We start from the raw sequence: 72,089 nt of genomic DNA, 5'->3' as shown, positions 1-72,089 counted from the left end.
GAGTGTTTCAACATGAAGTGATAAAGAACAGAATCAGTTTGTTCTGTTTTTTAGAGAGCCTACCGATCAGTGAATTACTGAGCATCTAATCTACTCAATTATGTACGAGAATCAGTATTACTGAGTTCCAGAAAGCCAGAACTTTATTCCAGTGGCAGGCTGGCTATCTGAAGACTGTCAGGGACAAATGTTTGTCTACAGCTCGCATAATTATTGATCAAATTTTAAAATCTTGTTGTAATCTGCTTAGTAAAACATACAATCTTATGTTACACGGTTAGCACACTGTGGCAAGTTTAACAGTTGGAAACTGTGCACAGCCTCACTCACTGCAGGTATATATCAACATTATATTCATCAAGTATTTGAATATGAGAGCACTTAGTGACTTGCAAAAAACTTCACCAATAATTTCAAATTATCATGGAATTATTCTTGCGGATACCCCACAGAGAGTAATAGCAAAAATGTGGCAAGTGGTAAACGTTTTTGCTGTTTGATGTGGCAATTTTACTGTACACACACACACACACACACACACACACACACACACACACACACACACACACACACACACACACACACACACACACACACACACACACACACACACACAATATATGTAACACTCCTTTCTTTACTTACAGATGGGTACAAGTAGTGAGAAGGAGTGGCAGATGAGGCAGATTATTTCTCAGGTGGATTCTTTGTAGAGGTGAGGCACAAAGAAAAGCTGATGGGTATGGAAACAGGATGTAGTAAGAGACCTAATAGGAATGACGTGGAAGTGGGTGGTGTTGCATCTGGCTGGTGCCTTACAGTCCTGCCTTCTGCCACACAACAGAGTGATGTCAGCTGCTGGCATGTTAAGAGGGCCGGAACTCACACTCAGTGCAGATCATCTTGCCAGTGACGGCCACTGCACGGTTTCCACCCAGGAGCCATGTGACACACTGGAAGACTTAACAGTATTTCTCCATTGCACAACCTTCATAGGGTAGGCTCACCAGCCAACCCAAGTTCCAGACTTGACATCAACTATCTACTTCAGGGTGTCGTGACTATATTAATAAGAATGCAACCCACAATATTGGCATTGCCAGTCCAACCTACACTGAAGGTGCCTACAGCAGTCTTTGTTACTTATTACCAACAGAGTGCTCAGCTGGAAGCTTCAAGAATAGTTCTCATATTATCTGCAATCTTTCAGTGGATCAGGGCATTCTCTAACTTGCCTTCACCAAAAAGATGTTCCATTTGCTGCATGTTGGCATGTACAGTCTGTGTCGCAATGAAAATCTATTCCTCTTGTCTACTCGGGAACACTCTTCTTATGCTTTTTTTTCAGTACTTTTTTGTCTCTGGAAACATTTTACCAGTGTCTTGTGTTCCATTACATAGCCTTCATCTCTGTGCAGAAGCACTTGAACAGTGTTCGAATGCTTTTGCTCCATGTTCAAATGTCTTGTGCCACTTCATTCCTTCACTCTTGCCTTTTTGCCTGCACCATTCCACCACATCATCCCTCCTTACTGATACCATGGCCTCAATTCCGTATTTTTGTTCCATGTGTGTGCCTCCTGGATGGCACTGCTATCTCCTCCATGGGGATGACAGTCTTCATATTTTTGGCTGCTGTTAGTCACAACTTTTCTCCTGAGCACAGCAATAACATTGGAATCTAGGACATCACCAGTGCACCTTGCAGTGCCTAATATGAGCTTAGCTCATATTAGTGACAACCTTACACCATATCAGGATTATTATTTATGTTCTTTGCACTAGGAAACTGTTTCACTTGCCCAACATCACCATGTGCCCTCTGTGTTGCAAGGCAGTTCTAACGTTCATGGCTAGGCACATTTCTCTCATTGTGCATGGATCGTCCACAATAGGTGGGACTTACGACCACAAGTGTGGGTGGCATATTGGGCCAGGGAGTTCCCTGCTGGACTCCCTGTAGAGAGGTGAGGCAGGAAGACAAATAGGTTGGTCTGGGAACAGACTGTAGTTAAAGTCTTTATGGGAAATAGTTTGAGCAAAGAGGCAGTGATACTGTACAGACATCATCTTCGGATACTTATCAGCAGCCATTGTCTCCACATTTATCCTACGTGCTTTGGTTGTTTATACTCTACTATTTACTCCCAGCATCTTCATTTCAGAGGTGATCAGCTTTCACATGTTATAAAGTAAATCACAGAAACCTTACTTCTGCTGACTGGATGCTTCATAACCCACCTACCCATTATTCAAACACAGCTCCACAAATAATTGTAAACACTTAATTTATTCCAAGAAACTACCAAGACATCAAACACAAAATAAGGAAAATAATAAAATTGTCTCCAGTACATTATCTCACGAGAGAATAAAAATAGTACATCAAAAGAACAGTATCTGTACGTTTATGGTGGCAGATCTCCAACTAGTCAGGATTTTGATATGGTTTTTATTAATAGAGAGATGCACTAATTAGCAAACTGCAGTCATGGACTGTGCGGCTGGTCCCGGTGGAGGTTAGTCCTCCCTCGGGCGCGCGTGCTTTGACAGTTGACACATCCTGATGCATCAGTGAATAGTAGATTTGGTACTGGAAGTAAAACTTTGTGTGTGTGCGTGCGCCCAAAAAAATTATTCAAATGGCTCTGAGCACTATGGGACTTAACATCTATGGTCATTAGTCCCCTAGAACTTAGAAGTACTTAAACCTAACGAACCTAAAGACATCACACAACACCCAGTCATCACCCCCCCCCCCAGGGGATCCATAACTCTTTTGTGGATACGTGCGTAGCGAGCACGGGACCTCGAGCTGATGTGGCCTTCCTTCCTTTCCGGGCTGCATACCTTCCCTGTCCGCATCCTTGCCCCCCCCCCCCACCTCTGGCTCTTTCCTTTCCTTTCTCCCCCTCTAGGGGTCTGGTTTGTGCCTACGTCTGGAGACGGACGCTTGTAAATGTACCACATTCTTCGCCTTCCTTGCTTGAAAGTCTTCATCCTTCCTTTGTCCTTCTCTTTTCCTTACCTCTTCTCTCTAGCCTTTTCTCCGCTGCGGCGTTTGAGACCTTCTTTCCTTTCCCTTTCCCTTTCTTCCTCCCTGTGCGTGTCTGAAGGCCGACCCACGCACTTCCATGCGTAGCCGGTGACGGGGTAACGCGTAATTCCCCGCCCCGGGTAGACAGGTAGGACACGTACGTACCCCCTGGTAACGGCCAGGCCCAGGGAGGGGTGATTACCCGAGCTGATACCTTCCGAAAGTGCCGATTGGTCCCTCCGTCCGTTTGTAGGGAGGTGTGACCTGAGGTGTGAACAATCACCTAAGGCGGGAGTGCCCTCAGAGAGGGCCCCCACAAGGGAGGAGCGCGCCATCGGAGACGCCGGTAATCATGGGGGATTCTTCTGCAATGGTTTCCTCACCTTCCACTATGTCTGCCCACAAACGTAAGTTCACTGAGTCTCAACCACAGTCAGTTCTTCCATCGTTGCCACAGTTCCTTGTTGTTTCTCGGTCTGACGAAGGTCACGACTTCTCCACGGTCAAACCTTCCATTATTCAGAAAGGTGTCGACGCAATTGCAGGTCCTGTAAAGTCTTGTTCCAGATTACGGAATGGCACCCTGTTGTTAGAAACAGTCAGTGCCCTCCAGGCACAAAAATTGCTGCGTACGTCACTACTACACACCTTCCCTGTCCGGGTGGAACCGCACCGTACCTTAAATTCCTCGCGTGGAGTCGTTTATACGCGCTCCCTCGATGGACTGTCTGACGAAGAAATTCAGCACTACCTGTCTGACCAGGGCGTAACGGCTGTTCATAGGGTTATGAAAAGGGTTGACACGAACATCATTCCAACCCGCACTGTCTTCTTGACATTTGACAAAGTTCAACTACCATCGAAAATCAAAGCCGGCTATGAGATAATTTCCGTTCGCCCTTACGTCCCGAACCCTACGCGTTGCTATCGGTGTCATCGGTTCAATCACACCAGCCAGTCCTGTTCCAGTCCGGCCAAATGTGTTACGTGTGGCAGGGATGCCCATGAGGGTGCTTGTCCACCTCCATCCCCTCGCTGCATCACGTGTATGGGTGACCACGCCGCTTCCTCTCGAGATTGCCCCGTTTTTAAGGACGAAAAACTCATCCAGGAAATTAGGGTGAAGGAAAAGGTGTCGACCTTTGCTGCTCGAAAATTATTCGCCAGTCGACAGCCCACCGTGCCTCAGAAAGGAAAATACAGCACTGTCCTTGCTTCTCCTCGGCCAACAAAGGAGGCGGCCACGCAGACTTGCGACCTCACCTTTAGTGCCACGGTCGTCCGATCGGCCAGCGCAAAGATCGCCCGTTCAACTTCACCACTTTCGCCTGCCCACTCTCTGGCTCACCCTTCGTCGGGTTCTGCTAAATCTCGAGCCCAAAAGTCAGACACCAAGACTTCGAAAAGAGCACACTCGTGAAGATTTTTTACGTACGGCAACTTCCCAACCATCGGTTCCTCCTTCCTCTAAACATCATACTTCCAAGAAGGCTACAAAGAAACCCAGTTCCTCTCCTTCTCCGCCAAGGCGTGTCCCATCTACAGCACCACCTGGCGGAAATCGCCCTCGGCCGTCTTCTGTGTCGCCGAGGCGCACTGCTGGCGGCCGATCAACCGGCCGGTCGCTGGTGGCAGGAGCTGCTCCTGACCAACCTATGGATCAGGATCTTCTGCCTTCGGCTGAATGCCATTCCATGCTGTCGGTCGCAAGCTCTGAGCAGTCGTTGAGATGACAGCGACCTTGGTCACATTCCTCCATTTTCTGTTCACCCTATGTCCATTATCCACTGGAATATCCGCGGCATTCGAGCCAATCGGGATGAATTGTCGATCCTCTTACGATCCTACTCGCCGGTCATCTTCTGTCTTCAGAAAACAAAGCTGCGTCCCCATGACCGCTTTGTTCTCCCTCATTTTCAGTCCGTCCGATATGATCTCCCCTCTGTTGCAGGCACTCCAGCACATGGAGGACTCATGATTCTTCTCCATGATACTCTCCATTATCATCCAATCCCCTTAGACAGTTCCTTCCAAGCTGTCGCCGTCCGTCTTTCCCTTTCTGGATACACGTTCTCTCTTTGTACTGTATACATTCCATCGTCCACACCAATGGCACGAGCTGATCTCCTTCATCTTCTTGGTCAGCTTCCACCCCCCTATTTGCTGGTTGGGGACTTCAATGCCCACCACCCGCTTTGGGGATCTCCACATCCTTGTCCACGTGGCTCCCTATTGCTAGACGTCTTCCACCAAGCGGATCTAGTTTGCCTCAACACTGGGGTCCCTACATTTTTGTCTGCCTCCACGTCAGATTTATCTCATTTAGACCTTGCGGTCGGTACTGTTCCGCTAGCTCGGCGCTTCGAATGGTTCGCCCTTGATGATACACACTCGAGTGACCACTTTCCATGTGTCCTTAGACTGCAGCCTCAACTGCCATATATGCGACTGCGACGCTGGAAGTTTGCCCAAGCCGATTGGACACTTTTTTCGTCTCTAGCGACATTCGATGACCGTCCCTTTCCCAGCGTCGACGATGAGGTCACACATATTACCGACGTTATTCTTGCAGCTGCGGAACATTCAATACCACGCACCTCCGAATTGCCCCGGCGCCACCCAGTTCCTTGGTGGAACGAGGCATGCCGTGACGCAGTATGTGAGTGGCGACGTGCTCTTCGCATTTTCCGTCACCATCCTACTTTGGCCAACTGTATCAGCTATAAGCAGCTCCGAGCGCGATACCGTCGTGTCATCCGCGATAGCTATAAGGCAAGCTGGAAATTCTTTATTAGCTCATTTAACACCTTCACTCCCTCCTCGGAAGTTTGGAGTCGGCTTCGACGGTTTTCAGGCGCGCCTAGTTGATCCCCGGTCTCTGGGCTCACTGTCGCGCATGATACATTACTGGACCCCGTCGCAATTTCTGACTCATTGGGTCAGCACTTTGCTGAGATTTCGAGCTCTTCAAATTACCCGCCAGCGTTTCTCCCGAAGAAACGTGCGGCGGAAGTGCGACCTCTAGCTTTCTCCTCTCAAAATCGCGAAAGCTACAATACTGTTTTCTCCTTGCGGGAACTCCAACATGCACTCTCTTCTTCTCGCTCCTCCGCCCCAGGACCGGATGGTATCCACGTCCAAATGTTGCTGCATTTATCAACCCATAGTCTGCGTTACCTCCTTCGCCTTTATAATCGAATTTGGACCGACAGTACTTTTCCCAGACGATGGCGGGAAGCTATCGTCGTTCCTGTTCCGAAACCTGGAAAGGACAAACATCTCCCCTCTAGCTATCGCCCCATTTCTCTCGCGAGTAGTGTCTGTAAGGTTTTGGAGCGTATGGTGAATTACCGTTTGCGGGATTCCAGCCACCACGCTAGTCTTTTAACATCTGCCCAATGCGGATTCCGAAAGCATCGTTCTGCAGTTGACCATCTTGTTGCTCTCTCCACTTATATCATGAACAATTTTCTCCGGAAGCGCCAAACGGTAGCAATATTTTTTGATCTGGAGAGAGCATACGATACCTGTTGGAGGACAGGCATCCTCCGCACACTGTTCTCTTGGGGCTTTCGAGGCCGGCTGCCCCTTTTTCTTCGCGAATTTATGGCAGAGCGCACATTTAGGGTGCGGGTGAACACTACTCTCTCCCGCACTTTCTCCCAAGAAAACGGGGTACCCCAGGGCTCCGTGCTGAGTGTGGTACTGTTTGCCATTGCCATAAATCCAATTATGGATTGTCTCCTTCCCGATGTCTCGGGCTCCCTCTTTGTGGATGATTTTGCGATCTACTACAGCTCTCAACGAACCAGCCTTCTTGAACGACGTCTTCAAAGATGTCTCGATCGCCTCCACTCTTGGAGCATCGAAACAGGCTTCCGTTTCTCTCCCAGTAAGACCGTTTGTGTTAATTTTTGGCGACGTAGAGTTTCTTCCGCCCTCCTTACATCTAGGACCTGTCAACCTTCCGTTTTCAGACGTCGCTAAATTTTTGGGTCTTATGTTTGACAGAAAACTGTGCTGGTCCTCCCACGTTTCCTATCTTTCGGCTCGCTGTCTGCGATCCCTCAACACCCTCCGTGTCCTGAATGGTACCTCCTGGGGAGCGGACCGAGTGGTCCTTCTCCGCCTCTATCGCGCCTTAGTGCGCTCGAAATTGGATTATGGAAGCATAGTCTACTCCTCTGCTCGGCCGTCTATTCTTCGGCATCTCGACTCTCTCCACCACCGTGGATTACGTTTAGTGTCTGGAGCTTTTTACACTAGCCCTGTGGAAAGCCTTTATGCTGAGACTGCTGAACCTCCGCTGTCCAATCGGCGAGCTGTCCTTCTGAGTCGTTATGCTAGCCATCTGTCTTCCATGCCTGCTAATCCAGCCCATGACATTTTTTTCGACGCCTCCTTTGATGTAGGGTATGCAGGCCGCTCCTCCTCCCTACTACCCCCGGGAGTCCGCTTCCGTCAACTGCTCCATTCTCTTTCCTTCCGCTTTCCTAAAACCTTCTTGACAACTTGGGGTACAGCACCGCCTTGGCTCCGTCCCCGGATCTGCCTGCTCCGTGACCTTTGTCGATTTCCCAAGGATGGTACCCCTACACTTGTTTATCGTCGGGCATTTGCTGCTCTATGTGCACAAATGACGGACGCCACATTTATTTACACCGACGGCTCGAAAACATCGTTAGGTGTAGGGAGTGCCTATATTGTTGGTGAGACCCCAAATCACTTTCGGCTTCCCGACCAGTGTTCGGTTTATACTGCGGAGCTTTACGCTGTTCTCCAGGCTGTCCACTACATCCGCCACCATCGGCGGATACAGTACGTTATCTGCTCAGATTCTCTCAGCTCTCTCCTCAGTCTCCAAGCTCTTTACCCTGTGCACCCTCTGGTCCACCGGATTCAGGACTGTCTGCGCTTGCTCCACCTGGGGGGCGTCTCGGTGGCGTTCCTCTGGCTCCCGGGACACGCTGGTATCTGTGGGAATGAGGCGGCCGATATAGCGGCCAAGGCTGCAGTCTCTCTTCCTCGGCCAGCTATTCCATCGCTTCCCTTCACCGATCTACAGAGCGGTTTATGTCGTCGTGTTGCTCATTTATGGCATGCGCATTGGTCAACACTTCCCAATAATAAATTGCGGGAAGTGGAAGCTCTTCCTTGTGCTTGGACCTCTTCCTCCCGAACGCGTCGTCGGGAGGAGGTAATTTTAACTAGACTCCGGATAGGGCACTGTCTTTTTAGCCATCGACATCTTTTAAGCGGCGATCCTCCCCCACTCTGTCCCCACTGCTCTCAGCTGTGGACGGTCAGACACCTTTTAATTGAATGACCCTATTTTAATCCGTTACGCTCCCGTCTACAGCTATCGCCTGATCTATCGTTGATTTTAGCAGATGACACGCGCTCAGCCGACCGCGTTCTCCAGTTTATTAGTGACAGTGAAATGACGTCAGTCATTTGAAGTTTTATCGGGGGACCATCAAGCCCTCTCTGTAGTGGACTTTTAAGCCTTGTTTCTGCTTTTAGTGTCTCCAATTCTTTGAGTTTCATTCCCATTTTTGCTGTTTTCCATTTTCGGTTTTTATTATTTCCTCAGTCACGGACCGGGCGCTAATGACCATAGCAGTTTTGCGCCCTAAAACCACAAAAAAAAAAAAGAAAATCCCTCCAAGGAAACAAGCTCCGGGTAGTAAAACCGCTTCCAACTGCTTGGACAACCTCCTCCCGACCATCTCGGCGAGAAGAGGTCCTTCTGACCAGGTTGCGGATTGGGTATTGCCGGTTTAGCCACCGCTACCTGCTCTCCAGTGACCCAGCCCCGCAGTGCCCTTGTGGTCAAGCATTAACAGTGCGCCATGTTTTATTGTCGTGTCCCCGCTTTAGTCAATCTCGTGTTGTCCTGTCACTGCCGTCTACTTTACCGGATATTTTAGCTGATGACGCTCGAGCAGCTGCTCGTGTTCTGCGTTTCATAACTTTAACTGGCTTGGCCAAAGACATCTAACCTTTTTACTTATTTTATCTGCATGTTTGTCAGGTCTTTCTGGTGTCCTCCCCTCCCCTTGAGTTTTACTACCTTCCATGTGCTCTAACAACAGTGACTGGGCGCTAATGACCTCAGTAGTTGAGCGCCCTTAAACCCCACCTAAAAAAAAAAAAAAAAAAACCTCCACCACCAACGTCTGTGAACTAAACAGAGGGGAGTTACCCTCCTGGTCTCAATCCTGCTTAAACAACTGTTCTCCCATACCCTTCACACAATTATTTTCCTTTCTTCTGCCCTGTCAGAGCCTCTTGGTCCACATTCATGTCACCACTGTGCTCCTTACACCAATGGCTCTAGTACCTGTCACATGCCTAGCCTGTGCACCCTCCAGCCTTCTGTCCCCACACTCTTAGCTAGCATCTCTCTCTCTCTCTCTCTCTCTCTCTCTCTCTCTCTCTCTCTCTCTCTCTCTCCACCCCCTCCCTCCCCTTATCCCTCCCCAACCTAGCTCATCAGCTGTATCATGTAATACAATTTTCTTTACTCCTGAATTGTTTACATTCTACCACAACTTTCCTACAACATTTATACCTCTTTTCCTGGTCCAGTTGCACGGTTGCCACAAGTTCTGGAAATCAGGAAATGTGAAAAAAAATCTGTTCTCCCTTTAATATTTTGAGATTATCTCATTATATAATTTGCAATTTTCTGAATAAAATGTTTTGTATCCATTACTGCAGGATTTAATAAAATTGGTAATTTTTATACAAAGGCTGTGCATAGCTGTGTTATCAAGGTCATGTCCATAATAGGATGGGCACCATGTTGAAGTTGAAACAGTTTGAGAGACAAGAAATTTTCTTGTGGTGTAACCATAAGAGGCAGGCTGACAGACAAAATGATTGATGAACTACAGCAGTTTTATGGGATGGCCATTAGAAATAATACTGAGCATTTGTTGAAAATAAAGCAGGCAGTATGGGCTACCTTCTTCCACATGCTGTCAACTGATGAAAAACCAGTACATCACCTCCTGGACCTGTTTCGTGGTGCAATTATGGCTGCATGAACTTTGGGTACTGGGCATTGTGGTAAACATTCCATCCCAGCAGCAGTCATGAATATCACAAAGCTATTTACAGAGAGCTGGCAAATCCTGAATTACTGAAGTGTGTGCATGGTCAGATTAAAAATTCCAACGAGTTGTTCAATAATCTTTGGTGGACTCACTCACTAAAAAATCTTTTTGTTTGAAAGAAGACACTAAAGTGGGGGTCAGTGATGCTGTTACTGCTTTCATTGATGGCAACACTGGTAGGGTGAAAGTGCTGCAGCATATGGGATGTTATTCAATCTGTATATTGAGCAAGCAATAAAGGAAACAAAAGAAAAATTCGGAGTAGGTATTAAAATTCATGGAGAAGAAATAAAAACTTTGAGGTTCGCCGATGACATTGTAATTCTGTCAGAGGCAGCAAAGGACTTGGAAGAGCTGTTGAACGGAATGGACAGTGTCTTGAAAGGAGGATATAAGATGAACATCAACAGAAGCAAAACGAGGATAATGGAATGTAGTCAAATTAAATCGGGTGATGCTGAGGGGATTAGATTAGGATATGAGACACTTAAAGTAGTAAAGGAGTTTTGCTATTTAGGGAGTAAAATAACTGACGATGGTCGAAGTAGAGAGGATATAAAATGTAGACTGGCAATGGCAAGGAAAGCGTTTCTGAAGAAGAGAAATTTGTTAACATCGAGTATTGATTTAAGTGTCAGGAAGTCATTTCTGAAAGTATTTGTATGGAGTGTAGCCATGTATGGAAGTAAAAGATGGACGATAACTAGTTTGGACAAGGAGAGAATAGAAGCTTTCGAAATGTGGTGCTACAGAAGAATGCTGAAGGTAAGGTGGGTAGATCACATAACTAATGAGGAGGTATTGAATAGGATTGGGGAGAAGAGGGGTTTTTGGCACAACTTGACAAGAAGAAGGGACCGGTTGGTAGGACATGTTCTGAGGCATCAAGGGATCACAAATTTAGCATCGAGGGCAGCGTGGAGGGTAAAAATCGTAGAGGGAGACCAAGAGATGAATACACTAAGCATATTCAGAAGGATGTAGGTTGCAGTAGGTACTGGGAGATGAAGAAGCTTGCACAGGATAGAGTAGCATGGAGAGCTGCATCAAACCAGTTTCAGGACTGAAGACCACAACAACAACAACAACAACAAAAAATCAGGATGATGATGTACTGGTGCCTCATGCAGCTGGTTTTTAACTAACTCAAATGCTTCTTGATATTCCATTTCCAGATGGAGATGGACTTGTGAGGATGAATACTGTGATAGAAATTGCGTGAATTGAGAGATTTTCAGTTGTCTATAGCATGTTTGTGCAGGAAAATTTCTCACTGGTTTCATTTTCATCAGATCAGATATGATTCCACACAAAGAAATTACATGCCCAGGGAAATTGTTTTGCGATTTGGCAAATTCTTATTTATCCATCCTTAATATGACTCTTGCTCCACTAAACACTTCAATTACATGGCATAGAATGTCTAAATGTGCTCCCTAAAGGCAGTACTAATTAGTATACTGCCTACATAATGTTAAGTGTGTCAATAATTCTTCTCTTTGAACTTCATTAAGTGCTGTCATAAAGGGCACTGATGATACTGACAGACCAAAGGCCATTCTTTTAAACTGGTAACACCTTCCACTCCACAGAAAGCCTGTGTTCTGCCTGCTATGCCTTCATCTTCCAGTTGGTCACATTCTACAGTAAACTGCATTATTTCTCCATGAGCATCAGTTAGTAAATGCACACTGCCATCTTCTTTTGTTACAGTGGGGATTTGAATAGAACCTTCCCTACGTGAGTTATACCCCCCCAGGGGGTCCACAACTCTTTTGTGGATACGTGCGTGGCGAGCACGGGGCCCCGAGCCATTGCAGCCTTCTTTCTCTCCCGGGCTGAATTTCCTTTCCCTTCCCCTCCTTTCCCCTCCATGCTCCTTTCCCCTCGCCCTCTCCTCTCCCTCTATTGGTGTCCTTGCTTATGTTGGCCCCCGCTATATTCCTGGTTCTGTCGGTTTTACACTTCGGCTTTGTTGCGTAATCGTCTCCTCCTTTTGGCATTCCTTGGTCCCCCTCTGGGGATTGACCTCCATTCCAAAATTTCTCCTCCGTAGTGTGAGCCACTTGGGGAAGAGCACCTTACCTAGTGTCTCCGACGTGCACCCTCCTAGTACATTCCACCTTTACTTTCACGTCATTGTCTGATGCTAGGGTGCATAGCCAGCACGGTAGCCAGCCCGTGTGGTGGGGTCGCTATGTACCCTTTTGGTTGAGCCCCCTGAACACACGGGGATCACACTTTTGATACCTGAGCTGTGACCACCTCATGCATGCCTTGGAGTGGTTGCTCGTCATCCTGGAGCATCGGAACTCCCGGCAATGGCCGCCGTGCCAGACAGCCCTTACTGTGGCTGGGTGGCGCCCGTGAGGAGAGCCCCTATCGGAGTGGGTGGTATCAGGGCGGACGCTATGCAGATGAAACGCATATGGGTCCAAAACTCTGGCCGTTCTTCTGCGGCCGTCTCTCTGCGTGGTACTGATTCCTCGAGTGCTGCTTCTCTTGCCCCTTCGGCCTTCCCTTCCGTGGCTACCCCCTGGGAAGAGGGTCAGGCCCGTCGTCTAGGGGCAAAACCTTTCCCCCGTTTTCTAGTTTGCACCAGGACTGATGGAGATACTTTCACCAGTGTCAAACCTTTATTCTTTGTGGAACACATTGAAGACAAGTTTGGCGAAGTGGACTCCCTGAGCAAGATGCGGTCGGGTTCGTTGCTGACAAAAATTGCTTCAGCTGCCCAATCTGCGGCCCTTCGTGCATGTACCCATCTTGGCACAATTCCTGTGTCCATTACCCCTCACCAGTCTCTAAATATGGTACAAGGTGTGATTTTTCACAGGGACCTCATCCTTCAAACTGATGAGGAACTTCGGGACAATCTCGGACGGTGGGGTGTTCACTTTGTTCGGCGTGTTCAGAAGGGTCCTAAAGATAATCGTATTGATACTGGTGCCTTTATCCTGGCCTTTGAAGGGGATACCCTTCCTGAGAAAGTTAAGATTATGGTCTATCGCTGTGATGTGAAGCCGTACATCCCACCTCCTATGAGGTGTTTTAAGTGCTTGCGTTTTGGCCACATGTCTTCTCGCTGTTCCCAGGACCCTCTCTGTGGTGACTGTGGACGTGCACTCCATGAGGGGAGTCCCTGTGTTCCCCCTCCTGTATGTGTAAATTGTCATGGTAGTCATTCTCCACGTTCACCAGATTGCCCAGTATATAAGAAAGAAAAAAAGATACAGGGGTATAAGTCCCTCGATCGTTTAAGCTACACAGAGGCCCGTAAGAAATATGCACGACTGCACCCTGTGTCCATGACATCTAGTTACGCCTTGGTTACATCTTCACCCCTTCCTCCCCCTTCCTTACCCCCATCCCGGACCCCTCTCCTCCCCCCTCCCCTGCGGCTCCCACACCTTCTCCTCTGGGCGCTGCTCCCCCTCCCCTGCCGGAGAAGTGTCCCACTCCTTCGGTGTCTGCCGGTCAAGGGCGCCTCTCCCGGGATGCCCCTTCCCGGCACCTTCCAGTTCAAAGGTCTGCTGCCGCGCGGCGACTGCGAGAGCCGCGGTCTGTCGGCCCCCAGGTCGCCCGGTCTCTTTCTGTTCCTGATCTTGCTGCAGCTGGCTCCTTTATGCCACACAGCCCACCTCGATCTCAGCCTGAAAAGAAGAAGAAACATAAGTCCCGGGACAAAGAGCCTCTGGTGTCACCGGAGGTCCCTTCCCCAACTTCACAATCGGATTCTGACCTGTCGTTCATGGATGTCGCCCCCTCCTTGTCGGTGACTGGTGGGGACCCGGCGGTATGACTGGATTTAGCGTGTTCAGCCCTCATTTAATCCATCGTTCTGTGGTTCTCCAATGGAATTGTAATGGATACTATCGTCACCTTCCGGAATTGAAATCCCTTCTTTCGTCCTACTCTGCAGCTTGTGTGGTGCTCCAGGAATCTCATTTTACTGATGCTCACTCACCGACCCTCCGTGGGTTCCGTGTTTTCTGTCGAAATCGGGTCGGACCCTTACGGGCTTCTGGTGGTGTTTGTACGTTGGTCCGTACAGACATTGTTAGCACCTGGATTCCTCTCCACACTACATTGGAAGCGGTTGCTGTTAGGGTCCACTTAGACTCTGCAGTCACAGTTTGCAACCTTTATCTCCCTCCTGACAGGACTCTTACACCTGCTGCCTTAACTGCCCTTCTTCAGCAACTTCCTCCTCCCTTCCTCCTCCTTGGGGATTTTAATGCTCATCATCCCTTGTGGGGCAGTGCCTTTCCATCTAGACGAGGTCTTCTTATAGACCAATTTATTGCAGACCACGACCTGTGCCTTCTTAATGATGGCTCCCCTACTCATTTCAGTGCCAGTCATGGTACCTTTTCTGACACTGATCTTTCTCTTTCTTCTCCCTCTCTCCTCCCTTCATTACACTGGTCGCCACACGATGAGCTTTGTGATAGTGACCATTTTCCGTTGATTATCACGCTCCCTTCCCGCTCCCCGATGGACAGGTTACCTCGTTGCTCTTTCAACCGCGCCGATTGGCCTCTATACACTGCACAGGTAGAGTTTTCTCCCTCTTTGTCGGGTTGTATTGATGACGTCCTACGTGACGTGTCTGACGCGATTGTTCGCGCTGCTAGCCTTGCTGTCCCGCGCTCATCTGGACCATTTCATCGCCGGCAAGTCCCGTGGTGGAGTACGGCCATTGCCATTGCCATCCGTGATCGCCGTCGTGCTTTGCAACACTTTAAGAGGCACCCATCCGTCGCCAGCCTTACTACCTTTAAACACCTCCGTGCTAAAGCCCGTTATTTAATCAAACAGGGTAAGCGGATATGTTGGGAACGATTCGTTTCTTCCCTCGGGTCCACTGTCCCTCTGTCACGGGTATGGGCTACACTTAGTTCTCTCCAAGGTTGCCATCGGCAGTCCACCCTCCCAGGCCTTCACCTCCCAGATGGCATTTGTACGGACCCATTAGTTCTTGCAGAACATCTAGCGACCCATTTTGCAGTGGCATCAGCGTCGGCCTCCTATCCAGCTGCTTTCCTTCATCAAAAACAGCTGGCTGAAGCTTCCACCTTATGTTTCACCACTTGTGAGTCAGAATCTTACAACGAACCTTTTACTGAATGGGAATTTCTTTCTGCTCTATCTTCTTCTCATGATACGGCCCCTGGCCCAGATTCCATTCATAACCAACTGCTTCAACATCTCAGTGCTCCACAACGGCAACATCTTCTTCGGGTGTTTAACCGTATCTGGCTCCAGGGTGACTTCCCTTCTCAGTGGAGGGATAGCATTGTGGTTCCTGTCCTTAAGCCTGGTAAGGACCCCCTATCTGTTGACAGCTAAAGGCCAATTAGTTTGACCAGTGTTGTTTGTAAGTTACTCGAACGGATGGTAGCCCGTCGGCTCACTTGGGTCCTCGAATCTCGGGATCTATTGACCCCTTACCAGTGTGGCTTTCGAGAGGGACGGTCTCCAATCGATCATTTACTCCGCTCGGAATCCGCAGTCCGGCAGGCTTTTTCCCAGCGCCGCCATTTGGATGCAGTGTTTTTTTGACCTTCGCAAGGCCTATGATACGGCCTGGCGCCATCACATCTTGCTTACCCTTCATCAGTGGGGCCTTTGGGGCCCACTCCCGATTTTTATCTGCCAGTTCCTGATCCATCGGTCATTCAGAGTTCGAGTTGGTACTGCTTTTAGTTCTCCATGGACCCAGGAGACGGGCATCCCACAGGGTTCTGTCTTGACTGTCCTTCTTTTCCTCATTGCTATCGATGGACTTGTGGCCTCTGTCGGTCCCTTGATCGCCCCTGCCCTGTATGTGGATGATTTCTGCATTTGGGTTAGTTCCTCCTCGATGGAATCTGCAGAACGGCAGCTCCAGGTAGCTATACGGCGTGCCTCTGCATGGACCCTCTCACACGGGTTTCAATTCTCTCCTTTAAAATCGCGAGTGGTCCACTTCTGTCGCCGTACTACGATCCACCCTGATCCAGAGCTCTATCTCACTGCACAAAGATTGCCTGTGGTCCCACAGTTTCGTTTCTTGGGTCTTCTTTTCGACAACAAGCTCACTTGGCTGCCCCATATCAGACTCCTGAAGGTAGGATGTTTCCGTAAACTCAATGTCCTTCGCTTCCTTGCCCACTCCTCTTGGGGTGCGGACCGTTCCCTCCTCCTCCGTCTTTATCGTGCTCTAGTTCTGTCTCGCTTGGACTATGGTTGTCAAGTTTATGGTTCAGCTGCTCCTTCCACACTGCATGTGCTGGATCCAGTCCACCATCGTGGTATCCGTTTGGCCACCGGTGCCTTCCCTACTAGCCCTGTTGATAGTCTCCTGGTTGAAGCTGTGGTCACCCCCCCCCCTTTCTGTTCGGCGGTCCCAGCTTCTGGTGTCTTATGCACTCGCTATCCGTTCCTCTCCCACTCATCCTTGCTATTCTATCCTGTTCCCAGACCATGGACGTCGCCCACCCGACTCCCGCCCTCGGGCGAGTTTACCGGTTGGGCTGCGCCTTGCGTCTCTTTGCCGTGATTTTCAGCTTCCTTCTTTGTCCTGTCTTCCTCGCTCCCTCCCCTCTGCCCCTCCTTGGTTAGTTCCTCGGCCTCGGATGGATCTCCACCGAGGTCCGAAAGATTCCATCCCCCCGGTGGTGTTCCGTTCCTTTTTCCGCCAAATTTTATGGGAGTTTCGGGATGCTGTTGTTTTTTACACGGCTCTAAATCTGCTGATCATGTTGGGTATGCCTTCACGTCCTCTGTTGGGATGGAAAGTCATCTGCTGCCACCTACATGTGGGGTGTTTACTGCGGAATTGATGGCAATTTCCCGGGCCCTTACCTTTATTAAACAGTCCCAACACAACCGCGTTTTGTTATGTACGGACTCGATGAGTGGCCTTCTTGCTATTGACCGGTGTTTTTCGCGCCATCCCTTGGTCTCTGCCATCCGTGACCATCTCGCTGATATTAACCGTGCTGCTTGTTCCATTGACTTCCTTTGGGTCCCTGGCCGTGTGGGTATCCCGGGTAATGAGCTCGCTGATCGTTTGGCTGGGGGAGCAGTCCCTTACCCCCCATTTTCTGTAACCCCTCCTGCAGCGGATTTACGGTTTCACATCAAATCCCACTTCGCACAGTCATGGGCCAATTCTTGGGAGGCTACTCCCCTGTCTAATAAACTTCGTGCAATTAAGGTGACAGCAGGCCCGTGGCGTTCTTCCTTTCACCTCTCCCGAAAGGACTCGACCACACTGTGTCGTCTCCGCATTGGCCATACCAGGCTGACACATGGTTTTCTTTTGCGTGATGAGCCACCCCCACTATGTGGTTGTGGAGCCTTCCAGTCAGTGGCCCACATTTTGGTTGAATGCCCCCTTCTTTTGGCTCTGCGTGTTAAGTACAGACTCCCCCGCACTTTACCTTTGCTGTTGGCTGACGATTCCCGGATGGTCTCTCTGGTTCTCGGTTTCCTCCGGGAGAGTGGTTTTTATTCTCAGTTTTAAGGTTTTTAATCTCTCTCTGGTGTTGGGGCAGGGCGGTGAGTGTTGGGTGTCTCCCACTGTAAGCAGTGTTCGGAGATTCCCGATTCCCCTCCCTGACCGACATCCCATTTTACTCTGTTTTTACCCTTTTTTTTACGGCTTGGTTAGTCTTTTTATTCCCATACGTACTTTCTACATTCTACATTCTAGCAGTTGTACCTTTTACGTCACAGGTGGTCTTGCCTATGCTGCTTCAGCATAGCGTTGGGTTCGTTCTCTTGCCGACTTCCCTCCTTTTGTTTTTTACCAATGACAACGTGACTGCCCTTTTACGTTTTTACCTTTTTCCGTTTTATTGTTCTGACTTTATTGAGATGTCCCATTAGCAGAATGGAGCCTATTTCAAACAAGGGACTGATGACCTTGCTGTTTGGTCCCTTAAACCTAAAACAACCAACCCAACCTGAGTTATAAATTATCTGATTCTCCTACATATTCTTAATTGCTTTATTAACTACTACTTTCTAGGGCAAGGGTACGGGGTACAATTTGCTATGGAATCACTCATGATTCTTAACTTGAGTTTCACAAGCGCATCATCTGATCGGACCAGGTGTTTTTAGAACAGATCGACGTAACACCCTTATATTTTTACCTGTTCCTCCCATTTACCTTCAGGCATGTCCACTAATGATTGAATCATATTTTGAGTACTAGTCACAGCATCTTAATCATTATTATTCTCCTGCAGACCAGCATTTCCTCAGACTTACTTGAAGATGCAGTTCCCAAGCTCATATTTATGAATGGAGCACCCTAATCGTCTCCCTTGATGAATCCTGAAACTATCTCCTCTTCTGTTCATTTCTGTCTGACTATTGGAAGGAAGTGTGAGAGAATGCATTTACAAAGCTATTCGGAATCAGCCAACTCTGAGAACTAAACTGATATCAAGTGATGCTAAAATGAATACACTCTGCTTGTACATACTCTCCTGAATTCTGAAATTTAATAGTGCCTGGCCTTTGGTGGGATTGCATTGATTGTTTACAGAAATGGCAGTATGGAAATGATCAACAGGAAATATTCAAATTGCGAGGATGTAGATTTTCTGTAATAGCTCCCGTCTTCCTCGCATGAAAGGCATTAAAATGTATTCGTTTCCATTTCTCCTTCCTCTATAAATCCTTACTCACTACAGTGACAGGTTTGCACTAGGTTGTGTTCTGACTCATTTCTGACAATTTCGGTTTCTGAGTGGCCCACTTCCAAAATTCATTTAGTTTACTGTATCATAACTTCACATATTACAGCTTCAGCTTTGGAATATCTGGCCATTGGTTTTGCACTCTGTCTCTGGCATATGTTGGAAGTATTTTATTTTCAATCCTGCTTTTTTTTCACAAAACCAAAATTTGTTTATGAAGGTGGTTTAAATTCTTCACAATTGGAATAAATTTTGGTTAAACAAATGACCCAGATATTTGCTTAACATTACATTTGGCTAATGCACATGTCTACTTTACCCTGTTTGGATTATTGTTTCTGAAATAAATGTTTGAACTGTTTGAACCCAACCAAGGTGAACACCCTGTGCCCATTTTTGATTGTCCTGAAAGTTCCATTATCTACAGTTATTTGAGGTGCATTGTCAATGTTAGTCTCTATTTTGTCCAATGCTGCATTAATTTTGTGTAGTAAAAGCTCTTTATTTATTCCTTTTCACCCTTTGTCACAGTCTGTGTTCCAGCGGCGGTATGAATAAAATGATATTAATAATAACAGTAATAATCGAATTATCCGGCAACTTCACGCTTCACAGTGGATTTTCTCGAACTAAGAAATTTGTTGAATTTGTGAAAAATCAAAATGGCTTCACATCCAGCCTATGATGCCTAGAGGAGTCTTTACATCCTGCTGACATGAGAATAGCATAATCTCTGCGTCAGAAGCTTGCTTCTACTTGACCATTTAATAGACTCGCATTTTTTCCACCGGTGACTAATTTTGTAAGCTAAGCACATCATCCGTTACAGCACACTCCTCGGGCTGGGTAATGTGGTCACAATGGTCTGGTGGAACGAACTATCACAGGTGCAATGCGTGGGTTCAGGCGTTTACTTTTAAGAGGCACAAACAGATTTATTTTACCTCTGGTAACCTCAAGAGAAAGACGTTATAGTCCAGAATCCGCATTAAACATCACGTTCCTTCATTACCAACTAGGCAGAGCCGGTTTACGTTGGGAAATGACACAGCGGAAGTCATGGTAACCAGAAATACAGTCGCCAGTAAGCTTACTTACATTAGAAAATTTTATTTTATTGGATGAACAGATAGCCATTTAAAGGGACAGGGCTGTTATTTTACTTGTAGTTGATTGAACTAGAGACGTTTAAACATTTGGTGCTGGACTGTGATTCGAATTCGTATCTCCTCTTCCGAGGATCTGACTCTCTCGGAACAGTAGTTCAGTCATTTCGTTCCTTTTCCCAAGACTGCAATCTTCTCTAGGTCTCCTCCAAAGGGAAGTATGTGGGTCTGAAACCTGATCCAGTACAAAAATATTCATAATTTCATTTCTAGCTTTATCAAGTGCACACCCACCTGCTAGTGAAAATTGACCAGAAATAACGACACCTGTTGCGATTGTTGGCAACACATGAACAGACATTGAAATTGCGCGTTAAACACGCACACATCTTACTGTTCATGGGTAGGCAACTGATACTTTAGCTATATTCGTGGATGCACGGTAGGTGTGCAATTCGATTGTCGCTTAGGCACAAAAGTTTGTATCCTTTTTAGATTCAGACACCTAGCGGCTCGTAAGAAAAACCGATACGTAACATTTGATTTTTCTTAGTTAACAATCGGATTACGTGTTGGGTTCGTATCTCCGTCACAGAACTTCACATCATGCACTTCATCTTTAAATGCATGCACACTTTGTTACTTCAGAATGGAGGTATATCAGACATCTTTCGTGGTTAGATAACAGGCACGAAAGGGTCTTGATAGGAGTCACGGTTTATTACAAAAATTGTCGTCTTTTATTGTCAAGTTTAGATTTGGTTACTGGTATTGGCAAAAATTTCGGTAATTCATGACTCTTCATGGCTAATCATCAATATGATGTGAGAAGATTACATTAGATTACATTAGATTAACTCTTGTTCCATAGATCATGAATACGACATTTCGTAATGATGTGGAACGTGTCATTTTAATGAAAGATTTCTTTAAATACCATGATTCAATTTCTTTACAACAATTTTTTACACTCTCTCTCATTGCTTTCTCTCTCTCTCTCTCTCTCTCTCTCTCTCTCTCTCTCTCTCTCTCTCTCTCACACACACACACACACACACACACACACACACACACACACACACACATTCTTTTTTATTTTTATTTGTATGTTGTGCTCGACTATCGGCGAGGCACGAAAACGCCTGTGAATGACTTTCTTAGTTTTGAGTACACTTACGAAAGAAATATAAAAACAACAATGAGAGTTACTGATTTATGATGCTTAGTTTACAATCATTTCTGAGTATTATTAGTAACTACGCTCCAGTCCCTAAACCTAGTTACAGAAAGCGAATCAGACGCATTACGTATTCCAGGCCGTAGCAGCCGCGACTTGGAGACACCAGCTATGGTCACTTCCCAGACCGCTGTAGGATCACATCGGTTCGTCTTCTTCCTGCTGGTACTGTAACTGAGATTTGGCAACAAGGCAACGTATGTTTGGCAACTCTGTGATCGACGAGTTACTTCCTGGTGTGCACGGAATTAAGCCTCAAAGTTCACTTGATTTTACCTGTCATTTCCATTGAATAATCTGAGTTATTATCGCTTGAAGGGTAACAAAAGATTGTAAATTTACGGTTTTCAGCCCAGGAAAGTCGTTGCAAGTGGAAATCGCAACTAATCTCGACCTTTAAATAGCGGTTTACGAGTTCTAGTTACTATTGCCTTCGTAATAGGAAGCCGAGACCCATACCTCCTCGCCAGCTCTGTGGTAACGTGCTGACCTGTGAAACAGCGTCTTTTACGGTTCGCAGTTCCAGTCTCACTGACTGGTAACGTTTTTATCCCTTCTGTGAAAGAGCTACAAGCAGTCAGATCAAACATCAATAAGGAAATCGCAAGAAAATGCTTTCAGCTCATAGTGCAATGTTGAAAAACTTCCAATGCTGCACAACAGGTAACGCCTCTTTCCACTGCTGACAAGCGAATTTTGGGTTTCTAGGAATACGTAACTATATTTATGAAATGCCACATTTGCATACCTCTTGAGTATGACACAGCATACCAATTAAACACAGACCCAATCAAAATCTAAGTGAGTAGTATTTTACTAATTCGTGTCGATAGAGGCATGCTTGTGTACAGATACTTTCGTCGTAAGGTTATCATGGTTAGTTTTATTTCATTTCTTATAATACAGTGCACAATTTTCGTAAGGTTTCCTTTAGTGTTGTTAAAACAATAGTAAACATGAGAGAGAAATTAATCATCAACGATATATGCGAATTCTCTGATGTTACCTATGACAGAACAAGTTTTCTACATGCATGTAATCAATAAACTGCATGTGCATTGTCAGACTGAGTTAAAGCTGTCAAACAAAGTTTGAAGAAGACTAAAATATCACTGCCACACGACGGCTAATGTAGAAAATACTTTTCTGACATATTATGGCACGATGCGCTCTCCCTGCACATCTTCGAGATGCATCTGCTGCCTGCTGTCTAACTACTGTGACATTTTGCTCTATTCAGGTTTAATAGTCCTTTTTCCACATGTGACTACTTTGGGTTGAGAAGTGAAGGGAATTATGTTCAAAGTTCCATTAGATTGATAACTTCAGCAGAGAGCAGAATTGCGTTTTAAAAAATGTAGCACTGAATGTATTCGAACTCGCGACATCTTATCTATGCTACAAGCTGACACGTAGCTACAACAGCTCCAGAGCTCGGCAACTATTCCTCCAGAACTTTTGGATTCCACAGCACTGTGAGATTATGCATATGGCCAGGTCTTGACTTCTGAGAGGCAAACAGTTACAGCTTTTCTTTTGGACTGAACGACGTTTTCTAGTAACAGATAGCGCAATAGAATAAATAGGAAGTGTTCCTTTCCACTTGAGCTAAACTTCTGCATCCTACACTGTTGGCAGTTGTGTGTAGGTGGCAGTTACGTGATTTTATTTCTGTGATTACAAAATAGTCGAATGTATGCACTGGGTAGGCGAGGCAGCTAGTTCATGGTGATTCGGTCAACCAAGTAAATGAATTTACCGAACATGCTGCAAATTACTACAGGGAGCCTGTGTGTCAGAATTTTCATCCAGTGTGGCGCAACTGCGTTACGATAGAAAAATGACTCGCAGAGAAGAGGATTTCGTGGTCTGTTGGACGGATGGTAGGTTGTTATACCTATGGTCTGGGTTCGATTCCCACTTCTGTCAATGATTTTAGATAGGGAGAGACAGATTCCATTCTCTCCTGGCTACACCAAGTGAAGGAGATATAATGGCTGCGTGGTCTGGAAATTCACATTAAAGATGATATTCCTTCTTTACCAAGTAGACGGTAGGTTGAACCACAATAAAGTCTGGAGTGGCGACATGTAGAAACTCTATCACCAGTAACCTTTCTTATACTAGTTATTTATTTCAAGTGACGACACTTATTCCATCTTTTATTTGAGCTTCTGTATGTCGATAAAATTGGTTCTGAACTGGGAATGCAACTCAGACCGCCCTTAACGCGGAATTTGGTCCCTTCGTGGCAATACAGCTCGGCTACAATTTGTTGTTTGTTCAAAACTGCAGATTCCTCAACACCTTCACATATTACGCGTGAATGGGATCGAATCCTGGCCCGGCACTAAAGATTTAATTATGTATTATCAAGCTCTAGCATGAGAACACCTATCTGTTGGTGGATAATAATTTCGATTTTTAATGTATTTTCATTCGCTGTCAACACTAACGATATCTGACGTTTTTAACTCCCAGTGAGACACAGAACTATTTGCGAGATGACTGTAAGTTCAAGATGCTATTCTGAGCAGCTGGTGGAGAAAAATTCGGTAGCTGACGTCTCTTTGTGTGTAGTCAACAACGATGTGTGTGGGGCTCTATTCCCAGTGAGCGCTGAACTCTTCGTCATATTATTTCAGTTCAAACATGCTCACATGTCACTGCTGGTGCAACAAACCCATATTTAACGTTCGTTTTCTCTAGAATATAACAGCGATAGGTGCCGGGTTGGAGTCCTGGGAAGGAAAAAATTAATGTTTCGTCTCGTCATTTCAGTTAAAACATCTAGCTACTGCCGCGAAATTCCGATATGTCACATTTGACTGTGCTTCGATAGCAATCCGATTAGGCTCCGGGTTCGAATCCGTGTCCAACACACAGCTTTACCTCACGGCATTTCAAAAATGGTTGGTTCAAATGGCTCTGAGCACTATGGGACTCAACTGCTGTGGTCATGAGTCCCCTAGAACTTAGAACTACTTAAACCTAACTAACCTAAGGACAGCACACAACACCCAGCCATCACGAGGCAGAGAAAATCCCTGACCCCGCCGGGAATCGAACCCGGGAACCCAGGCGTGGGAAGCGAGAACGCTACCGCACGACCACGAGATGCGGGCACGGCATTTCAAGTAAGTTACTTGTGAAGAAGCAATATTTAACATCTCTCGTAGTTCATTAACAGGGACAATAGATGCTGGGTAGGAATTCGCGTCTGTTAAAAATGTTTGCGTTATGCAATTTAAAGTTGATATTTGCTAACTGATACTGTCTAAAATCGAGGTATATCTCACTCTGTATGCCTAATCAGGAATGACTGTTAGTTTCCGTCAGTCCCGAAATCTTTGCTTAGTCTGCATGAGCTGGGTTTGAATCCATATGCAGAACAAGACGGTTCGTCGTGTCATTTAATGTTCATACATATTCTCAACTAGCTGCTCGTGAATAACTTAAATTTTTAATGTCATTTTGTGTTAAATAGTTCAAATGGTTCATATGGCAAGCCGGCCGGAGTGGCCGTGCGGTTCTGGGCGCTGCAGTCTGGAACCGCGCGACCGCTACGGTCGCAGGTTCGAGTCCTGTCTCGGACATGGTGTGTCTGAGGTCCTTAGGCTAGTTAGGTTTAAGTAGTTCTAAGTTCTAGCGGACTGATAACCTCAGAAGTTAAGTCCCATAGTGCTCAGAGCCATTAGAACCATTTCTGAAGTATAAGAGTATTTACGAACAGTACAAGCAGGATTGCAGCGAACTGATCACTTAGTGCAACATGGAGTACCTGTGTAATTAGTCATTCCAGCTGCATATCTGAGGGTAAGATTTGTTAAGCATTTCATTGCAGAATTAATGTAATATCCGCACGATAATCTCTGCAGTCATACTTTATTAGGAGCCCGCGATTGGAGTACCATGTTCGTTAAATCGGATTACTCAAGCTGAGGCCAAATAAAGACAAGCGACGACGCCACAACACTATCTTTACTTAAGTAGGTAGTCAGCGCTATAGTATGTGCACCACCATTAACGTTACTGTAAGCAGTTTGACAACGTAACACCACCACAACTACTGACAACCTGAACCATTATCATCACGCAGTTGTGACAAATGGTTCAAATGGCTCTGAGCACTATGGGACTCAACATCTGTGGTCATAAGTCCCCTAGAACTTAGAACTACTTAAACCTAACTAACCTAAGGACATCACACACATCCATGCCCGAGGCAGGATTCGAACCTGCGACCGTAGCAGTCGCGCGGTTCCTGACTGAGCGCCTAGAACGCAGTTGTGACTCTCAGTGATTACAGGTTACTGATGTTTGTCAAGAATAGCGGAAAGCGCCTCTGAAGTTCCATTTGCATTACGACTAGCACGTGGCCGGCCGCGGTGGTCTAGCGGTTCTAGGCGCTCAGTCCGGAACCGCGCGACTGCTACGGTCGCAGGTTCGAATCCTGACTCGGGCATGGATGTGTGTGATGTCCTTAGGTTACTTAGGTTTAAGTAGTTCTAAGTTCTAGGGGACTGATGACCACAGATGTTAAGTCCAATAGTGCTCAGAACCATTTGCACGAATTGACTAGGACGGAGAGAATGCTAAATAACAGTAATAGGTCACCCAGCGAAGAGTAGAGTCCACGTATTGTCTGAAGTTCTTGCAGTTTGATATAATGCACTTCCCGATAGTTTCACACTAACGGGTTCTTTTGGCTATCGAAATACTCATATGGGAATCATAAAAGTGGAATTGTTAGATCACCCAACTACCTTAATAACACCTCATTCTGGATTGAATACGACTCGGAAAGCGACGTTAATTTGACGTTTTCATCCATCTCCTGACGTCTCACTGAATGAAGTCTGAAGTGCACGCAAAGTTGTGTTGCCTGCCGCAAGGATTCTGTGAAGTGAAGTGTTGTGGCAGCTGGCAGTCATTGCTGAATACACACATGTGCAAATAACCTCACTGCTCTAGCGGAACTCGTCTTTGTTGCATTTTTTCCATACGGTAATTAGCACAATAACATAAGGCTTGTTCTGCTGAAGAACTTGATGCCCACAAGTCCTTAAATAATAATCTCCTAGCGGGAGGAATAAATACATGAAAGGAAACAGACTGTTGGACGAAAGAATGGACAGCTCCCTGCTTTTGGCGTTTCCGATAGCGCCTACGATAAGAATCTGGTGTCATATTATGCTTCAGAACTCTAAACTGTTTATTTTTTTACTTCATACTAAAACAAAAGTTGATATGAGACGAGGAAATGACTTATATGCTTCTCAGGAACTTTAGTTTTTCGTGTTTATTTTCTCACTTCATATTAAAACAAGGGCGTTAATATGAGAAGACGAAACGAAATATACGCTTCCAAGACATAATATTTCCTTGTGTGCTATTACTGCAAACATGAAAGCCCTGCAGTTAATTTTTGTATGTTGGATAAGTTTTGATATCACCTCACATTCCTTTGTGACAAGGTTCCTATTGTCTTGGGATTCAAATAGAGTGGACGTTTCATCACTGGTTAATATTCTGATGACTAATGGCATGATACCCGTTGCAATTGCTCCACGGCACCTGTGAGTAGAGTCTCACGTTGGTTACTATAAGAACACGCAGGCAGTGATATCCGCTCACTGGAGTCAGAGCCAAGGTGATTTCTTTCTGTTTAGCGCGAAGCGTCTGCTGCAGTGTCCACGCTCAGCCAACATAAACAAATCGCGGCGGCATTGGGCACTGCTAATCGCTGCACTTGTCGCGAGCCTCGACAACAAGAGCGCACTGTCTCTGCTAACGATACTATGGAGTTAATACATCTTACTTAACGTAATATGCAGGACGTGGGTTAGGTGAAAATTCAGTTTGTAACTTCCCATCGCATTAACATACTTTACAGTCATATTTGATGCCCGGTTGTCTGTCTGATGTTAATAGTATTGATTCAGATTGTGCATTAACACGAAAACTCACACGCACGCGCACACGCGCGCGCACACACACGCGCGCGCGCACACACGCGCGCGCGCACACACACACGCGCGCGCACACGCGCGCGCGCGCGCGCACACACGCGCGCGCGCACACACGCGCGCGCGCGCACACACGCGCGCGCGCACACGCGCGCGCGCGCGCGCACACACGCGCGCGCGCGCGCACACACGCGCGCGCGCACACACACGCGCGCACGCGCGCGCGCGCACTCATTGATTCCAGTGAGGGTGACAACTACTGTGTGTTGAACAACACATGCACCAGTCAGTTCCTCAGTTGGCGTCGAGTGGCTGAGATTTTTTCAATTACCTTGCACTTCAAGAATTGTAAGGAGGGGACTGAAAGTAAATGGACTTGATGTATGCTAAAGGGCTGCGACAAAGCAAAGCTTGACCGATTATCAGATAACTGTCCACATGGGCTTTGTGGACGAGTATACTTTTAGTAACCAACCCACCCACGATCATTACGTAAGATTTCTCGAGGGCGTAGGGAAATTGATTTCATTAAGTCGTCGACAGTGTAGCGTGATGGTTTACTTCCCACCATACGTTTTCTATATTCGTCCAAAGGTCGCTTGCATTTGTAGGGACACATGGCAATGACCTTGTTACCTCTGCCCACATATTCTCTATCTGGTTGATGTTCGGTGATCGTGGAACAAACGGCTACAGCTTCATCCTCTCTTGGCCCTGAAACCAATCTCGCACTGCTCTACTATGATGGATGGGTCTCTGCTCCTGTAAATACATTGTTATGTCGTTAGTTCATATATTTATATTTAAATAACGTATTTGTAATAAGCACAGTGTTTCAGAATTCATTCCCTGTCATAGGTAAGTGATCTGGATTCAACAGTCCGATTAAGAATGTGGTTCACCCAGTCTATCATATGATGAGCGTCGTAGTCGGATAGCCACATTAAGACTGACTGGCTGAATCCGATTAGGACGATCTTGTATCGAAATGAAATTACAGAAATCGGATAATTTGAACGTCTGTATTGCAACAATGCTGCGCACATAAATTCCTATGATGGGGTAACAGCTAGCAACTGTCTAAGAAAAAGTGAGAAATATGTCTACTAGCAGCAATGTAACGTAATTATAAACCATGTTTATGTGATGGAAATACTGAATCGAACAACACACATCTATTTCAGTGGAGGGAAGATACACCATATCGGATTTGCTGATGACATAATGACAATAATAATAAAAATCCCGTGTGGCCGATAGGGGAAACCCTCCCCCATATGGATGGTACCGTGGAAATCAAATACTTGTGGTGAACCAAATACTAACACAATCCTGAACGGCTACTCAATCCGTTGAACCCAAAATCCAGACACATCTGAGTGAAAATCACCGCTACTCTGGTCACCGTCTGTTAGCTCAATGAGCTTGGCTGAAAATATTTGCTTCCAAAGGCTTCAACACCCTCTGGTCCTGTCCGGTCCTGGTATCACCCAGGCCAAACCAATGAAACACAAGAAAACATGAACTATGCAAGCAAAGGTAACTTTATCCCAGGTGGTACACAACCTGGCCACCGATAGGCGGCAGTTGGATTTTCGCACTCTGGGGAGTCCAGGTTAGCACGGCAGAGAATATCGAAGATCTCTGGTAAATTTCCCTACAAGCAGAAAACATTCATTTGAAAACTAAACATCGATACATTGATCCAAACAAGAAACCTAAATAATCTCACAAAAGAAATCGTCCGCCAAAAAAGTCTCATCCTTGCTCTTCAAGAACCACGATTAATTGACAATTAAAACTTGCATTACGGAAACCATGGCATCTTCAAAATACAACAAAAGGTAGCGAAACTCGCACCAATCCTCGGCATTGCATTTCTCGAACACAGATCTATCAACAACTCTGTCGAAGAAATCACACCCATCAACAATCGAGTTATGACTATGCTCATTCAGAGCCCCTATAAAAAATATACACTCATAAATGCACATGCCCCCACCAACATCGAAAATAAGGAAAACACCGAAAATGTCGAAAAATTGTGGAACACACTCGAAAATACTATGAGCAAAATTTACCAAGATGACGTGAAAATACTAATGGGAGGCTTCAACTCTCTATTTGGGACAGAAAAAACCTGTAGAAAAATCATTGGTACAAATTCAACACACCGAAACGCTTAGACCAACAGCACACGTCTGACTGACATTTGCCAACAATTCAACCACAAAAGAATGTCTTCCCACTTAGGAAGTAGCCTGTTCCCAAGAAACATGTTTGGCTACCAGGTGCAAGCTGCTTTCGTTCGCCTTTCGAGACTCGCTGAAAGCCAGATTTTTAATTCTTTTGTAGCAGAGCTACAAGCAGGCAGATACAAACGCAATAAGGGAATCGTAAGACAACGCGCCTTGCTACTTTCAGTAACCCTTAGTGTCAGAGCGAAAACCTTACGGTACTGCCAAATTCATAATGACGAAGTATTTTTTGTTGTTGTGAATACATAATTATGTCTATGAAATGCCACTTTTCATAATAATAGCGGATGATACCGGAAATGAAGTAAATACGGATCTTTTCGAAGTCAAAAGTCGGTAATGTCCTACTAATTCGTGTTAAAATACGCTCAATCGTCTCACAGATACTTAATGCTTTATTAAGATAGTCTGCCGTCGTGATGTTTCTGTAGTAAGCTGAATTTATTTTGTATTAGTACAGTGAATATTTTAATTGGATTTTCCGATAGTTTACTAAACGCAACAGTAATCATCAATGAGAAATTAATCAGCAAAAGAATTTTCTTTCACGATATCTAAAACGATCTGACAATGCTAAAGTTGTTTACAAATTCTACGCCAGTAGAAACCTACTGGTTTCAACGATATAATTATACCAGAGTAGTTTTAAGAGTATTTTCGTCTAGAAATGAATTGCGTCGACGGTTGATCGATCAAGAGCGGGAAAGGTAAAGCTTAACGAATATATGACGAGAGGGACAAGTGCTTGAGAGAGGACTTCTCTATCAATACAAGTGCCTGAGAGACGACTTTAATTTCAATCTCCTGGATAGTTTTGTTTCTCAAATCAAGAAGTGCGTTATCATGCAGTAGAACATGTGATGTAGTTGTGTTGCTCGATTTTCTTACGCTGAGACCGAAAGGTGTCTCAGTTGTTGGCAACAAATTCCAGCTGTGTTTTGGTAGAATTCGTAGCCCAAAACTCACTTTTGGAGCTATCAGATGTAAAATATTATGTTCACACTACTCTTTGCTCGAGTTTATGTCTTTTGAAGGGGCTCAGCCTTTCATTTCTTCTTAGGAAGTTAATGATAAAGGCATCATAACACGTCACCAGTTACAGTACTGCATACGAATGAGCGACCTGATGAAGTTCAATAATAGTCACTCCGTTGATTTTTGTTGTTTCGAATTAGAGCATGTAGTACTCGTACACCAGACTTCTGAACTTTGCCTGTTGAATGCAAATGTCGCATGATGGTAAAATGGTAATCTATCACATATATCAGTAGTCGAGACTTGCTTAATGTGGAAAATCATTGATGCCAGAACGATCTTTGTTGAAACAAGAATATCTTTTTCTGGCGTATTTTTCCCAAAAGCACTCGCTCCACACACAATTCAAATCTTTCTAGCTGCCTCCTCTGCATTCACCCCGCTGTTATACCAAAAGTAAACGTTGTGTTGCAGATGTTACACCTATTTCCACTTGCGACTCAATTTTACAATGCTTAACTGTAGTTCATGATTCTCAAGTATGCAAAATCCAATGCTTAACTGCAAGATGATAACTAAAACTTCAAATTCGAAAATGACAGTTGATACATACACTGACAGCGTCGCGCCGCGTTCACCTGAGCGGTGCCGGATTTCAGGCGGCGGGTGGCGCCTGGCCGGTGGCCGGTAGCCGCTGCAGCGCGAGGAAACGCTCGAGCGTAAGCTGTTATGATCGCGACGCAGCCACGAGCTGTCCTGCGGAATTGTTTCTGGAATACTTGTTATTGCTGGTGGGTAGAATGTTAAGCGAATTATCTTTGATGTTCAGTCAGACTCATAACTTTAGACCGACTGTGGAAAAAACAAAAAAAAAAACAGTTGGACGCGAACAGGCGACTATAAGCTTAGAAGGCACGACGCTTGCCACTAGACCACGGGCTCACATAGTCCGACAACGTCTCGGAAGTAGACAATACTTCCTCCTAACACTTCCGAATCTTACAGTGTTGCCAGATTGTGCATATGGCCGGACTTAGAGTTGTCAGGGGCGGTCAGTTTTATTGGCCACCTTAAGTGAATGACTCGGACTTAGTCTCGGTGGCGGCAGGCCAGCGGTCAGTTTTATTGTCTAAGACTGTACATGTAAGGTGTCAACTTGTTTTGAGAAGTTGCATAATGATGGAACAATATTAATGCCTTCATTATAAATTAAAGTTTTATTAGTAAATGCTTCCTTGTGATGTAAACTGACTGCGAACTTTAACTAAGAAAGTCCTGTTTTAGTAATAGGTATTTTATGTTCCTTATCAGTAAGCCCATGCCTACTACAGTAGTACAAGTTTATGTGCCAACTAGCTCTGCAGATGATGAAGAAATTGATGAAATGTATGACGAGATAAAAGAAATTATTCAGGTAGTGAAGGGAGACGAAAATTTAATAGTCATGGGTGACTGGAATTAGTCAGTCGGAAAAGGGAGAGAAGGAAACATAGTAGGTGAATATGGATTGGGGGGGAAGAAATGAAACAGGAAGCCGCCTTGTAGAATTTTGCACAGAGCATAACTTAATCATAGCTAACACTTGGTTCAAGAATCATAAAAGAAGGTTGTATACCTGGAAGAATCCTGGAGATACTAAAAGGTATCAGATAGATTATATAATGGTAAGACAGAGATTTAGGAACCAGGTTTTAAATTGTAAGACATTTCCAGGGGCAGATGTGGATTCTGACCACAATCTATTGGTTATGAACTGCAGATTGAAACTGAAGAAACTGCAAAAAGGTGGGAATTTAAGGAGATGGGACCTGGGTAAACTGAAAGAACCAGAGGTTGTAGAGAGTTTCAGGGAGAGCATAGGGGAACAATTGACAGGAATGGTGGAAAGAAATACAGTAGAAGAAGAATGGGTAGCTCTGAGGGATGCAGTAGTGAAGGCAGCAGAGGATCAAGTAGGTAAAAAAACGAGGGCTAATAGAAATCCTTGGGTAACAGAAGAAATATTGAATTTAATTGATGAAAGGAGAAAATATAAAAATGCAGTAAATGAAGCAGGCAAAAAGGAATACAAACGTCTCAAAAATGAGATCGACAGGAAGTGCAAAATGGCTAAGCAGGGATGGCTAGAGGACAAATGTAAGGATGTAGAGGCTTGTCTCACTAGGGGTAAGATAGATACTGCCTACAGGAAAATTAAAGAGACCTTTGGAGAGAAGAGAACCACTTGTATGAATATCAAGAGCTCAGATGGCAACCCAGTTCTAAGCAAAGAAGGGAAGGCAGAAAGATGCAATGAGTATATAGAGGGTTTATACAAGGGCGATATACTTGAGGACAATAATATGGAAATGGAAGAGGATGTAGATGAAGATGAAATGGGAGGTAAGATACTGCGTGAAGAGTTTGACAGAGCACTGAAAGACCTGAGTCGAAACAAGGCCCCGGGAGTAGACAACATTCCATTAGAACTACGGATGGCCTTGGGAGAGCCAGTCATGACCAAACTCTACCATCTGGTGAGCAAGATGTATGAGACAGGCGAAATACCCACAGACTTCAAGAAGAATATAATAATTCCAATACCAAAGAAAGCAGGTGTTGACAGATGTGAAAATTACCAAACTATCAGTTTAATAAGTCACAGCTGCAAAATACTAACGTGAATTCTTTACAGACGAATTGAAAACTGGTAGCTGACCTCAGGGAAGATCAGTTTGGATTCCGTAGAAATGTCGGAACATGTGAGGCAATACTAACCTTACGACTTATCTTAGAAGAAAGATTAAGAAAAGGCAAACCTACGTTTTGAGCATTTGTAGACTTAGAGAAAGCTTTTGACAACGTTAACTGGAATACTCTGTTTCAAATTCTGAAGGTGGCAGGGGTAAAATACAGGGAGCGAAAGGCTATTTACAATTTGTACAGAAACCAGATGGCAGTTATACGAGTCGAGGGGCATGAAAGGGAAGCAGTGGTTGGGAAAGGAGTGAGACAGGGTTGTAGCCTCTCCCCAATGTTATTCAATCTGTATATTGAACAAGCAGTAAAGGAAACAAAAGAAAAGTTCGGAGTAGGTATTAAAATTCATGGAGAAGAAGTAAAAATTTTGAGGTTCGCCGATGACCTTGTAATTGTGTCAGAGACAGCAAAGGACTTGGAAGAGCAGTTGAACGGAATGGACAGTGTCTTGAAAGGAGGATATAAGATGAACATCAACAAAAGCAAAACGAGGATAATGGAATGTAGTCAAATTAAATCGGGTGATGCTGAGGGGATTAGATTAGGAAATGAGACACTTAAAGTAGTAAAGGAGTTTTGCTATTTAGGGAGCAAAATAACTGATGATGGTCGAAGTAGAGAGGATATAAAATGTAGACTGGCAATGGCAAGGAAAGCGTTTCTGAAGAAGAGAAATTTGTTAACATCAAGTATAGATTTAAGTGTCAGGAAGTCGTTTCTGAAAGTATTTGTATGGAGTGTAGCCATGTATGGAAGTGAAACATGGACGATAACCAGTTTGGACAAGAAGAGAATAGAAGCTTTCGAAATGTGGTGCTACAGAAGAATGCTGAAGATTAGGTGGGTAGATCACGTAACTAATGAGGAGGTATTGAATAGGATTGGGGAGAAGAGAAGTTTGTGGCACAACTTGACTAGAAGAAGGGATCGGTTGGTAGGACATGTTTTTAGGCATCAAGGGATCACAAATTTAGCATTGGAGGGCAGTGTGGAGGGTAAAAATCGTAGAGGGAGACAAAGAGATGAATACACTAAGCAGATTCAGAAGGATGTAGGTTGCAGTAGGTAGTGGGAGATGAAGAAACTTGCACAGGATAGAGTAGCATGGAGAGCTGCATCAAACCAGTCTCAGGACTGAAGACCACAACAACAACACAATCAGTAATTTGTTGAAAGGCAGTTGCAACAATGGAAAGTGGTCAGTAAAATCTGTAAAATTGTATATTTTTCCAGATTGATCCGTTTCAGTCTATATTTTTAAATTTTGGTCTGTAAAGTCATTTCATAAAAAAAATAGTACAAACAAGTGTTTCCCATGGTCAACAAGATTATCATGTGCTTAAGAAATTTGAGTATCACGAAAAGAACTGTTTGTATCACTTCCATTGTCAAGTCAGGCCTCATGATCTGGCAAAAAATCCTTGAAACTGAAAGGTCAAGGGTCAAATACTGGTCAGTCTAAGATTTTTTTTTTAAGGCTGTGAAAGAGCTTTAACTCATGTCATAGTTCCTTTGGAAATATGTACTTAATTGTTCTTTTTCAGCTGTGAAAGATGTTCGTGCAAGACAGCTGGAGGCTTGGAAAAGGACCAGAGAGGAAGCCGAAAAGAAAAATAAAACAAAGAGAAAGCCATTTATTGTGACTCATGTTCGTCATAACATTGGGTCACCTTACAAAACAAGGTAACCTTTTAGAACGGATGCTCTGCTTAAAACAAAGACATCGAAGAAGCTGGATATTCTACCAGAAAAACCAGCTACCTCTGCTGTACGTGTAACACGGTCTATGAGCAGAACAGCAAAATTAAATCAAACTGCTACTGTCCAGAAGAAAAATGAGCTGCCTAAACTTGCACCAAATAATTTTAAATTCAAGGTCAGGATAGAATCTGTATTAATGGCTTTACTTAGTTCTTAATATATGTTTTCTTTCTTTCCCAGTTTTTTCATCTGTTCAGTGGTATGTTTCTCTGATAACTCAAACTAAAATACCAATTGTACTGTCAGCTTGATATTGTCATATATTTGCAAGTATCTCCACACCAACTGTGTTGTTCTGTAGGTTTGTGACGTGGTAGACATTTGTTTGGTGTAATTTTTACCTTGGACAACTTCCACACCTAAAGAAAATACCACAATTAGTGAAAGTTTGTGGTAGACAGGACTCTAATCCAATATTGGCGCGCACAAATAAAATTAGTAAATTGGTCCTTTACAAACTTGCAGTATATAAAAATGTCTCATTATACCCAAAATGCCCTTTTGCACTACTCTTTCAGTTTAATTGTGTATTAGTTCACATTATTAGTCATAAATGTGGACCTCTGCTATGCTCAAATATCCTTTGCTTGCACTTTTGTTTGAGATCTGATACAGCTGCCACTTTCATATATCAAAACATATTACATTCATCCATTAGATTACAATTTAATGTAATAATGCTATTCTGTAAGTACAAAAGTTATCCTTATCTTAAAGGAAAAATACCTTCTTGTTCAAAAATACTACCTCATATTTCTTGCCCTGAATTCATAACAAGACTTCTGTTACTGGTTCTACAAATGTATGTGTGTTTGTGCAACTATTTTGTTAGGTGCTGTGTTGCCTATTGCTTCTGATGAAATTATTTTACAGTATCTTTCCTACCCTGTAAAATAATGTGTGGTTAATAGAGCAAATGTCTCACTCTGAACACTTTCATCCACTTGTATATTGTTCTTCACATCACCTGGTCTGCTTTATACGTATATATAGACACACACTAAAGTTTACAGGAATGAACCACTCAGACTCTGCAAGTATTCAAGTGCTCAGTTCTTGCAGTGAGAACTTTCCTTAAATTTTCTAGTGTGAATTACGCTTCACCTCCTGGTACCTGTTGAAAGTCAATAAAACACTGTTCCTTTAATGAAACTTGCCCTCCTTAACTTCCTTCAACATATTATCTTTAAACACAGTGATATATGAAATTGATAAAATGCAAATTAACTTGTAGCCTTTCGTTTACCTAACAGTGTGCACTATTTCCCCATATTTCTCAGTACTGAAGGCAGAGATGTCGCAGGCTGTCACACTGAAGAAAAAAATAAATGTTCAGTTACAGTGGTTATCCTTGTTTGCTTTATTTTATTCTGAAACAGTCAAATTAACATTTTAGAAGCCTGGTGTACTTTTGTGACTAAAAGCAAAACTCGGACTGTTAAGTCATCAACTTCCATTTTACGTGGTACTCCTGTTTTTGAATTATTGTCCCTGAATGTCCATGGAGACACTCTCAAATAGGAAGTTTCCCCTTGTCAGTTCTTATGGAACTGACAAATATGTAGTGCTTGCTGTGATGTCTGGATTTCTGCTGATGAACTCCGCTCACACCACCTCTGAAGAGGAGTAGCTTAAAAAAAATTTTAAAAAATCTGTGTAAGTATCAAAACATATGTAAATAACATTGATACATAGACTTCTTGTACACTTTTGCCCTTCTCCACAATTTTTAAACTTATTTTATTAAAACACACACACACACACACACACACACACACACACACACACACACACACACACACACACACACACACACACACACACACACAAACAAACAAACAAACAAACAAACTCTTCCTCATTTATAGACAACTAAAGTTCAGAAATTTTCTTATATTTAATGGATAACAGAAATGCCCAAAATGTAATTCTACTGAATTATGTCCCCTTTCTTCTGTCGCCATCAAACAGTGATGCTGCTTGTCTTTCAGAGCTTCACCAGAGATGCCATACACATAATCCTCTCATTCAGCAGTATGAGTAACCTGCCCTTCCTCTTTTTCAACTTTCCCCACTCCCTAATGTCATCAATTTCATGTGTGTCTGTCGGCAGTTCTAAACATTTCTCCTGATGAAGGTGAGTAGTAACCAGCATTCTGTCTTGTATTCATTAGTTTCCTCAATTGGATTTTCCTTAGATGAAATATAATCTATTATATGTTTGATTCATCTTTTTTCCATGTATATTTAGATATGTTTGTGTTCAAAGACGCTACTTTTAATTCTGAAAGAGATATAGGAATGTCTATTAAATGTTGTCTGATACAGTTAAGTATTACTTTTCCATTGTTTTGTGAAACCTGTTCAGCTGTGGCTTTTCCTGTCCTTATTCGGAAGTCCCCTAAACCATTCCTATTGTTTTCACAAATTTTATATATGGATTTTGTGAAGTTCTTCTTGTAACTGTTGCAGTGTCCATTTCTTGTTGAACTGCCTAGACATTTACAGGAAGTCGGGTAGTCTCCTGTTAATTGGTATCTAGGCATTGTTCTTTTAGTAATATGTGTAGAGTTACAAATGTTAATTTCAATTCCTCCATTATTAAGTTTCAAACTATAGCTGATGCTTGTCTGTATCTGCCACTTTTGAATATGGAATATGCAATAATTCCAGATTCTTGTAACTTTTTTTCTTTTTATCACTGCTAATTCAACTTAAACTTTAGTTTGTGTTTTAATTCTTGCTGTTTGTTGATTCCCCACACACTCCATGCTCCAGTATTTAATGTACTTCCAGCATCACATTGTCTGACCTTTTTCTTTGCTTTAGTAGACGTCATTAATCAGACCAGAAATTTTTCATTTCTCGAGAATCGTGAGTCGCATAAATGTCTGATGTGATGATGTACACAACGTGAGAAGAATGGTGGAGGCTGCAACCTTTATGAGCTTCTATAAGACTACTTCTGTATTATCCTCACAATGGAGTGTTGCCTCTTTCGCCGTTCCAAATGACTGCTGCTCAGCTGGATCTGCTGTCGGTGTCTTCGCTGTACCAGCTAAGCCAATTGGTCCACAGTTTATTAGAGAGGTGTTGCTCCCACTCCCCATCTTGTTCTGGCCTGTGACAGGCAGAGCATGTGACTTCCCATATGGGGCTAGCAACAAATGTATACTGACAAAATTCACTTGCATTTATCAAGGCAATCTGTACATTAATGCAATGAGACCTGTCTTCCAAAATTACATTGTCAAAATGGACATTACCATTTTGTGTAAAATGAAAATAAAAATTTGTTTAGTTTGCAAGGAAATTTGTTAACTGTAAATGCATTTTACAGCATTTGCTGCTGTTCTGTATATGCAAACGATTTTCCTTCAGGCACCCAAAGGCATTGCACCGCTCCCCATGCCCAGTCATAAGCAGAAAACAGATTTGAAGATAACACTAACACCATGTTCTGTGAATGTGGAGAAAATAGGTAAGCCACTAATAATTTTTATAAGTTTATATTTAGCAGAATTTAACTGGTACTACAGTAGTTAGTTAATTTGTAATTTGTGCTTGTTGTACAAATGGTGATTTTTTTTTCCGTTAAGATATTGAGTTGTAGAAGTTATGTTTCTCAGGAATCCTACATGCTTTTGGTTTGCTGAATGTGAATTTCATATTTATTGCCATGTGAGAGTTTGGTTTCACACCAAAACATGCAAAAAACTCAAATTTTTCACACTTTCTCAGTTTTTTGCTTATATCTTGAAAATTGTGTTCTGTCCCAAGTGGTCACCTTTGAAAAATGAAGTAGACAAAATTTTCCACAAAATGCACTAATCGGGTTTGTTTTTCTGATGAACACTGTTGATACTAGGGCATGCTGAAAAGCAGCAGTATTTTTTGGCCCTTCTGTGAAAATGTCGAAAGTGCCCACCCACTCAAAAACATTCATGTTGCCCCCCTCCCTCCCCCCCCCCCCCCCAAAAAAAAACTTTTAGACCATGTGAAAGAGCATTAGATTTCGTACAAGAGACGTCTGTGAAATCCAGTTTTCCCATAAGGATGGGAGGAAGCAAAGTGAAAATTGTGAAAAATCAATATCTCTCTCTCTCTCTCTCTCTCTCTCTCTCTCTCTCTCTCTCTCTCTCTCTCTCTGTGTGTGTGTGTGTGTGTGTGTGTGTGTGTGTGTGTGTGTGTGTGTGTGTGTGTGTTTTAATAGAAAGATATGAAATGAAATGAAAGAAAGCGAAGTCTAGGACTAGGTGATCACACAGAGCATATTAAGTATGAATACAAAGGACAGATAAGCTTTACAGTGAACTATGGACGTATGATATCATGTGTACAGTTCTTTCACCTATCTCTGTTTGACTGTTGGTGGTGCGTGTAATGTTTGTTGGGTAGTAGAAAGTCCAGAGGAATCAGTATGTGACAATGGAAGTTTCAGGCAAAGTATTGGGGACTGTGGACGTTCCAGGTTGAAAAGTGATATTGCTGTATTAAAGTGAAAGAAACTGTAACTGAATGATTAATATTAAAATTTTATTAGTAAAAATACATAATGCGGTAAAATATTACATTGAATTAACACCTTCTGTCACGTCAGCTAGTTCACACAATGTTACTGCAAGGGGCTCGTCCAGCTTATATTTAGTCTTCTATGTTAAAATTGTCATCAGTGTTTATTCTGCGTGAACTGTGCACACAATTTGAAGCCCGTGCTCAGTCTTGCTTGCCTACACGCACACTGACCTTGGCAATCCAGCTGAAGAAACCTCTTTTTACCACACCGAAAACCCCCGGTTACAGTTTCCGATCCACTGCTCCACCTGATCAAAAACTCTGCAATTGTATTGTCGAGCTGTAGCTTCGGGGGATGGTATGGAAGCAGTGTTTGCTTATACTTCAGCTTGTTGAGTAGTTTTGTGATTGGGTGGTTACCACCATAAAAGGGAATTGGAAATTCCTGACCAGCAGCTGTTATTTCCTATAGATGGGCTGAAGAATTGGTGGATTCAGTATTGTGTAATTTGAGATCTAAATTTTTGGAGAGGATCTTGAGAAATTTAACCATGCCTTCCTGGAATAACATAGGCGTTCCATGTAGGAAGAGCATGTGACTGGCGACACACTTCTCTGCTGCACTTCCTGGGTGATAGAGGAGCTGAGGGGCTGTACTTCTCATTGGCCGGAGGAAATATACATTTGGGAGAGCTTAGAGGCCCATCATTATGACCATAAGATAAATACCTTTACCCACAATTGTAGGATTTCATGGTCAAGCAGCTGCTCATAAGCCACACATCACACCGGTAAATGACAAACGACGCCTTGCTCGGTGTAAGGAGCGTACACATTGGACAATTGAACAGTGGAAAAATACTGTACGGAGTGACGGATCACAGTACACAACACGGCGATCCAATGGCAGGATGTGGGTATAGCGAATGCCCGGTGAACATCTGCCAGCGTGTGTGGTACCAACAGTAAAATTCGGAGGCGGTGGTGTCACAGTGTGGTCGTGTTTTTCATGGAGGGGGCTTGCACCCCTTGTTTGGCGTGACACTATCACAGCACAGGCCTACATTGATGTTTTAAGCACCTTCTTGCTTCACACTGTTGAAGAGCAATTTGGGGGTGGCAATTGCATCATTCAATACGATCAGGCACTTGTTTATAATGCCCGGCCCGTGGCGAAGTGGTTGCACGACAATAACATACCTGTAATGGACTGAGCTGCTCAGTCATGATGTGAATCCTATAGAACACCTTTGGGAATGCTGACTTCATTTCAGGCCTCACTGACTGACATTGCTACCTTTCCTCACTGCAGCAGTCCGTGAAGACTGGGCTGCCATTCCTCAAGAAACCTTCCAGCACCTGATTGAACGTATGTCTGCGAGGGTGGAAACTGTCATCAAGGCCGTATGGAATTCCAGCATTAACAATGAAAGGTGCCACAAACTTGTAAGTCATTTTCAGTGAGGTGTCCGAGTACTTTTGATCACATAGTTTATGTTACTGTTTCTAGGTCTTTAGCATAGCATCAGTGTCAAAAGTGCTGCAGGTGCAGAGGAAATACTGTGTGATCAGGCATTTTAGATTGTCTCGAGTAGATTTATCAACAGGAATCGGTTCATATTAAAAATTCCATTCTAAATGCTTGAGATGCTTAGGCTTTAAGTGTTATTTTCAGTCAGACAGTTAAAACAATAGAAGAGAGGAGGGGGGTAATGTCAAAGTTCTCCCAAAATTTTACCATGGTTTTCAGGAATTTAGCTTTACTATAAAATGCTCCTTAGTTTTCCAATTATTTTGGTTCACCAATTAGACTAACAACAAAGTTTGTCAGATTTTAACTATTAAAGTTGCATATTAATAAGTTTGCTGACAATATTAACTGTAACATTGGAAATTTTGTAAATGGTTATTGATAGTGAAGTGCTATTTGAAAAAAGCTGCACAAATATTCAGTCAGATCTTCATAACATTTCAAAGTTTTAAAGGGAGAGGCAACTTTATTTAAATGTTCAGAAATGTAAAATTGGGCACTACACGAAATAAGAAAATGACTATACTGTAATTGTTACACCCAAATATTTGTGTATGAAATACAGTGGTCACATAGGATCAGTAAATGCAGGTGTGAGACTTAATTGGCAAGATAATGGGAAAAGTCAAAAAGTGTGTATAGGCAATGCCTTACATAACAGTTGGAACCCATTGTAAAACACTACCCTGATGCTTTGGATTAATATAGTTTGTGCAGGATAAGATAGCTGATTTGCAGTTACCAGTTCCCATCCAAAGCGCTGAGAAAGTTCACTCGTTTGTTTGGAACAGGATGCTGGCAAGTGTTTGCAATCTTCGAGTCGGTCGGCAATGACAGAATCGAGGCTCGTGCCCTGCAATCTTTCTCAAATGATTTTACAGAAACTACTCGGTTGCCATGATTTTGCATTAGGTGCAAATTATGTAATATGTTGCTACATATGAAATTTAGCTAACATCTTGAAATTTTCTTCATACTTGGGTGGAGGTCTCTGTCACCAATCTCAAGAAAATTGATTTGGTGCAGCACACTCATTTGCAGTTGTACCGTGCCAGTGATAAATCCAGAATGAAATATTCATTACATTCCTCATATTTCATAAACTGTTTGAGATTCTTGCAAATGATAGCACACTACTATACGGTTATTGTGCCAAAGTTCACTATCTACTGTGTCGATCCACTAACGACAGACATTTTTGATGAAAGACTGTTATTTTTAGGGACTGTCGATAGCTGGTGAAATGAGAAATGCTGTGGGTTGTGGAGCAACGTAAATGAAGACAATAGAAGTTTATTTTATATGGAGGAAGTGCATTTCTAATAAGCTACTGACTTTACTTTTTCTCAGTTCTTCACTTAATAAACCACTGTTTCAGAAATGTCTCGCATTTGTGTCTGCACAACATGTTGGAGGGATGACACTGTATACTCCACTGTGTTTTGCCACAAGAAGCAAATTTTAACATGACAACCAGAGAAATGTGTTTCACTCAAAATTCGGTACTCCTGACACTTCTCTGAAAGTTACAAATGGTTAAGAAGCCAAGCGGAAACAAATCGCTGCATCTTCAGTGAAATGTTTTTTTAGATACTAATCAGAGGAGGGTGACAGATCTTTTTGAATAGTCACCACGCAAGTGTGGGTGTGGAGAGGCTGAACTTAATACTTACAAAACCTGTGAGCGTAGGCTCCAGTTTAGAGCAGCACTTCCCGCACAGAGCCTGCCCACTGACCCCTACCGTGCCCTGTCAACTGTGCTTCTACAGGGCACGGCATTTTGCAGAGACAGTACTGAATGAATGTAAAAGCATCAGTCGAGCAAATACTGGTTAGCCTGAACTGTAGACTGTATAATTCTGCCTGTATGGAATAGTTGGCATCTATTAGAGTTCTAAGAACGATTAGTGAAGTAAAGAATCTCACAATGCATTACTATCTGCCCTACATTATGCTCCCATCGTGTCTGCAAAGATGAAATTAGACAAATTACAGCAATGTGCATGTAAGCTTTTAAACAATAATAATCTTTCAGCACTACAAATGTGAATGGAGGGGAAAGAGACCACAATGTGTGGTTCAGTGGGGAAACACCCTCAGTCATGCACCCAGCAGGTATTTATAGAGCGTGATGCAAATACAAATATAGATTAGTTCCCAAACTCTCATTGGCTGCAGTTAGTAATTAATTTATTCAATTGTAAACAAATATCTATCTCTTGAAGCTAAGCCTCTGTGATGATGTTAACTTTCACTGAAGTACTGCTTGGGAATAAAGGCCAATTCACACAGACCGTTACAGCACCATCTCGTCAGGGTGTATTCACACAGTGCGTCACGTCACAGCAACTCAGTTCAAATCGTGATCTCAACTTGCGTGGCTGAACAGTTTACAGTCTAACGAATAAATAGTAAAAACGTAGACTAAAAACTGATATCGACCACGGAAACCGCAAACTAATGAATGCGTGACGAAACGGAGATGGGAGGATGACAGCACGGCTGTGTATCGGAAGGAAATAAGCCTGGAATCACGTGAAGGGCAACGAACAATGATGTTATCCGTCAAAACTTTGTTCTTCAGAAACCTCGAGGGTGCTCTGTCGTGATGGCCAGTGCAAATGCCATCATATGAAATAAGTTAAAAGATGTTTCGATGGGCCGAGACGTGACGGCCAGTGTGAATGAGCCTTAAGAAGTATGCATTGCATGTAACACAAACATGATCTGTACATACAACATACCTCTTCAGAACTGTTAGTAGCATCTCTCTGTAATGGGCAGCAACATTGAATACATAAACAGTCTTGAATGGAATTAATACTGTGTGTATTAACAAGTTCATCTAATGTAATCCATCTCTCTGTGCAACAGCAGATTTTGACACATTTAGCATTCCATTTGAGGAAGTAACATAAAATTTGTGTAACACAAACCAAACCAGTTCTTGTACCACAAAAAACAGCAAATAATGATATGTCAGATCATATAACAATACCATAAACTGTGTATACTTTGACCATCACGGTTACTGACCATTCGTACACCAAAACTTTTACAGCTCTGCTGGCTCTCAGTTGAACCTTACCACTCACCAGTACATACTAAACATCCATCAGTATACATTAGACAGTGTCATGTAGTGCCAATTAATCCATCCTCCAGAAAAAGTGTTTTAAAATCTGGTCGTGAAAAATCTACCGATGTCATTTAACTGGAATGCCATCAGTCTTTCTAACTACTTAGAAAATGTAGTCCATCAACAAAGGAGGTGGCTTACAAAACACTCGTTCGACCTATACTTGAGTATTGCTCATCAGTGTGGGATCCGTACCAGATCGGGTTGACGGAGGAGATAGAGAAGATCCAAAGAAGAGCGACGCGTTTCGTCACAGGGTTATTTGGTAACCGTGATAGCGTTACGGAGATGTTTAACAAACTCAAGTGGCAGACTCTGGAAGAGAGGCGCTCTGCATCGCAGTGTAGCTTGCTCGCCAGGTTTCGAGAGGGTGCGTTTCTGGATGAGGTATCGAGTATATTGCTTCCCCCTACTTATACCTCCCGAGGAGATCACGAATGTAAAATTAGAGAGATTAGAGCACGCACGGAGGCTTTCAGACAGTCGTTCTTCCCACGAACCATACGCGACTGGAACAGGAAAGGGAGGTAATGACAGTGGCACGTAAAGTGCCCTCCGCCACACACCATTGGGTGGCTTGCGGAGTATGAATGTAGATGTAGATGTAGATGTAGATGTATATAATGTGTGTTACACAATTAATCCACAAAACTGACCATTGATCAGTTTTTTGTTCACATGTGTATATCTGGCAGTAATTTAAGATTTCAGAGGTCGTGCACAGATTTCTCTGTTTTGGGGTTACTTTGACCACCAGCCATAGTTAGTCCAGGATTACAGATACACGATTTAATAGAGAGCATTGATGCCAATGACAGTGTGTAATTGAGGAAGATACACATTGAGCGTTGGTATATAGACAAGTTCTCATTTTTTAATTGTTAATGGGCCTACAACTAAGAAAACGGCAGGTCGTGGGATAGTAATAGGCACTTATACAGATGCCAGTAGTATCATGTACACGAGATATAAAAAGGCAGTACTTGACGGAGCTTTTATTTATATTCAGATGATTTATGTGAAATGATTTCTGACGTGATTAGGGTTGCAGAATGGGAATTAAGACTTCGAATGCCGGTCGGTATCGGGAGCTAGACGCACGGGACTGTCCATTTCAGAAATCGTTACAGAATTCGATATTCGAAGATCCACAATATCGAGAGCGTGCCAAAAATAGCAAATTTTAGGTATTACCTCTCGCCACTGACAATGCAATTCCAGTCGGCATTCACTTAATGACGGAGAGCAGCGGCATTTGTGTAGAGTTGACAGTGCTGACAGAGAAGCAACTCTGCACGAAATAACTACAGAAACCAATGTTTGACGTACGATGAACAGATCCGTTAGAACAGTGCAGCAAAGTTCGGGTTAATTGGCTATGGCAGCAGACTAGAGTGCCTTTGCTAACATCGTGAAATCGCCAGCAGTGCCTCTAATGGGCTCGTGACCAAATTGGTTGGACCCTAGACAACTGGAATACCATGGCCTGGTAATATGAACCCAGATTTCAGTTGGTAAGAGCTGATGCTATGGACCCAAGTTGTCTGCAAGGTATTGGGCAAGCTGGTGGTGATTTCATAATGGTGTAGGCTGTGTTTACACTGAATGGACTGAGCTGTTGACTGTAAACGGTTAGAGTTGGCTACTCTGTGGACGTTTGCAGCCATTCGTGGACTTCGTGTCTCCAGACAATGAGGGAATTTTCATCAGACCGTAACCGTTTGTAATTGGTACGAAAAACGTTCCGAACAGTTTGAACGAATGATTTGGTCACCCAAATCACGCAACACGAATCCCGTCGAACATTTGTGGGACGTAATTGAGAGGTCACTCCGTGCACAAACTCCTGCACCGACAAATCCACTGAGGAGGCAACATCGATCAATATTTGTGCAGGAGACTTCCAACAACTTGATCAGTCCATAAAAGTTGCTGCAACATGCTGGGCAAAACGAGGTCAGACACTGTGTTGAGAGATCCCATGATGTAATCTGAACAATACACACTGATGTAACCAAGCTGTCGTTTCAGGCAGTGATTCGGGTTTAGCATATAACATCAAGTATCTCCTGAAACGAGGAATTAAGTTCGTTTGGCCACAAGTGCCAGATATTGACTCTATAAATGAAGAACAGATAATTAAACAATGGAAAATCCAGGATGGAATGTAACAATATTATAAAAAGGAAAGTTGCTACTCACCGTATAGCGGAGATGCTGAGTGGCAGGTAGATAGAACAAAAAGACTGTCACAAATAAAGCTTTCGGCCAGTAAGGTCTTTGTCAAAGTGTGCGCGCGGAACTGCACTGGAGGATTTGAAACGAGGATTTAGACTTAAATTGATGAAGTTGAATATATGCTCAACTAAGCTTGGAGCTATGTTTGTGGTGTTCCATCCTAATATTTTTTTTTTAACTATGAAAATAATCAATTTTTGACAATATAATGTAATTGTGTAGATTTAAAAAATCTACTCCCCAAGTGGCAGAAAGAGAACACACATATAAAACAGTTTCACTTCGGCAAGCTTTGAGCCAGTGGCTCCTTCTTCCGGCAGAAGGGATGAAGGGAAAGGAACTGGAGAGTTTTAGGAAAAGGCATAGAGTTCGGGAAAAAACCTGAATCGGAGGAGACGTAATGCGTGGCATGAGAAGTCTCGTAAGTCTCCCTCCCCCCCGACCCGGTGTTCTAGCTGACTTTTCCGAATTCTATTCCTTTTCCTAAAACTCTCCAGTTCCTTTCCCTTCATCCCTCTTTTTTCCCCTCCAACCATTCTGCTGGAAGGAGGAGCCGCTGGCTCCAAATGTTTGGATAAGTAACACTTTTATTTGTGTGTTCTCCTGCTGCCACTTGATGAGTAGTTTTTATTTTTTTATCTATCCACTTGTTTTTTGTAATTTTAATGATGGATCGTGCTGTTCAACTTATGTACCATTCTAGGTTTGTCTCTTGTGAAGCTTAATAAACCACTTAAAGAAAACTTTAGCTCAGTGTATTTATTTCTGGGTTGGCAAAGTTTCGTTTTGTTTTTGAAATACTGGCCACAAGTGAATTGGTGGTTGACAGTTGTGGTGGAAGTATCCCCAAATCCATGCTAACTTTGATCGCCAACAATTTTTTCCATTACTTCCTCTATGTACTAATTAGTAAAACACGATTTTCTACAATGTAATTGTTTCATACAAGCCTCAATATTCACTAACATAAATATCACAGGATTTAATCATGATAATCACATTTGAACCTGAAAATCAGTCAAAGTATAACCTGTACACGATAATGAAAACTCCTGAAGGGGAAAAACATGTAAAATAAGAGAAAGGCAATCACTTGCTTATACAGGACTTGCGTGCAAGGCACAAAACATTCAATAGACAACAGGTAATATGCAGCTGTCGTCAACCTAAAAGTTGATTTTAATCTGATGGCCTAGTAGATTGTAATCTCCAACTACCACTGAATTGAGAAAGCCTAGCTTGAACAGCTAGAGGGAAGTTTCATCCCCATTCATATTAAATGCAATTTCAGTTTCCAAAATTCTGCATTGGACAATTTGTTTCGATGTCTCGTAATGAAATCTTGTTTGTCATCAAAAATTTCTTCAGCAAAGTAGGCATGTCCACATGTGTACATTTGCATGTACACTCTTTTACATAAAACCTGGCAATCTACCACAAAGCACAACACCCCACTGATCACAACATGGAACAAATACTATAGCTGCTCTGATAATTTTGTGAGTGTGTCCATCTGCACAAACTGAAAACACTATAGCCTGTTGCAGTTCCTGAAAGAACTCTTACCTTCTGTTTGAGCTGTTGTGCAACATCTGCGCCCCCTGGTCTGGAAATAAACCATGTGTTGTCTGGGTGCAATGTCTTATGGTTGATAAATAAAATGCAAAATGGTATCATTGGTGGTAGATTCAGACTGCTTCAGAGACACCTGTATAGCGAAGCAGCTTGGCATTTGCAAAGCACATGTGTGACCCAAACACAGTTTCCTGAATAAAGCTTGAGAGAAGACTCAGTGTGTAAAGGTTTACCCAAAATTAGTGAAAGAATTTCTTCTAGCAGTCAGCAGTTCCATTAAATAAAAGGAAAAACAAGAACCATGAGTTTGCTGATCCTCACTGTGATTAGAACTGATAACTCACATTGCTCTTTCATCGCAAAAACATAGGCTGAACCACTGATCTTAAGAAACTGTCAGCAGCAGCTCTCCCTCATTGCAGTATTGGTCCCTGAGCTTCAAAACACAACACTAAAGATAAGAACCGTTGTTACTTACTTGAAGAATAATTTTTGGATGCCAGGAATTCCAAATTTTATGTGTCTAATGTAAGATGAAGATTAATAGCATGGGCCATTGAGGTGGAAAGGAAGTAGAAAATTAACTCAGTGGAACAGTTCAGGACCACACACGAAATTAAATGCACATTGACAGAGTACCAGATATTTGAAATGGTGTTGCCAATTCTTAGTTGTACTGGATGCAACTCTGTAATGAAATTCTTGTCGTGCTCCTTTCATATGGGTTGCCAGAGGAGAGGCAAGCACCCATGTGCTCACGCAGTTGGTTTTCATGCTGTGTTATTTCAAGATAGACCTAGAGATTAGGAACTATCTCTATGTGAGGTGTTCAGTTCGATTTAAGCCAGAATTTCACATCTTTTGGAGCTTTCTGGTATGGAAGGGGGCTGTTAACAGCAGTGTAATACAATTTCAGTGTAGAGATGGCAAAGTTATAGATATTAGTTTTTTGCCCATGCATCAAATGGCACTTTAACTCTGTTAGTGCCAAATACGATCTGATCGTGATCCAGATTTTCGGCGAAATATGTTCGTAACGATCTGATCGTGATGCCCTTCTCATTCATTTTTTCCGCGCTTGAAGGCAAAGTTGTTAGTATTTCCTAGCCAAGATGCAGAAGGAAGGTCGAAGGCACAGCATATCAATCTTCTTTTCGATTGTCAGTGCGTTATTCCGAGTAAAATAAACTTCTCTGGTGTTACAGAGTATTTTGCGGCAGCATGGCGTCTTCAAGTAAGAAGTTGGGGTTTGATACAAGTGATTTAGACAATAATATGATAAGTAGTGGAAGTGAAGATGAGTTTGCAGGAATGCAGAAAGTGAATCGGATTATGAGATGTCCGGTGGAGAAGAGGACTCGTCGTTTTCTTCTTCAAGTAACGATTGTGCGTCAGCAAATGACTACGACGACCAAACATAACTGAATTGCAGTGCAAATACTTTTGTTGAAATAATGGATGAGGCATCAGACAATCTGCCCCCTCCAAGCTTTGTGTATGCAGAAGTACCAGGCCCTAAACATATACCAGCAAACGCCACACCAATTGATTTTTTTCAGTTTGTTCTTCTCGCAGCAGCTACTTACGGTTACGACGAATGAGACTAACCGATACACTTCCTAGGTGATTCAGTCAACGCATTTATCGCCAAATTCAAGAATCAAATAGTGGCAACCAACAACTGTAGCAGAAATTAGGGCTTTCATAGCAGTGATTTTGAATATGGGACTGATAAAAAAAAAACCAACTATTTTTAGTTATTGGTCAACTGATGCAAACCTGTTGCCACCGTGGTTTTCACTAATGTTTTCATGTAACAGGTTTCAATTGTTGCTGCGGTTCTTACATTTTGTAGACAATTCGAAACTTCACCCTCCTGGTCACCCATTATATGATCCAACAGCGAAATTTCAAGTGTTGGTGGATATTGCCAACAACGTTTTCCATCGCTACTACACTCCACACCAGCAACTGAGTGTAGATGAAAGTCTTGTTGGGACAAAGGCGCACTCACAGCTAATCCAGTACCTTCCCAATAAACATCACAGATGGGGAGTCATATTTTTGATGCTGTGTGATTCAGTAGTAAATTACTGCCTAGGGTTTTATGCATACCGTGGTGCAAAAAGTGATGATGACAAAAACGAAATAAGAGATATGTAGTCGTCATGAAACTACTAGCTCTTGGGAGCTACATGCAAAAAGGTTACCATGAGTTTTGCGATAACTCTTTTACATCTATTCTTGTGGCAGAAAGGCTGTTCCCGTTAGATAAGTGCAGACTGAATACAATTAGAAGAAACAGAAAATTCCTGCCATGTGGTCTTCTGTTGAAATATGCTGTAGGTCAACTAAAGTTTTTCAAGAAATCTTTTATACTTCTCTGTGGCTTCAGACAGAAGAAATCACAGAGAAATCCAGTCCTCCTCGTGAGTACATCATCCTCTGCTACATCATCAGAAACGACAATTCGCAATAGACAGTCGGCCAAGAAACCAGATGTAATTTTGGAATATAATAAGTATATGGGTGGCATTGATTCATCTGATATGATGGCATACTGCTATTTAGACGAGAGGACTGTCAAGATGTGGAAGAAGGTAGTGTTCAGCATAATTGCCAGGCTGTTGCTGAATGCATATGTTTTGTACAAGGAAAGCCTAAACCCCAGTGACAAACCACTGACACGGCTGAAGTTTAACAGCATAGTCATATGCGAACTTTCTCAACAGTGGTTTCAGGCAAGGACTACAACCACAAGTGCAACAGATATAAATGTACCTGCTCCAACAGTATACGGTGTAGAGACTCTTCCGGGGAGAAAGGAACGCTACTGTAGTGTTTGTTCTACGAAGGACAAGAAGCGGCGTTTATGAACAGTATGTGTTTGTTGCAAGACAGGACTGCATCCTTCATGTGTTGGTCAGCATCCGTGCAAGTAGTTGTCATAACTGCAACCTCACATTTGTCAGTGATTTATGACTGAAGAACTGAGAACACGTTCAGTGCAAAACAATCAAAAAGAATATAACATTACAAAAAAAATTTTTTCCTTAGTGAAATGAAAAAATTGTATTCCTTTATGATGTTTTTGTTAAGCAAACTACAGAGATTCCATAAATACTTGAAATTTTTAAGTATATCATCATTTGATGGGTCTCAGAGTAAACTGAAATCAAAGTTTTAATTTTTTTCGATAAACCCCATCGTGAAAATAATTTTTTTCTTTGATAATATGTTCTTTGACAATGTGTATTGCACATATAACTGTAGGCAGCAGCATTCCCTAAAAATTAAAAAAAATTGCATTCCTTTATGCATTAGTTAAGATTTTATTGCAAGTATGACAGAGGTCTGTATTTTACTGTAAAATCGCATGGCACTTTCAACATGATCTTTTGAGAAAACGTCTGGCACTAAAAGGGTTAAAGACTGAGGTACTTCTATAACTTTCCACCACAATTATAAGTTAGATGTAGAAAGAATTTCACAACTACCATCAAAATGCTGACATATGTTGACGGGTATGGAAGCTACGAGAAACACAGGTAACTGTTTACTCTGTGCCGTGGAGGAGGCAATTTGCAAATTATGTTCAACAGCACAGAAACTGAACTGTAGATGTGGGCACTGTGCAATTCTCTGTCATCAAATTTTTAACTTTAGACATTTATACGTACAATGTATACTAGCAAGCCTGTTCACTGCTTTCATAATGTTCCAGCCTTATTTCATTTCTAAATGAAGAAAAGAATCCAGATCCATGTCACTTGAGAATCTTCCAAGCAAACTTCCTGTATTTTGTTGTTTAGTATTTGTAAAGCAGACCATTGTGTCTGCTCTTGTGAGGTATTTGATCATAGTTTGTCTGCATTTGTGGCTCTGTGGGATAGCGATCTCACAACCTCAACTCGCATTGTTTCAGTGGGTTTGAAGTCTGGTGACCTGGACAAGAAAGGAAAATGCATTACTCTTTGCCCACTTTTTAACCAGTTTTTGGATGGCTGTACTGCTTTAGTCCTGCAATGAAATTATCATCGATTAATTTGGATGAAATGTGTTTCTGACTGAATTTATAATGTTTGTACAGTGGAAAAAAATACTGTGTAATTGCTGTGTTGCCAAACCTAGAGGTTAAGGTCATAATTGGAAGAGTGGTATTCAGATTGTATAATACTTTGATGTGTGCAGTAGACAGAAAAATCGCACTTGCACGTGGAAGGTTGTGGTGTCAGGGAAGGGGATTGGAGTACTAAAAGAATTTTGATGTAGTTTCAGGTGGTGGTTATCTGATGATGGTAGCCTTAGTTCAGGATATTTTGACCTCAGGAATTGGACAAGATTAATTTAAAATGGCATAAAGTTTTGTAATGGTGAATAGCCAGATTGTTAAGCTGGCTTGTTTGGAGTCTTGTGTTTGATAAGGTTGTTGTTGTTGTTGTTGTTGTTGTTGTAGTCTTCAGTCCTGAGACTGGTTTGATGCAGCTCTCCATGCTACTCTATCCTGTGCAAGCTTCTTCATCTCCCAGTACCTACTGCAACCTACATCCTTCTGAATCTGCTTAGTGTATTGATCTCTTGGTCTCCCTCTACGATTTTTACCCTCCACGCTGCCCTCCAATGCTAAATTTGTGATCCCTTGATGCCTCAAAACATGTCCTACCAACCGATCCCTTCTTCTAGTCAAGTTGTGCCACAAACTTCTCTTCTCCCCAATCCTATTCAATACCTCCTCATTAGTTACGTGATCTACCCACCTTATCTTCAGCATTCTTCTGTAGCACCGCATTTCGAAAGCTTATATTCTCTTCTTGTCCAAACTATTTATCGTCCATGTTTCACTTCCATACATGGCTACACTCCATACAAATACTTTCAGAAACGACTTCCTGACACTTAAATCTATACTCGATGTTAACAAATTTCTCTTCTTCAGACACGATTTCCTTGCCATTGCCAGTCTACATTTTATATCCTCTCTACTTCGACCATCATCAGTTATTTTACTCCCTAAATAGCAAAACTCCTTTACTACTTTAAGTGTCTCATTTCCTAATCTAATCCCCTCAGCATCACCCGATTTAATTTGACTACATTCCATTATCCTCGTTTTGCTTTTGTTGATGTTCATCTTATATCCTCCTTTCAAGACACTGTCCATTCCGTTCAACTGCTCTTCCAAGTCCTTTGCTGTCTCTGACACAATTACAAGGTCATCGGCGAACCTCAAAATTTTTACTTCTTCTCCATGAATTTTAATACCTACTCCGAACTTTTCTTTTGTTTCCTTTACTGCTTGTTCAATATACAGATTGAATAACATTGGGGAGAGGCTACAACCCTGTCTCACTCCTTTCCCAACCACAGCTTCCCTTTCATGCCCCTCGACTCTTATAACTGCCATCTGGTTTCTGTACAAATTGTAAATAGCCTTTCGCTCCCTGTATTTTACCCCTACCATCTTCAGAATTTGAAAGAGAGTATTCCAGTTAACGTTGTCAAAAGCTTTCTCTAAGTCTACAAATGCTAGAAACGTAGGTTTCCCTTTCCTTAATCTTTCTTCTAAGATAAGTCGTAAGGTTAGTATTGGCTCACATGTTCCAACATTTCTACGGAATCCAAACTAATCTTCCCTGAGGTCAGCTTCTACCAGTTTTCAATTCGTCTGTAAAGAATTCGCGTTAGTATTTTGCAGCTGTGACTTATTAAACTGATAGTTCGGTAATTTTCACATCTGTCAACACCTGCTTTCTTTGGTATTGGAATTATTATATTCTTCTTGAAGTCTGTGGGTATTTCCCCTGTCTCATACATCTTGCTCACCAGATGGTAGAGTTTTGTCATGACTGGCTCTCCCAAGGCCATCAGTAGTTCCAATGGAATGTTGTCTATTCCCGGGGCCTTGTTTCGACTCAGGTCTTTCAGTGCTCTGTCAAACTCTTCACGCAGTATCTTATCTCCCATTTCATCTTCATCTACATCCTCTTCCATTTCCATAATATTGTCCTTAAGTATATCGCCCTTGTATAAACCGTCTATATACTCCTTCCACCTTTCTGCCTTCCCTTCTTTGCTTAGAACTGGGTTGCCATCTGAGCTCTTGATATTCATACAAGTGGTTCTCTTCTCTCCAAAGGTCTCTTTAATTTTCCTGTAGGCAGTATCTATCTTACCCCTAGTGAGACAAGCCTCTACATCTTTACATTTGTCCTCTAGCCATCCCTGCTTAGCCATTTTGCACTTTCTGTCGATCTCATTTTTGAGACGTTTGTATTCCTTTTTGCCTGCTTCATTTACTGCATTTTTATATTTTCTCCTTTCATCAATTAAATTCAATATTTCTTCTGTTACCCAAGGATTTCTATTAGCCCTCGTCTTTTTACCTACTTGATCCTCTGCTGCCTTCACTACTTCATCCCTCAGAGCTACCCATTCTTCTTCTACTGTATTTCTTTCCCCCATTCCTGTCAATTGTTCCCTTATGCTCTCCCTGAAACTCTCTACAACCTCTGGTTCTTTCAGTTTATCCAGGTCCCATCTCCTTAAATTCCCACCTTTTTGCAGTTTCTTCAGTTTCAATCTGCAGTTCATAACCAATAGATTGTGGTCAGAATCCACATCTGCCCCTGGAAATGTCTTACAATTTAAAACCTGGTTCCTAAATCTCTGTCTTACCATTATATAATCTATCTGATACCTTTTAGTATCTCCAGGATTCTTCCAGGTATACAACCTTCTTTTATGATTCTGGAACCAAGTGTTAGCTATGATTAAGTTATGCTCTGTGCAAAATTCTACAAGGCGGCTTCCTCTTTCATTTCTTCCCCCCAATCCATATTCACCTACTATGTTTCCTTCTCTACCTTTTCCTACTGACGAATTCCAGTCATCCATGACTATTAAATTATCGTCTCCCTTCACTACCTGAATAATTTCTTTTATCTCGTCATACATTTCATCAATTTCTTCATCTGCAGAGCTAGTTGGCATATAAACTTGTACTACTGTAGTAAGCATGGGCTTTGTGTCTATCTTGGCCACAATAATGCGTTCACTATGCTGTTTGTAGTAGCTAACCCGCACTCCTATTTTTTTATTCATTATTAAACCTACTCCTGCATTACCCCTATTTGATTTTGTATTTATAACCCTGTAATCACCTGACCAAAAGTCTTGTTCCTCCTGCCACCGAACTTGACTAATTCCCACTATATCTAACTTTAACCTATCCATTTCCCTTTTTAAATTTTCTAACCTACCTGCCCGATTAAGGGATCTGACATTCCACGCTCCGATCCGTAGAATGCCAGTTTTCTTTCTCCTGATAACGACGTCCTCTTGAGTAGTCCCCGCCCGGAGATCCGAATGGGGGACTATTTTACCTCCGGAATATTTTACCCAAGAGGACGCCATCATCATTTAATCATACAGTGAAGCTGCATGTCCTCGGGAAAAATTACGGCTGTAGTTTCCCCTTGCTTTCAGCCGTTCGCAGTACCAGCACAGCAAGGCCGTTTTGGTTAATGTTACAAGGCCAGATCAGTCAATCATCCAGACTGTTGCCCCTGCAACTACTGAAAAGGCTGCTGCCCCTCTTCAGGAACCACATGTTTGTCTGGCCTCTCAACAGATACCCCTCCGTTGTGGTTGCACCTACGGTACGGCCATCTGTATCGCTGAGGCACGCAAGCCTCCCCACCAACGACAAGGTCCATGGTTCATGGGCGAAGGTGATAAGGTATGTAATATTTCAATTTTTATATTTTTGTGGGTGCCAAAACATATTCGTATATGTTACTGAAAATAGTGGAGAAATCTGTTGAATTTCAGACTCTGTTTCATTTCTGAAGACTCTAATTTGCTTTGCCTATTCAAAGTGACAGTCAGCCTCTTTCCACGCACAAAGATACGTGAAAGATACCAATCATTTTTTTGTGGGCAGATATTCTCTGTGAACTTTACACTCTCACTATCTCAGTATGATGGATTCATCATGGGTAACTGTGGCTGCTGCCCCCTCATACTGCCTTGTCAGTGCAATTGCTCACGGTCCGGCACTCGGACAACAGTTGAGAACCTAACTATGTCAGAAGGTCAGCGAAATGAGTTTGCCTTTCAATGTAATAACAATTAAATTCAGGGTGGGGAGGTGTCCTTCACGCAGTGCTCGTGATGAAAGAACAATTTATGTATCCAATATTGCTATGGCACCTAATACTGTAAAATAGTGTTGTTCTAAATACATTTGCATGCACTTACGGCATATTAAATATGAAATAAAATTCCAAATGTATAAAACACAAAAAAATGCTTATCAAAGAAAGATAATGTATAGTGCTCTGCATCCTCCTCCCGCCCTGTGGTGCAACAGATGTCCCTTTCTCCAAAAATGTTCTCAATGGGACCGTAATATTGCTACCACACACAAGTTGACCTGCTTGAGGAAAAAACGAGTACATTTCATACATGAAAAACGCCATTTAAAAATCAACTTGAAAAACCAAAACTTCCAAAAGAATAAAACACAAAAAATGCTTACCAAAGAAATATAATGGATAGTGCTCTGCACCCTCCTCCCGCCCTGTGGTGCAACTGATGTCCCTTTCTCCAAAAATGTTCTCAATGGGACCGTAATATTGCTACCACACACAAGTTGACCTGCTTGAGGAAAAAACGAGTCCATTTCATACATGAAAAACGCCATTTAAAAATCAACTTGAAAAACCAAAACTTCCAAAAGAATAAAACACAAAAAATGCTTACCAAAGAAATATAATGGATAGTGCTCTGCACCCTCCTCCCGCCCTGTGGTGCAACTGATGTCCCTTCCTCCAAAAATGTTCTCAATGGGACCGTAATATTGCTACCACACACAAGTTGACCTGCTTGAGGAAAAAACGAGTACATTTCATACATGAAAAACGCCATTTAAAAATCAACTTGAAAAACCAAAATTCCAAAAGAATAAAACACAAAAAATGCTTACCAAAGAAAGATAATGGATAGTGCTCTGCACCCTCCTCCCGCCCTGTGGTGCAACTGATGTCCCTTTCTCCAAAAATGTTCTCAATGGGACCGTAATATTGCTACTGTTGTGTCTAGACCATACAGCCTAGACACAATGCTGTAGCCGATAGGGCACGCAATGCTAACGCAGACGGGCGTGAAGTCTGGAACATGAGACTTATAAATGAATAAGAAGAAAAGTACGTAGATGCTTGTTACTTAACTTTTATTTAGTCCTTGGAATACATCTCTCTTGAATATTAGTAAGCTATAGGCACTGATACAAATGGCGCCTTGCTAGGTGGTCGCCAGTTAACTTAGCAGAGGGCTATTCTCTTGTCTATCTCTCGGCAAATGAGAGCAAGGCTTAGCACGTCCAATCGCTAGCTATGTTGTCTGTACAACTGGGACGAGGTCTCCTCAGTCTCTCGAGACCTGCCATGTGGTGGCGCTAGGTTTGCGATCACACAGTGGCGACACGCGGGTCCGACATGTACTACAGGACCGCGGCCGATTTAAGTTACCACCTAGTAAGTGTGGTGTCTAGCGGTGACACCACATTCCTCCCTCGCAAATCGGCGAACGGTCGTGAGATAAGGCTTCCGCCCGCCGTGGGGAGGACCGCATGTTGACGTATGCGATGAGGTGGGGAGCCTAACAACAGGCGAGGCTGTGCCACCCGCACCCGGCCATTCGGTCCGAGGGGAGCTAGGAAACGCCTGAAAACCTAGTCCAGGGTGCACGTCAACATGCGGTGTATGCGCACGTAATGAGACAGGAGGGGCCGAAGGGTCGACCTCCAATGCGTCGGGGAATCCGACGCGCGATGACGACATCTGGTCCGGAGCGGGCAAGAGGTCCATGGCGGAGGACGGCTGGTCACGGGAAGCGAGCGGCGGCGCGTGACCCTGGGAGGCGCCGGGCGGTTGCAGCGAAGCGTCCACTGCGGGCGGCGCCGGCGGCGGCGGCTGCGGCGGCGCGACGCCATGAGGCAAAAGGGAAGGCAGCGTCGGTAACACCTGGCGATGAGACGAGCCAGTAGATGGGTCCCCAAGGCGCTGACCGGACGGCTCCGTCGCTGAAAGCAGACGGGGAGCGGCAGAACCCAGGCGACGACAGAGGCGCAGCTGATTGAGATGCCGTCGCACCTCACCAGAGGCCCCCAAAACCAAATACACTCCTGGAAATTGAAATAAGAACACCGTGAATTCATTGTCCCAGGAAGGCGAAACTTTATTGACACATTCCTGGGGTCAGATACATCACATGATCACACTGACAGAACCACAGGCACATAGACACAGGCAACAGAGCATGCACAATGTCGGCACTAGTACAGTGTATACCCACCTTTCGCAGCAATGCAGGCTGCTATTCTCCCATGGAGACGATCGTACAGATGCTGGATGTAGTCCTGTGGAACGGCTTGCCATGCCATTTCCACCTGGCGCCTCAGTTGGACCAGCGTTCGTGCTGGACGTGCAGACTGCGTGAGAGGAGGCTTCATCCAGTCCCAAACATGCTCAATGGGGGACAGATCCGGAGATCTTGCTGGCCAGGGTAGTTGACTTACACCTTCTAGAGCACGTTGGGTGGCACGGGATACATGCGGACGTGCATTGTCCTGTTGGAACAGCAAGTTCCCTTGCCGGTCTAGGAATGGTAGAACGATGGGTTCGATGACGGTTTGGATGTACCGTGCACTATTCAGTGTCCCCTCGACGATCACCAGTGGTGTACGGCCAGTGTAGGAGATCGCTCCCCACACCATGATGCCAGGTGTTGGCCCTGTGTGCCTCGTTCGTATGCAGTCCTGATTGTGGCGCTCACCTGCACGGCGCCAAACACGCATACGACCATCATTGGCACCCAGGCAGAAGCGACTCTCATCGCTGAAGACGACACGTCTCCATTCGTCCCTCCATTCACACCTGTCGCGACACCACTGGAGGCGGGCTGCACGATGTTGGGGCGTGAGCGGAAGACGGCCTAACGGTGTGCGGGACCGTAGCCCAGCTTCATGGAGACGGTTGCGAATGGTCCTCGCCGATACCCCAGGAGCAACAGTGTCCCTAATTTGCTGGGAAGTGGCGGTGCGATCCGCTACGGCACTGCGTAGGATCCTACGGTCTTGGCGTGCATCCGTGCGTCGCTGCGGTCCGGTCCCAGGTCGACGGGCACGTGCACCTTCCGCCGGCCACTGGCGACAACATCGATGTACTGTGGAGACCTCACGCCCCACGTGTTGAGCAATTCGGCGGTACGTCCACCTGGCCTCCCGCATGCCCACTATACGCCCTCGCTCAAAGTCCGTCAACTGCATACGGTTCACGTCCACGCTGTCGCGGCATGCTACCAGTGTTAAAGACTGCGATGGAGCTCCGTATGCCACGGCAAACTGGCTGACACTGACGGCGGCGGTGCACAAATGCTGCGCAGCTAGCGCCATTCGACGGCCAACACCGCGGTTCCTGGTGTGTCCGCTGCGCCGTGCGTGTGATCATTGCTTGTACAGCCCTCTCGCAGTGTCCGGAGCAAGTATGGTGGGTCTGACACACCGGTGTCAATGTGTTCTTTTTTCCATTTCCAGGAGTGTACATCGCGCGGCCGAGGCAGCGAAGAATGCGCCCTGCGAGCCAACGCTGTGAACCGCGATAGGTGCGATAATAGACAACGTCGCCAGGAGCAAAAGCAGGAGTCTGCCGCTGCACAGGAACCTGATGTGGCGGATGCAGCAAAGACATCAAGGTGCCCCCCCTGCGGGTCCGGGGATTAGAATAGGCCCGAGGTATTCCTGCCTGTCGTAAGAGGCGACTAAAAGGAGACCATCCCCCTCACGGGGGTAGTTAGCGCCTGCGTCCGGAGACGGACGGTTTCCCGACCTATAATCGTGGTCATTTTGGTTTTTCACTTCTCGTTTCTTCATTCCTTTTGTTGGTTCCTTTTTTTGCTCTTCTCCACTTCACTGTCTTCCTTACTCTTTCCCTTGACTTCTCCTTGCCTTCTCATTGCCTTTTTCTCCTTGCCTTCTCATTGCCTTTTTCTCCTTGCCTTCTCATTGCCTTTTTCTCCTTGCCTTCTCATTGCCTTTTTCTCCTTGCCTTCTCATTGCCTTCTTCTCCTTGCCTTCTCATTGCCTTCTTCTCCTTGCCTTCTCCTTGCCTCCTTCTCCTTGCTTTCTCATTGCCTTCTTCTCCTTGCCTTCTCTGGTCTCCGCCTCGGCGTTTGAGACAGTCTGTCCTCTTTCTCCCTCTCTTCTTTTTCCTCTTCTTCTTTTTCCTCTTCTTCCTTCCTCCCTGTGCGTGTCTGAAGGCCGACCCACGCGTTCGCACGCGTAGCCGGTGACGGGGTAACGCGTAAGTCCCCGCCCTGGGTAGACATGTAAGGCACGCGCGTACCCCCTGGTAAAGGCCAGGCCCGGGGAGGGGTGATTGCCTGAGCTGATACCTTCTGACCATGCCGATTGGTCCCTCCGTCTGTTTCTCGGGAGGTGTGACCTGAGGTGTAAACATTCACCTAAGGCGGGAGTGCCCTCTGAGAGGGTCCCCACAAGGAAGGAGCGCGCCATCGGAGACGCTGGCAATCATGGAGGATTCCTCCGCAATGGATTCTACTCCATCGCTTTCGACTTCGACCCACAAACGGAAACGTGACCAGCCAACAGTGACAAAAATACTACCGCCTGCCCCACAGTTCCTCGTCGTTTCTCGATCTGAGGAAGGAAAGGATTTTTCCTCTGTCAACCCTTTCGTTATCCAGAAGGGCGTCGATGCCATAGCTGGATCTGTCAAATCTTGTACCAGATTGCGTAACGGTACCCTATTACTCGAAACTGAGAGCGCCTTTCAGGCACAAAAACTGCTTCGGGCCACACTCCTTTACACATTCCCTGTCCGGGTGGAGGCTCACCGAACTTTGAATTCGTCTCGTGGTGTGGTCTATACTAGATCCCTCGACGGCTTGACTGACGAGGAGATTCAATCTTTCCTCGCTGAGCAGGGCGTGACGGCTGTCCATAGGGTCATGAAAAAGGTCAAAAATGACCTTGTACCGACCCGGACACTTTTCTTAACCTTCGATAGTGTTAAGCTGCCATCGCGCATCAAGGCGGGCTACGAGGTCATTTCAGTTCGCCCCTATGTCCCGACACCTACGCGCTGCTACCAGTGTCAGCGTTTCAATCACACTCGACAGTCTTGTTCCAATGCGGCTAAATGTGTCACTTGTGGCAGGGATGCCCATGAGGGTGACTGTCCACCTCCGTCTCCTCGTTGTGTGAACTGTCAGGGTGACCATGCCGCATCCTCCCGCGACTGTCCTGTCTATAAGGAAGAACGCTGTATCCAGGAAATTCGGGTCAAGGAGAAAGTGTCCACCTCGGCTGCTCGCAAGCTATTGGCTAGTAGGAAGCCCACGCTGCTCCCAGCGGGGAAATACAGCACTGTCCTCGCCTCTCCTCGGACTACCCGGGAGGTAGCAACCCAGACATGCGATCTGACCTTCAGCACCACGGTCGTCCGTTCGGCCAGTGCTAAGATCGCGCGGTCGACGTCTCCTCTTCCTCCCATCACCCCACAGACACCAGCCACTTCCTCAGCTTCTGCTCAGTCGAAGACCCCGAAGTCAGATGCACGGGCCTTCAAGAAGGAACCATCCCGTGCAGACTTCCTCCGTTCCTCGACCTCCCAGCCTTCGACCGGTACTTCCACCAAACGTCCTTCTAAAAAGGCGCATAGGAAGCACAGTTCTCCTTCTCCGCCGCGGCGCCCTTCTTCTCCTGCGCCACCCAGCGGTTGCCGCCCCAGGCCGTCATCCGTTTCGCCTGGCCGCACCGCTGGTAGCCGAACGTCTGGCCGTTCACCGGCGGAGGAAGCTCCCCCTCCCGGCCATCCTCCTGAGATGGCCGATGACCCTATAGACCCCATGGACGATGACTGTCCGCCTCCTGCTAGCGGCGGCAGTGCTCGCTCGAAGCCAGGCCCTAAGCGGCCTTCGAGGTGACCCCTTCTCTCATCTTCCTTTTCTTACGATGGCACTTATTACCTGGAATATTCGCAGCATTCGCTCCAACCGCGAGGACTTGAAGTTGCTGCTCCGCTCGCATCGTCCGCTCGTCGTAGCCCTCCAGGAAACGAAGCTACGCCCATGCGATCAAATTGCCTTGGCACACTACACCTCTGTGCGTTTTGACCTACCCCCTGTGGTAGGTATCCCAGCTCATGGAGGGGTTATGTTGCTGGTCCGGGATGATATTTACTACGATCCCATCACGTTGCACACCGGCCTGCAGGCAGTAGCCATCCGCATTACTCTCCCCACTTTCACGTTTTCCTTTTGTACCGTTTATGCTCCATCGTCATCTGCCGTTACCAGGGCAGACATGACGCAACTTATTACTCAGCTACCTGCACCATTTTTGTTAACTGGAGACTTCAATGCCCACCATCCTCTTTGGGGCTCTCCAGCATCCTGCCCGAGGGGCTCCTTGTTAGCAGACCTTTTCAACCAGCTCAATCTTGTCTGCCTCAATACTGGCGCCCCTACTTTTCTTTCGGACACATCTCATACCTATTCCCATTTAGACCTCTCTATATGTACTCCCCAACTTGCACGCCGGTTTGAGTGGTATGCACTTGCTGATGCATATTCGAGCGACCACTTCCCGTGTGTTATCCATCTCCTGCAGCATACTCCCTCTCCGTGCTCCTCTCGTTGGACCATCTCCAAGGCAGACTGGGGGCTCTTCTCTTCCAGGGCGACCTTTCAGGATCAAACCTTCACAAGCTGCGATCGTCAGGTCGCACACCTCACGGAAGTCATTCTCGCTGCTGCTGAATATTCCATCCCTCACCCTACTTCTTCTCCACGTCGCGTACCGGTCCCCTGGTGGACCGCAGCATGTAGGGACGCTTTACGTGCTCGTCGACGTGCTTTACGCAACTTTACACGCCACCCTACAGTGGCGAATTGCATTAATTATAAACGATTACGTGCTCAGTGTCGTCGTATTATTAAAGAAAGCAAGAAAGCCAGCTGGGCTGCTTTCACCAGCACCTTCAACAGTTCTACTCCTTCTTCTGTTGTCTGGGGTAGCCTGCGCCGGCTATCTGGCACTAAGGTCCACTCGCCAGTTTCTGGCTTGAAGGTCGCGAATGAAGTCCTTGTGGCCCCTGAGGCTGTCTCCAATGCCTTCGGCCGCTTTTTCGCCGAGGTTTCGAGCTCCGCTCATTACCACCCTGCCTTCCTCCCCCGCAAACAGGCAGAGGAGGCGAGGCCACCTAACTTCCGCTCCTCGAATCGTGAAGGTTATAATGCCCCATTCACCATGCGGGAACTGGAAAACGCACTTGGCCGATCACGGTCCTCCGCTCCAGGGCCTGATTCTATTCATATCCAGATGTTGAAGAACCTTTCTCCTGCGGGTAAAGGTTTTCTTCTTCGTACTTACAATCGCATCTGGATTGAGGGACATGTTCCCGCATGCTGGCGCGAGTCTATTGTTGTCCCGATTCCTAAGCCGGGGAAGGACAAGCACTTGCCTTCCAGTTATCGACCTATCTCGCTTACCAGCTGTGTCTGTAAAGTGATGGAGCGAATGGTTAACTCTCGATTGGTTTGGCTGCTCGAGTCTCGACGCCTACTTACCAATGTACAATGTGGATTTCGAAGGCGCCGCTCTGCTGTCGACCATCTGGTTACCTTGTCGACCTTCATCATGAATAACTTCTTGCGGAAGCGCCCGACCGCGGCTGTGTTCTTTGATTTGGAGAAGGCTTACGACACCTGTTGGAGGGCGGGCATTCTCCGCACCATGCATATATGGGGCTTTCGCGGTCGCCTCCCTCTTTTTATTCGTTCCTTTTTAATGGATCGACAGTTTCGGGTACGTGTGGGTTCTGTCCTGTCCGACACCTTTCGCCAGGAGAATGGGGTGCCACAGGGCTCAGTTTTGAGCGTCGCTCTCTTCGCCATCGCGATCAATCCAATAATGGATTGCCTCCCAGCTGATGTATCAGGCTCCCTTTTCGTGGACGATTTTACCATCTATTGCAGCGCGCAGTGTCCACGTGTCTTGGAGCGCTGTCTTCAGCGTTCTCTTGACCGTCTTTACTCCTGGAGTGTCGCCAATGGCTTCCGTTTTTCTGCCGAGAAGACGGTCTGTATTAACTTCTGGCGCTACAAAGAGTTTCTCCCACCGTCCTTACGACTCGGTCCCGTTGCTCTCCCACTCGTGGAGACAATCAAATTTTTAGGCCTTACCTTTGACAGGAAACTTAGCTGGTCTCCACATGTGTCATATTTGGCCGCCCGTTGTACCCGTTCTTTAAATGTCCTCCGTGTTCTCAGTGGTATGTCGTGGGGAGCGGATCGAACCGTCCTCCTTCGCCTATATCGGTCGATCGTCCGCTCCAAGCTGGATTATGGGAGCTTCGTATACTCCTCTGCACGGCCATCCATCTTACGCCGCCTCAACTCCATACAACATCGGGGTTTACGACTTGCGATCGGAGCATTTTATACCAGTCCCGTAGAGAGTCTTCATGCTGACGCTGGCGAATTGCCACTCACCTACCGGCGCGATATACTGCTTTGTCGGTATGCCTGTCGGCTACTGTCAATGCCCGACCATCCTTCTTATCGTTCCTTTTTTGACGACTCTCTTGACCTTCAATACGGGTTGTATGTCTCTGCCTTGCTACCCCCTGGAGTTCGCTTTCGTCGCCTCCTTCAACACCTTGATTTTTCACTCCCTGCAACCTTCAGAGTGGGCGAGAGCCGCACGCCACCTTGGCTCCAGGCTCAGGTCCGCGTTCACCTCGACCTCAGCTCGCTCCCAAAAGAGGTCACCTCCGGTTCGGTCTACCACTCCCGTTTTTTGGAACTTCGTTCGAAGTTCAACAACATGACTTTCATTTATACAGATGGCTCTAAGACCAATGACGGGGTCGGGTGTTCCTTTATTGTCGGGGCACAAAGTTTCCAATACCGGCTCCATGGCCATTGTTCGGTCTTCACAGCTGAGCTCTTTGCCCTCTACCAGGCTGTTCTGTACATCTGCCGCCACCGACATTCTGCTTATGTCATCTGCTCAGATTCCCTGAGCGCCATCCAGAGCCTCAGTGATCCGTACCCGGTTCACCCTTTCGTACACCGGATCCAACGCTCTCTTCAGCAGCTGGTGGACGTCGGTACGCCGGTTAGCTTTATGTGGGTTCCTGGCCATGTCGGTATCCCTGGGAACGAAGCTGCAGATGCCGCGGCCAAGGCTGCGGTCCTCCAGCCTCGGACAGCTTCTTGTTGTGTCCCTTCGTCCGATTTTAGCAGGGTCATTTGTCGGCGCGTTGTGTCGCTGTGGCATGCCGATTGGGCTGCACTTACCGACAACAAGCTTCGGGCCTTAAAACCTCTTCCCGTGGCTTGGACGTCCTCCTCACGCCCTTCTCGGCGGGAGGAGGTCGTTTTAGCAAGGTTAAGAATTGGACACTGCCGGTTCAGCCATCGCCATCTGCTGACGGCTGCGCCGGCGCCGTTCTGCCCATGTGGGCACTTGCTGACGGTTAGTCACATTTTAATGTCCTGTCCCGATCTTAAAACACTGCGCCTCGATCTTAACCTGCCTACTACTTTAGATGCCATTTTAGCGGATGACCCACGAGCAGCTGCTCGTGTTCTTTGTTTTATCAATTTGACAAACCTCGCTAAGGACATTTGATGATGTTTTTTAATCCTATGCCTGTCAGTCTGTCTTTTATTGTGTTTTCCCTTTTAGTTGTTGTTGTCAACTTGTGCCTCGCGGTGCATTCTTAGAGTAGTCAGGGCGCTAATGACCATTGAAGTTGTGCGCCCGAAAACCACAAAAAAAAAAAAAAAAAAAAAAAAAAAAACATCAAGGTGCGATGAGAACGACCATGGAGCAATTCAGCCGGCGAGCGACCATCGCGGGGCTGAGAGCGATACGAAGACAAAAAGAGCAACAAAGCGTCCTCCCGAGAATGCGACTCTTTCAATTTCAACATCTGTGACTTGAAAGTCTGGACCAATCGTTCAGCGGCACCGTTTGACTGAGGCGAAAACGGCGCGGATGTCAGATGTTGAATACCATTGGCCCTGCAGAATGACTGAAATTCTGCAGACATGAATTGTGGACCATTGTCGGAAACAATAGTCTGCGGAAGACCTTCAATGCAAAAGATAGCAGACAAGGCTTGGATTGTGGCAGAAGACGTCGTGGAAGACATCCGGACAACAAAAGGAAAATTACTGAAAGCATCGACCACAACCAACCATCGAGCATTCCAGAATGGACCAGCAAAATCGATGTGCAAGCGTTGCCAAGGGGAAGTGGCGTTCGGCCATGCAAAGAATTTACGCGGCGGTGCGGATTGGTGTTCGGCACACGCCACGCACGAGGAGCACATATTCGTAATCGCAGCATCGATTCCGAACCAAGTACAGTGCTGACGAGCAAGTTGTTTCGTACGCACTATACCCCAATGTCCTTGGTGAAGAAGCTTTAAGACAGAGGACTGCAACGAACGTGGGACCACGACCCGGGATTGATCATTATCAGAACGCAACAACAAAACACCACGTCGGACAAAAAGTCTCTCCTTGTGAGCAAAAAAACGGCGAACCAACGGATCCTCGATCCGTGACTTTGACAAGGGCCATTGCGTAGCAACAAAACGCAAAACAGTAGCAAGGACAGGGTCAGCAGCTGTGGCTGTAGCTACACGACGAAAATCAATCGGAAACGATTCGACCACATCATCGGTTTCCGAATCAATGAACATGCAAGCAAGTTCGGAAGAATCGAATGCTTTATCCTCAGCAACAGGCAAACGGGACAACGCATCAGCGTTTCCGTGCTTAGCAGTGGACCGATACAAGATATCGTAGCGGTACTGCGAGAGAAAAAGAGACCAGCGAATGAATTTCTGCGCTGTACGTGGAGGTACAGGCTTGGTCGGATGAAAAAGCGATGTCAAAGGTTTGTGGTCCGTGATGATGGTAAAGTGACGACCATACAAGAAATCGTGAAACTTTGTAACACCAAACACGAGAGCTAAAGCTTCTTTCTCTATCTGCGAATAATTTCTTTGCGCAGATGAGAGCAATTTGGACGCAAAGGCAATAGGGCGATCATGCGAGCCATCCTTGTGCGCAAGCACAGCACCGATCCCGAAATCCGATGCATCTACCATCAACAAAAGGGGTTTCTGGGGATCGAATGGCGTAAGGCACGTCTGTGAAAGTAACGCCGATTTCAACTGGCGAAAGGCGCGTTCGCATTCCGTCGTCCAGACGAACGGAACACCTTTACGGTGTAAGCGATGAAGCGGAGCTGAAATGGAAGAAGCATTGCGCACAAACTTTGCATAATAATTAATTTTACCCAGCACACTCTGTAGTTGTTTAACATCCCGTGGCGAAGGCAACTCCTGTATGGCACGGAGGTGCTCTGGACTCGGATGTATACCTTGGGCATTTATGACATGCCCCAGGTAGGGTAAGTCCCGAGCAAAAAACACACATTTGTCCTTCCTCAAGCGAAGACCATTCTGACGCAAGACCTGAAATAATGTTCGGAGATTTTGCAAATGTTCGGCTTCTGTCTTTCCTGAGATCACAATATCGTCCAGATAGTTCGCAGCAGTAGGGACCGATGCACAAACAGTTTGTAAATATTGCTGAAACAAAGCAGGGGCGGATGCACACCCGAATGGCAGTCTTTTGAAGCGATACAAGCCAAGATGCGTGTTTACCACCAAGACGCGCTGGGATTCTGCGTCCACAGGTATTTGCAAGTACGCATATGCTAGGTCCAATTTTGAAAAATATTTTCCCGGGCACAGTTTGTCAAAAAGATCTTCCGGGCGGGGCAAAGGAAAAGTGTCAGTCACAAGTTGTGGATTCACTGTTGCCTTGAAGTCCACACAGTCTCAGTTTACCGGAAGGTTTTGGCAAAATTACTAAGGGTGAGGCCGAGAGAGAAGCCTGCACACGTTCAATTACACCTTGTGATACTAAATCGTGTAATGTTCTTGCGACCTCATCACGCAATGCGTGGGGAACATTGCGCGCTCTGAAAAATTTCGGTTGTGCGTTTTCTTTCAGTTCCAAATGCGCTTCATAGTCCTTAGCGCAACCAAGGCCCGGTGCAAAAATGTCTGCAAATTCTTCACAAAGACTAGAAACACTGGCGGAAGGCACAGTCTGATTCACTGATAGGACCTGATTTACTATAGACATATTAAACAATTGAAATAAATCTAAACCAAACAAGTTCACTGCAGAAGTAGAACGAAGAACGTAAAATGATACAAGTTTCGTTTGTGCCTTGTATGTTGCAAGAAGGCTGCACTGTCCTAACACAGGGATATGCTGTCCTGAGTAACTATGTAACTTAACATTTGCGGCACGCAATGGCGGTTTGCCCAGTTGTTTGTACGCGTCGTGATTGAGCAATGAAACTGCAGCTCCGGTATCGAGCTGGAATGGTATCACTTTGCCTTCAAAGTCTAAGTCCACAAAAAGTTTATCGTCCTGCTGACGACAAGAGCGACTGTCACGTGCAATTTGAACTGATACAGGTACAGAAGCACTTGCGACTTTACGGGATTTTCGGCGACGTCGACGCACACTAGCTAACGGTGACTGTGTTCGTCCCACAAACAAAGTGTCACTGGACGGGTGGGAATGAACTACATGAATGTCCATGGGCGAAGGTCCACGAGCCTGATTGTCCTGGGTTCGATTCCGGCGCGAAGCAAAGGGCCTGGAATTATTGTGATTGTCTGATCTAAGCTTTTTCTGGCAAACACTTTGAACATGTCCTTTCTTTTGACAGTAAAAGCAAATAGCTTGGCGTGACGGGCAATTTTCACGCGAATGTCTAGTTGCACACCGCGGGCATGATTTCACTGCAGTTGCTTGCTTACGCGGCGCACGTGTTGGCAAGGTAGGCTGCCGCTGCTGTGACGGGCGCGAGGGCCGCGTAGCGTCCCGTGCAGCGGGCCCGGCGGGCCGGTTAATGTGACACACTGCTGGCGAAGTTTCAAATGAGTCCTGAGCAGAGTCAAGTGGGTCTTGCCTATCCAATATGTCTATCACTTGTTGAAGGGAGGGATTTACTAGTTTCAAAATCTGTTCCCGTATGCGAACAGCAGAAACGTTCTGTGCAATTACATCACGCACCATAGTATCTGAATAAGGGAGGCCACATTCACATTCAAACGCACACTCCCTAGTAAGTCCTTGCAATGTCGCAACCCACTCCCTATAAGTCTGACCGGCCGTACGTTTTGTACGAAAGAACGTATACCTTTTTGCAACTACATTAACTGTTTCCTTGAAATAGGCATCTAAAGCAGACAAAATTTCTTCGTAGGTCAGAGTTGCCACGTCGCGTCAGGGAAACAAATTCACTATCACACGGTAGGTGCACACACCGACACAAGAAAGCAAAAACGGCTGCCGCTCGTTACCTTGAATTCTGTAGGCTGTTAGATGAAACTGGAACTGGCGGGACCATTCCTGCCATGTTTCTTCGGCCGCCACGTATGGCCTAAAGGGAGGTGCAACAGCGTTTTGTGGCAGTGGTAGCGAAGAAGCGGCGGCTGCCGCATCGGGTTGCAGCGCACGTTGACCCTGGACGAGCTGTCCAAGTGCATCCAATAACGCCTGCGTCTGCTGATTCTGCAAGCGATAAAATTCGGACAGTACATCCGGAGAATGTGGCGAAGCCATGACACAAACGAATTAATACAAACTCTTTTTCTCGTCGCCAATAATGTTGTGTCTAGACCATACAGCCTAGACACAGTGCTGTAGCCGATAGGGCACGCAATGCTAACGCAGACGGGCGTGAAGTCTGGAACATGAGACTTATAAATGAATAAGAAGAAAAGTACGTAGATGCTTGTTACTTAACTTTTAATTAGTCCTTGGAATACATCTCTCTTGAATATTAGTAAGCTATAGGCACTGATACAAATGGCGCCTTGCTAGGTGGTCGCCAGTTAACTTAGCAGAGGGCTATTCTACTGACTATCTCTCGGCAAATGAGAGCAAGGCTTAGCACGTCCAATCGCTAGCTATGTTGTCCGTACAACTGGGGACGAGGTCTCCTCAGTCTCTCGAGACCTGCCTTGTGGTGGCGCTAGGTTTGCGATCACACAGTGGCGACACGCGGGTCCGACATGTACTACAGGACCGTGGCCGATTTAAGTTACCACCTAGTAAGTGTGGTGTCTAGCGGTGACACCACAGCTACCACACACAAGTTGACCTGCTTGAGGAAAAAACGAGTACGTTTCATACATGAAAAACGCCATTTTAAAATCAACTTGAAAAACCTAAATTCCAGAAGAATAAAACACAAAAAATGCATACCAAAGAAAGATAATGGATAGTGCTCTGCACCCTCCTCCCGCCCTGTGGTGCAACAGATGTCCCTTTCTCCAAAAATGTACTCAATGGGACCGTAATGTTGCTACCACACACAAGTTGACCTGCTGTGAGGAAAAAATGAGTTAGTACATTTCAAACATGAAAAAGGTCATTTCAAAATCAACTTGAAAAACCAAAATTCCAAAAGTATAAAACACAAAAAATGCTTTCCAAAGAAAGATAATGTATAGTGCTCAGCACCCTCCTCCCGCCCTGTCGAGCAACAGATGTCCCTTTCTGCAAAAATGTACTCAATGGGACCGTAATGTTGTTACCACACACAAGTTGACCTGCTTGAGGAAAAAACGAGTACATTTCATACATGAAAAATGGCATTTTAAAATCAACTTAAAAAACCAAAATTCCAAAAGTATAAAACACAGAAAATTCTTACCAAAGGAAGATAATGGATAGTGCTCTGCACCCTCCTCCCTCCCTGTGGTGCAACAGATGTCCCTTTCTCCAAAAATGTACTCTATGGGACCGTAATGTTGCTACCACACACAAGTTGACCTGCTTGAGGAAAAAACGAGTACATTTCATATATGAAAAACGCCGTTTTGAAATCAACTTGAAAAACCATAATTCCAAAAGTATAAAACACAAAAAATGCTTACCAAAGAGAGATAATAGACAGTGCTCTGCACCCTCCTCCCGGCCTGTGGAGCAACAGATGTCCCTTTCTCCAAAAATGTATTCAATGGGACTGTAATGTTGCAGCCACACACAGGTTGACCTGCTGTGAGGAAAAAACGAACTAGTACATTTCGAACATGAAAAAAGTCATTTTAAAATCAACTTGAATAACCAAAATTCCAAAAGTATAAAACACAAAAAATGCATACCAAAGAAAAATAATGGATAGTGCTCTGCACCCTCCTCCCGCCCTGTAGTGCAACAGATGTCCCTTTCTCCAAAAATGTACTCAATGGGACCGTACTGTTGCAGCCACACACAGGTTGACCTGCTGTGAGGAAAAAACGAGTTAGTACATTTCAAACATGAAAAAGGTCATTTTAAAATCAACTTGAAAAACCAAAATTTCAAAAGTATAAAACACAAAAAATGCTTACCAGAGAAAGAAAATGAATACTGCTCTGCACCCTCCTCCCGCCCAGTGGAGCAACAGATGTCCATTTTTCCAAAAATGTACTCAATAGGACCGCATTGTTGCTACCACTCACAAGTTGACCTGCTTGAGGAAAAAACGAGTACATTTCATACATGAAAAAGGTCGTTTTAAAAGCGACCTGAAAAACCAAAACACCAAAAGTGTAAACCACAAAAAATGCTTACCAAAGAAAGTAAATGAATACTGCTCTGCACCCTTCTCCCGCCCTGTGGAGCAACAGATGTCCATTTCTCCAAAAATGTACTCAATAGGACCGTAATGTTGCTACCACTCACAAGTTGACCTGCTTGAGGAAAAAACGAGTACATTTCATACATGAAAAAGGCCATTTTAAAATCAACTTGAAAAAACAAAATTCTAAAAGTATAAATACAAAAAATGCTTACCATAGAAAAATAATGTATACTGCTCTGCACCCTCCTCCCGCCCTGTGGAGCAACAGATGTCCATTTCTCCAAAAATGTACTCAATAGGACCGTAATGTTGCTACCACTCACAAGTTGACCTGCTTGAGGAAAAAACGAGTACATTTCATACATGAAAAAGGCCATTTTAAAATCAACTTGAAAAAGCAAAATTCAAAAAGTATTAACACAAAT

This window comes from Schistocerca nitens, chromosome 12 (assembly GCF_023898315.1).
Source record: "Schistocerca nitens isolate TAMUIC-IGC-003100 chromosome 12, iqSchNite1.1, whole genome shotgun sequence".
Lineage (NCBI taxonomy): Eukaryota > Metazoa > Arthropoda > Insecta > Orthoptera > Acrididae > Schistocerca > Schistocerca nitens.
Note: the sequence above shows the minus strand (reverse complement) of the source record.